We start from the raw sequence: 72089 nt of genomic DNA, 5'->3' as shown, positions 1-72089 counted from the left end.
CCGTTAGACCACATTAAATGAGCATTAAAAGTACTTAAAATGGGTTAAAAACTAGCCATTGCGAAAAATTCCGTCGCAGGGGTCGACTCATGAGTCGACTCATGCCTCAGGGGTCGACTCATGAGTCGACCTCTGTTGAAGCAACCAGAAAATAGGGTTCTGTAAATTTTGGCCTAAAACTGCAGAGTCGACTCATGAGTCGACTCATGCCTTGAGAGTCGACTCATGAGTCGACTCACAGGCCGTGCCAAGCCAAAAATTCAGCGTGCCAAACTGCTCATTGTGCCATGAGCTGACTCATGAGTCGACTCATGGATTTCAAACATGCATAACTTCAAAAATACAAGTCCAAAAATAATGAAATTTTCGCCAATAGATCACAAATCTTTTGTTCTACCAAATGATACTATTAAATTAGGGTTTTGGTAAAATTATGATTTTGCCCCTGAAGAGCACAAAGACTTTTTCAAATAAAAAATATTGGTACCCCTTCAATCTGCTTTGTAATCATCAAAATCAATCTAGGAGCAACAATCTCCCCTTTTTGATGATGACAAAACACTTGAACAAAAGCATTTATGTGAATCATGAATTTCAAAAGGATGCATTATAGGTGCATATGCTTGAAAAGAATATTGATTCTTTTGGCATGTGATACAAATGGTCATATGCATAAATAGTTTGCCCATTTGCTTGAAGATTTGAAAATTTGCTCATTGGATTATGTGATTTCGGTGTTAGAGCAAAAATTTATTTTTGTTATCAGAGCAAGCTGTATCTTGAAAATTTGCTCATTCTCATTTGATTATTTAGTTTTAGTATTAGAGCAAAAATAATTAAGTGTGCCAATGCATGTCTAAGAGTTAATTTGTAAAGTATATTAGAGCATGTTAAATTTAAGATGTATCAGAGCAAGTAAGAATTTTAAAGCATATCAGAGCATATTTAAAGAAGTAATTTTAAAGGTTGCTCATTTGCATTGTACTTAGCAATTTACTCATTGTATTTTTAAGTCATGTAATAATTTTACTTTTGATATGTTTCTTTTTCTTTAATTTCTCATAATTTATAATTTTGCTTTTGATGGGTTTCTTTTTCTTTAATTTCTCATAATTTTAGTTTTGCTTTTGATGGGTTGCTTTTTTCTTTAATTTCTCCCCTTTTTGACATCATCAAACATTGTTAACTCCCCCTCTTTTTCTGAATATGTTTTCTCTTTAATACTTCTAGTGCTAATCATTGATGTTTGCTCCCCCTTAATACAGCAATCATTAACAGCAATCATCAACAAAGAGAAGATATTTCAACAAGGAGAATATATATAACCAAAAGATGATTGACATCATTACAAAAGTAGATATATAGATAAAAGATGATTAAAACCATAATTGTTTCAATACAAATTTCATAACATAAAAGTCAGCTAGCTAATGTCATTACATGGCCCCAAAATACAGATCCTAGAAAGAACAAGAGACTAACACCTAGGATCTAGTAAAGATCATGACTAGAAGGATCGGAGTCATCAGATATAGGGTGAGGAGATGATGGATCTCGACCAGAAGAACGTCCTCTACCCCGTCTGCCTCTGGCACGAGCAGGTGAGCGAGATGAACTAGGAGGCTGAGAACGTTGAGAGGCCAAGGACTGGACTGAAAGAGTGAGTCTGATGGAATCAAGAACGTTCAGTGCTCTGGAAACAGACTGAAGTAGAGCAGTGAACTGAGTAGATGCATGCTCACTCGAGCCTCTGATCTCTCTCCTCAATAACTCATAGCCACCCTCCAATGCACCTCTGAGCCTGCCAGCCTCTGCAGTAAGGTCTGTGACCTCAATAGTGGACTCCTGTGGCTGAGGATGGGCCAAAGCTAGGACTTGCCCCTGCAAGTCAAGAACTCTCCCAGTCAGTCTCCAAACAGTGTCCTCTAACTGCTGAATCTGAATAGACTGATCTGAGATCAACTGAAACACAGTGGAGATATGGGGAATCAGGTCTGATCAGATGAATCTAATGAAGTGGACCCTGGTGCAAATGTAGTAGTGCTCCACTGTCGAGATAGCAACGAAGCCACACGCTGAGATATCTGCTCGATCTGATCATCAGCCATCTGAACTCTGAAGAAGGTGCACTGCTCTCTGGCTGATGTACTGGTGTGTGCCTCCTGGTGAACTCTGAAGGGCCAGCCTCTGGGTCTGGAATAAACTGGATATCTGGAGATGCAGCCCTGAAGTCATGGATAGGAGATGATGGACCTTCTTCTTCAGCTCTGTCTTCTACTCTGTCCTCAGCTCTCTCCTCAGAACCCTTGATCCAACCACCATCAGTTTTAGTAAATCCCATGCGGTGCAGAGTATGTTGGTTGATGGTGTCTACATGAGAAAGCTTGCAGATGCCTCCCCCTCAAAGCTGACTCCAAACCTCCTAAAACTCGTGTAAGGGCCATACCAAAAGGCAGATGTGCCTTGGATCTGTTCAGTGTCTCTCTCATGGCCTCAATCATTAATGCCGGGAGGTTTAGGGGGGTTTGAGTGATCACATGAAACATAATACAAATATCTCTGCTAGAAAGTAGATCATGCCTACCACTCCTAGGGAAGAAGAGCTTTGTCACTAACTGATGTAAGATCCTCATCTCAATAGACAAAATTTTGGCTTCCAATTTATTCAAACTTCCTGAGTAGGTTCCCCTAAAATCACACTGATTCCCTCTTCCTTCACAGGGAGTTCCATGTAAGAATAACCCTCACAGGGCAAATGAAGTATTTCTCCCAAAATGACAGGATCCAGACAAATATCAACTCCCTTAACTGTCGAAGTCACTGTTCCATTCCCATAATGCAGATTCTGATAAAATTCTCTAACTAGGTCTACAAAAGTGACTTCCTTAAGAGAGCAGTAGAAACCCCAACCCTGGTTTTTAATCTTTGTTCCAAAGGTGAAACCCTCTTTTTCAAAGAATCTAAAATCTACATTCTTTCCGGTTTCAACCTTCCTATCAGATAGAGGGATCTTACTGGGGCTAAGGGAAGACTGAGAGGGACCTTGAGCTGACACAGAAGCCGGAGTGGGAGCAGTGGAGGACTGAGCAGCTTGCCTTTTTCTACGGACATTTTCTTTAGCTCACGGACTGACTTTCTTCTCTGAGGGAGCTTCATCTTCAGAGCCATTCTCACCACAGCAGCAGGCAGAGAGACTTGGAGGATCAAGTGGATGAGTGGAAGAAGGGCTACAAAAGAATGGAGAGGGATTTTGGCGGAGAGAAGAGGCAGTTTTAAGAAGAACGGTGGAGGCTAGGGCACGCTCCAACCGTTTCAATCAAAGGGGAAAGATGCAAAAATCTTCTTTCCCAGGGGTGATTTGTGATGGAGAGGAGAAGGGAGAACAATCTTGAGCTAGATCCTTGGTTTTGAAGAGAATGAGGATGAGGATGTCGGTTCTTGGAAGGAGGAAGACGAAGAGATGAGTCGGCTCATGAACAGGCTTCCAATTAAAAAGAAAGAGCCCGTGGGAAGTTGGCAGTAATTACAAGTTTGCCAAGGGGTCGACCCTAGGGGGTCGACTCATGAAACTCAAAAATTCAGAAAAAAATATGAATAAATTCCAAAAAAATTTAAAATTTTAGGAGAAGGAATTTTGCTCAGTGACAAGTTGTGAGAGTGATAATCTTGAGCATTTAGAACCAAGAGAGATGATGGAAATTGAGCTCAAAGAATTTTTGACATCAAATCTTTGGAATTGGAGAAATATTTAGGCATATGGATCAAGAATTCCTAGATTTCTCCTAATTTCACAGAATCTGTCCTCACTAAGGGCCTTTGTAAAGATATCAGCTAATTGATTTTTAGTGCAAACATATTCAAGAATTATATTTTTATTTTGAACATGTTCTCTTATAAAATGATATCTTATTTCAATATGTTTGGACCTTGAGTGTTGAATTGGATTTTTAGATAGATTTATGGCACTTGTGTTGTCACATCTTATTGGTGTTTCATTAAGTTTGATTCCAAAGTCTTCGAGTTGCTGCTTAATCCACAAGATTTGAGCACAACAACTTCCGGCTGCAATGTATTCGGCCTCAGCCGTAGACAGTGCTACCGAATTTTGTTTCTTGCTAAACCAGGAGATTAGGTTAACTCCAAGAAATTGGCAAGTTCCACTTGTGCTTTTTCTATCTAATCTACATCCAGCAAAATCAGCATCTGAATATCCTAATAAATTAATTAGTGAGTCCTTAGAGTACCATAACCCTAGAGTTTGAGTACCATTCAAGTATCTAAGGATTCTTTTAACAGCATTCAAATGAGATTCTTTAGGATTAGATTGATATCTAGCACACAAACAAACACTAAACATGATATCAGGCCTACTTGCAGTTAAATATAATAAAGAGCCAATCATACCTCTATAGTATTTTAAGTCTACACATTTACCTTCATCATCCTTGTCAAGCTTACATGAGGGGCTCATGGGTGTGCCAATTGGTTTGGAGTTCTCCATTCCAAATCTTTTGAGTAATTCCTTGGTGTACTTGCTTTGGGTGATGGAGATTCCCTCTTTTGTTTGTTTGATTTGGAGTCCGAGGAAGAAGGTAAGTTCTCCCATCATGCTCATCTCGAACTCCCCCTGCATGAGCTTAGCAAAGTCTTGACAAAGAGATTCATTAGTAGACCCAAAAATTATGTCGTCAACATAAATTTGTATTACTAACATATCATTTTGATTTTTTTAATAAAGAGGGTTGTATCTACATTACCTCTTAAAAAATCATTATTTAGTAAAAATTTGCTTAGCCTATCATACCAAGCTCTAGGTGCTTGTTTTAATCCATATAAAGCTTTATTTAATTTAAAGACATGATTAGGAAAAGCATGATTTTCAAATCCAGAGGGTTGTTCTACATAGACTTCTTCAGCAATATATCCATTTAAAAATGCACTTTTGACATCCATTTGAAATAATTTGAATTTCATAAAGCAAGCATATGCAAGTAGAAGTCCAATGGCTTCTAATCTAGCAACAGGTGCAAAGGTCTCATCAAAATCAATTCTTTCTTCTTGATTATATCCTTTAGCAACCAATCTTGCTTTATTTCTAATTACATTACCATGTTCATCTAATTTGTTCCTAAAGACCCATTTTGTGCCAATTATTGAATAGTTTTTAGGTCTTGATACTAAAGTCCAAACATTATTTCTTTCAAATTGATTAAGTTCCTCTTGCATTGCATTAATCCAATTATGATCATTTTCAGCTTCTTCAATAGTTTTTGGTTCAAGATGAGATACAAAAGCACAATGATTAAATACATCTCTAAGTGAAGAACGAGTTTTTACCCCATGCATAGGATCACCAATAATCAACTCCTTAGGGTGATTGTGAACATACCTCCATTCCTTGGGTAGGTCATTTGTACCTTGAGGTTGTTCTTGAATTTCTTCACCTCTCTCATCATGTTTGTCTTCTTGTTCCTCGTCCTCTTGTGTTGTTGAATCTTTCAGAGTGATCTCCTTCATACCTTCTATTAGAGGATCTGCATCATCAACACCCTCATTCTTCCTTGAAGGAAGATCGTTAGATTCATCAAAAACAACATGTATGGACTCCTCAACTACTAAAGTTCTTTTGTTAAAAACTCTAAAAGCTTTACTAGTGGAGGAGTAACCTAGAAAGATTGCTTCATCTGATTTTGCATCAAATTTACCAAGTCTTTCTTTACCATTATTTAATACAAAACATCGGCAACCAAAAATATAAAAATATGCAATATTTGGTTTTCTTCCTTTCCAAAGTTCATAGGGGGTTTTCTTTAAAATTTATCTAATCAAAGCACGATTTAAAATGTAACATGCTGTGTTAATTGCTTCCGCCCAAAAATATCTTAGAAGGTTGCTTTCACAAAGCATGGTACAGGCCATTTCTTCTAAGGTTCTGTTTTTCCTTGCAACTACCCCATTTTGTTGGGGTGTCCTAGGAGCAAAGAAGTTATGGCCAATTCTATTTTCATCACAAAAGTTTTCAAAGTCTTGATTTTCAAATTCAATTCCATGATTATTTCGAATATTTTGAATTGAAAATTCTTTTTCATTAGTGACTTTTCGGTGAAATTTAGTGAAAATATGAAAAGTTTCATCTTTGTGTGCTAAAAAAAAAACTTAAGTAAAATGAGAGTAATCATCTATAATTATAAAACCATATCATTTTCCTCCTAGACAAGTGGTTCTAGTTGGTCCAAATAAGTCTATATACAAAAGCTCTAAAGGTCTAGAAGTTGAAACAATATTTTTGGATTTAAATGAAACTCGAGTTTGTTTACCTAGTTGGCATGCATCACAAATTCTATCTTTTTCAAAATTCAGTTTAGGCAAGCCAAGAACTAATTCTTTCTTAATTAATTTTGAAAGAGAATGCATGCTAATGTGTGCAAGTCTACGATGCCAAAGCCAACTAGTCTCATTAACTTTAGCATTCAAGGATACTAGGCATTGCATGTTTATTTTGGCTAAATCATTTAAATCTACCATATAAACATTGCCATGTCTATGTCCAAAAAATTTATTGCCATCGTTAATAGGACTAGTCACAACGCAAACAGATGATTCAAAAACAACTTTATATCCTTTATCACAAAATTGACTAATGCTAAGTAAGTTATGCTTTAAACCATTAACTAACAAAATATTTTCAATGTATTTGGAGGGAGTGATACCAATGTTACCTATCTCGATGATCTTTCTTTTGCCATTGTCTCCAAAGGTGACCATCCCTCCATCCTTAGCATCAAGCGTGATGAATTGTGATTCATCACCAGTCATGTGTCTCGAGCATCCACTGTCAAGATACCATTTCCTGTTTCCTCCTTGGGATGCTAGACACACCTGCAAGCAATAGTCAAGTTTTTGTTTTAGGTACCCAAGCTTTCTTGGGTCCTTTTTGGTTAGTCAAAATGGTTCCTTTTGGAACCCATATTTTCTTTATAGTTGAGTTTGCAGATTTGTCAAAGAAGCAAGTGTATGACTTATGTCCTACTCTACCACATTTGAAACAAGTAATATTGGTAGACTTGTTACTTAAAGAGTTTACATAAATATTTTTCAGATATTTTTGTTTCATCAAGGGGTTATAGCCAAGTCCAGCCTTATCATATACGGCTTTTTGATTATCAAGAATCATATTGAGTTTGTTTGAACTTAAGGTAAACTTTTCTACTATTGATTTTAGCTTGGCAATTTCATTCTTTAAGCTTTGATTTTCTTGAAGCAAGGTGGATTTTTCAATTGAAAAGTTTTCAGCTTGTTTCACTAAAGATTGATTTTTCAATTTCAGCTCTTTGTTTTTCATCCTTAGCTTCTTTAATTCATCAACTAAATCATAGAATGCTTCATGCAATTCTTCAAAAGTAAAATCACTAGGGGTTTCGGAAATTATCTCATTTTCGTGTGCCATAAGGCACAGGTTGGCTTGTTCGGTTGAGGTTTCCTCATCGGAGCTTGAGTCATCACTCGCACTCCATGTGGCCATCATGGCCTTCTTCTTGAACTTCTTGGGACCTTTCTTCAGTTGTGGACATTCGGATTTGAAGTGTCCCGACTTCTTGCACTCGTAGCAGATAAGGGGTTGGTCTTTCTCTTTTTCTTTGCTTTGTTCCCCTTTTGTGAATGGCCTCTTTCTCATCCCCTGTTTCCTTTTTCTCAAAAATTTCTTGAATCTTCGGGTGATGAGAGCCATCTCTTCATCTTGTTCTTCATCTTCAGTGTCATCAGTTTCTTCATCAAGAGGAGCTGTGAATTTGAGGGTGATGGTTCTTTTCTTTTTGACTTCTTCCTCTTGATGTTGCCTCATGCTTAGCTTATGAGTCATCGACCCAAGAAGCTCTTCTAGAGATAGAGTGTTCAAGTCCTTCGCTTCTTGGATGGCAGTCACTTTGGCTTCCCAAGTTCTTGACAAGGACCTGAGAATCTTTCTTACAAGCTCACTGTTAGTATAGGACTTACCAAGACTCTTTAAACCATTAATGATATCAGTAAAACGAGTAAACATTACAGTTATGGACTCATCATGCTCCATTTTAAATAATTCATATTTATGCACAAGCATGTTTATTTTAGACTCTTTTACTTGATTGGTTCCCTCATGGGTTACTTCTAACCTATCCCATATTTTTTTAGCAGAAGAACAAGTAGAAATGCGATTAAATTCGTTTGCATCAAGAGCACAATAAAGTACATTCATTGCTTTAGTATTTAATTGGGCCATCTTTTTATCAACCTCATCCCATTCTTTCTCGGGTTTGGTTGATTCCTCACCATCTATAATTTTAGTGGGTGTGTGAGGACCGTTCACTATGATACTCCACATATCATAGTCGAGTGCTTGTATGAATATTTTCATCCGAGCTTTCCAATAGGTGTAATTAGACCCATTGAAAAGTGGAGGTCGGTTGGTGGATTGCCCCTCGGCTAGAAAAGTACCGACATGGGTTGCCATAGATCTTTGGCTCCTTAATTGTTTAGATCAAAGACGGGCTAGAGCACCGGGCTCTGATACCACTTGTTGCCCAGCTATGCAACCCAAGAGGGGGGGTGAATTGGGTTTCTAAAAAATTTTAGGCTTAACTAATGACTTATGAAAGATGTTTGTCAATAGCTAAATGAATGAGGAGAATGACTTTAGTTCAAGATTAATTGCCTAAAGCAAGAATCAAGGAAATAATGAAGAGTTAAAGAGAGGCAATTATGCACACCACAAACACAAGGATTTATAGTGGTTCGGTGCCAACCTTGCACCTACATCCACTCCCCAAGCTCCTACTTGAGAATTTCAATCTACTAAACTTGTATTCAACCTGAATACAAACATCGAAAACTCTGACACTAGCTATCCCAAGCTAGTCCACTTATTTCTCAGGTACAAGCCAACCCAATACACTCTGATTCTAGGTTCGGATCAACCTTTCCTTATTTTGGAACCCCTCCAAAACAAAAACAATCACTCAAAATGAGTAAAATAATTTATAGCACAAATAAGTACAAGAAAAGCCCCTTTAATGAGCGAATATAACTTTAAATACACTTTACTCAAGAGAAGAAGCCTCTTTTTGGATTTCCTCAAGGTGGATGGAGAATTGATTGAGCGCTTGAGGAGTTGGTAAGCTTGGATTGATGGCTTCTTGAAAGCTTTAAATGAGCTCTTGATTAGGGCTGAAAAATTGGCTTGAGAAACTCCTTTCTCTTTTGAATGCTCTTGAATGCTCTCTTGAATGCTCTTCTTTTTCTTTTTAATCTCTTGCACTCTCTCTTTCTTCTTGTTGTTTTTTTTTCACCTTTGAATCCTTTTATAGCTTTAAGAAATAGAGGAAAATATTCTAGGCTGAGAAAGAGCCGTTAGACCACATTAAATGAGCATTAAAAGTACTTAAAATGGGTTAAAAACTAACCATTGCGGAAAAATCCCGTCGCAGGGGTCGACTCATGAGTCGACTCATGCCTCAGGGGTCGACTCATGAGTCGACCTCTGTTGAAGCAACCAGAAAACAGGGTTCTGTCAATTTTGGCCTAAAACTGCAGGAGTCGACTCATGAGTCGACTCATGCCTTGAGAGTCGACTCATGAGTCGACTCACAGGCCATGCCAAGCCAAAAATTCAGCGTGCCAAACTGCTCATTGTGCCATGAGCTGACTCATGAGTCGGCTCATGGATTTCAAACATGCATAACTTCAAAAATACAAGTCCAAAAATAATGAAATTTTTGTCAATAGATCACAAATCTTTTGTTCTACCAAATGATACTATTAAATTAGAGTTTTAGTAAAATTATGATTTTGCCCCTGAAGAGCACAAAGACTTTTTCAAATAAAAAATATTGGTACCCCTTCAATCTGCTTTGTAATCATCAAAATCAATCTAGGAGCAACACTGTTAGACAGTGACAAGCTTATGGAATCCAACTTCGATAGTTGATATCAAAAGTTAAAAATTATTCTTGAGCATGAAAGGATTCTCTATGTCCTTACGAAGCCTGCACCTGAAAAACCCACACCCAACGCATATGATACGGTCAGAGACACTTACTAGAAGTGGCTTAGTGACCGAACCATAGTGCGGTGTATAATGAGGTGGGCTACTATGAATGATGAATTTAATCATAAATTTATGGATTCACAGCCCGAGGAAATCCTTCAAGTATTGAATGAATTTTTCTCAGCAGGTTGTTGGTCCTCTGAGAAAGGAAAGAAGAAGGTGCAGAAGTCTAGGATTGATCCAAGTCAGGCAGAGTGCTTCTTTTGTAAGAAGCTCGATTATTGGAAGAGAAATTATCCTCAGTTTTTTGACCCAAATAGGTCAAAGAAAAATGAGTAATTAGTTACTGGTCAAGGTGCTTATATGATAACACCTTGTAATTTCTTTGTATATGACGCTACTACTTGAATATTGGATACCAGAAGTCCAACTCACATTTGCAATTTATCGCAAGGACTTCAGGTTCATAAAAAATTTGAGAACGATAAAAAATTCTTGAATGTTGGAGATAGAAGATAAGTTTCAATCTTAGTTTTGAAAATTATTGAGCTTGTTTTCAATTCTAATAGTGTCATTTTGAGTGATTGTCACTATTATTCATCTTTCTTAATGAATGTAATCTCTATTGGCTTTTTAACTAAAGATATTTTTTATGTCTCAATAAAGAATGATTATTGTGATATCATTATAAATGGTGTTACAATAGTATGAGGACAATTAAGAAATGACATTTACATTCTGTTACGATCTGTTAGTGTAATGTACACTTCAAACAAATATCCTAAGTTAGATAATGTCATGGATCCTATCTTTGACATTGTAGGCTGGGTCATATTAACAACAACAGGATAAACAGATTGGCTCAAGAGGATATCCTCAATATTAATGATTATGAATCATTGCCAATCTATGAGTCTTATCTTCTTAGAAAGATGACTAAGTCACCTTTTAATGAAAAAGGTGAGCGAGCAAGTGAAGTTCAAGGTCTAGTACGTAATGATGTATGTGAACCTATGAACACTAGTGCCAAAGATGGGTATTATTATTTTATTACATTTACTGACAACCTATCTAGGTATAGATATGTCTACCTTATGAAACATAAGTCTGAATCATTTGAAATGTTCAAATGATTTTATAATAAAGTTGAGAAATAAACTGAGAAGAGTATTAAAACTCTTCAGTTAGATTGAAGAAAAGAATACTTTTCTAATAAATTTTTGACATATCTAGGAAAGAATGAGATTCTCTCACAAGGGACGTCTCCTGGGACACCACAACATAATGAGATATCTGAAAGGAGGAATTAAACTCTGTTAGACATGATTTGATCCATGATGGAGTTTACGAGTCTGTCGATCTTTTTGTGAGGATATGCACTTGAGATAGCCTATTTTGTGCTCCATAATATTTCGAGTAAGTCTGTCAATAAAATACCATATGACATATCGTCAGGGCATAGGCCGACACTCTCTCTCCTTAGGATCTGAGGATGTCCAGCTTATGTCAAATATTTATAGACTGACAAGCTCGGACCTAGGTCCGATAAGTGTTATTTTGTGGGATATCCTAAGAAAATGAGCAGATATTACTTCTACCTTACTGATGAACAAAAGGTATTCATCAACAATAAGGCATATATTTTAGAAAAAGAGTTCTTTAGTGAAGAAATTAATGCCTCTAAAATCAAGATTGATGAAGTTCGATAGATAGAAGAATCAACATAAACAACTGAACCTGAATCAAATTTGATTAGATCAAACTTGAAGCCCAATGTAGAGACACCTTTGAGGCGATCCGATAGAGTACTGCATCAGTCAGATGATACTATAGTTTCTTAGTTCGAGATGGTGATCCTGTTGAGCTCAATGAGAACAACGAGGATCCGATCACCTATATGGATGCAATATAAAAGTCTGACTCTAAGAAATGACTTGAGGCTTGAAATTCGAAATAGAGTCCACGAAGGTCAACAATGTGTGGATATTAATTGATCCACCTAAAGGGATAAAATTCATAGGGTGTAAGTGGATCTTCAAAAGGAAAAGGAGCGCAGATGGAAAGGGGGAGACCTATAAAGTCTGTTTGGTTATCAAAAGATATCGTCAATGTTATGGTATTAACTATGATAAAATATTTTTTCCTATGGTAATGCTCAAGTTCATTCAGATCATGCTTGCGATAACAGTATATCTGGACTATGAAATCTGACAAATAGATGTGAAAACAGCTTTTCTAAATGAAAAATTGAATGAAGAGATGTATATGGTATAAATAGAAGGGTTCACATCCATAGATAAGTTTAAGATATGTAAGCTTCTGAGATCTATTTATGAATTGAAGCAGGCATCTTAGAGTTGGAACGTGCATTTCGATAAGACAATCAAAACATATGTCTTCGTTAAGAATAGAGAAGAATCTTGCATATATAAGTGGGTTAATAGCTCAATGGTTATATTTTTTATTCTGTATATGGATGATATTCTCTTAATCAGAAATGATATTCCTGCATTATAGGAAATAAAAGTATGGCTGTCGTCATAATTTTCTATGAAAGATTTGGAAGAAGTGTCTTACATGCTGGGGATGAAGATCTATAGAGATAGATCTAAGAGGTTGCTTGGATTATCTTAATCTACGTGCATAGACATCGTGCTGAAATAATTTAGTATGAAAAATTTCAAAAAAAGCTATCTTTTGATAGGCCATAGAATTTTTTTCTCAAAAAGAGATTGTCCAACAACTTCTTAAGAGAGAAAACATATGAGTAGAATTTAATATGCCTCAGCAGTAGATTCTATAATATATGCTATGACATGTACAAGATCAGATGTCGCATACTCACTAAGGATTGTGAGTAGATACCAGTCTGATCTAGGTGAGAACCATTAGAAGGTTGTGAAAACTATCCTTAAATACTTGAGAAATACTAAGAACTAATAGCTCATTTATGGAGAATCTGACTTGAAATTTATGGGATATACTGATTTTAGTTTTCAATTAGATCGTGATGATAGCAAAAATATGTCAGGATATGTGTTCATCCTTAATGGTGGAGCAATCTTCTGAAAGAGTTTCAAGCAGTACATTGTGGTCGATTCAGTATGCGAGGGGGAGTATATTGTGGTATCGAATGCTACAAAAAAAGCTGTGTAGTTGCAGAAGTTTATCAACGAGCTCAAAGTGGCACCCTCCATTAATGGTTCAGTTCTGCTCTACTATGACAGTACTGGAGCCATTGCTCAGGCAAAAGAATTGAAATCCCATCAGCATATGAAGCATATTCTACATCACTATCACTTTGTTCGAGAGATCATGAATCGAGGTGACGTCAAACTTTAGAAGATCAACGAAAGGGAGTACTTGGCCGACCCATTTACTAAAGCTCTCAAAATCAAAGAGTTTGAAGTTCACAAGTGGAAGATGGGTACTCGATACTATTCCGATTGATTTTAGTCCAAGTGAGAGTTGTCAAGAAATGTGTCCCAAAATCAATCATCCAACTTATAGATGATTGAGTTTTTATTGTAATTATATATGAATTATTCAATAATAAAAATTATTTGACTTTGTTCATCATAAATTTTTTACATCTTCCGTGTTTGAACTCCTGTATTATGATGAATGTCCTTAGAACTGCTTTTAAATGATAAAGAAGGATTTATCATATAGTTCTTAAACTTATTCATGATCAAATAGTACATTATTATTAGGACGATAATTGTATCAAGTGTAGGTCATTATGTGCCATATAAGTTGGTTGTCCTCTTAACCAAAGAGTGTGGAGACACTGGTATAGCATGTAGGTGAAATGTAGAAGTACATTTCACTAAAGGTGTGACCAACTTTGAAGCACTCTACTGTCAAGAGTAGCTCTAAAGAGATATGGATATAAGTGTCTCTTCAACTTGAGATCACCATGGTGACATACAAGCAACTCACTGTGCTTTGGTGCTGGACTACTTGAATTTTTAATTCAGTGATGAAAGATTTCTGGACACAGTCAAGTACTTATGAAGTCAGTGTGTGAGTCAAAATAAGATTGATCACTCCAAGATATTAGAGATAATGCTTCAATATATTTTAATTTAGTACGACCTTGGCCAGAACAATCCTTGTGAGGAGTCACAGGATTTATTAGATTGAGAAACAATGAGGATGTATAGATTATGAGTTGATAGTTTAACTCTAAGTCATCTTGAGCATTAAAGTTAAAGGGATAAATTATACGATAACCATATGCCAATAGATTCTTGGATGTTTCTTTGCATACATTCGGCCTATTTGAATATCGGGTATTATTGCTAGATGATTACTTCGATTGGTACAAAAATTTATTTTTATACTATCGGATTAGGTTCAAATCTATAGGGTCACACACATTAAAAGTTCCTCTCTGATCATATGACTGATCGATAATTGAGAATCATTCAAAGATAAAATCGTCAATACGATCGATGATTAACTTTATGCAATAGTTGTAATAAAATTATTCGCTCAGAGTTAGTAAAATTTAGAAAAATTAATTAGTAATTATATTACTGTTAGCTTAATTTAATTGAACATTAAAGTTTGGATCAAGTCTAATTGAATTAGATTTAATTAGATCAAACCCAATTAGGTTATAGGATGATCTAATCGCTAAGAGAGATTAAGCCCTGACTTGATCAGGACTTGGACCCAATTAATTTTTAATTAAGTTAAGATCAAGTTAGATTAGGTTCAATTACTTCTAATCAAATAGAGTTTGATTGGATCAAACTTAAATTGAATTTAAAATCAATTTGAATTTTGAATTCAAGTTTGAATTTAAAACCCTAATCCCTATCCTAATCCACCCTAATCGGCCACCTTATGAAGGACTCCTCTTTGTGTGACAAAAAGGAATTGCCCCCAATCTTTTTTCACACCTAAAACCTTTTATTCAGCCCTTCTTTGATCTGGGATTGGATGGGGATAAGAGTGGTTTGATTTGAGTTCAAAAGAGTTTTGAATTTAAACTTAAACTAGCCCTTATCTCATCCAATCTATATTTGTTCGACAACCATAAAAACTTATTAGTTTTTGTGCGTCGATAGCTTATGCCTTTCCACCATGAGAAACTTGAAAGAAAGAGGGACTGAACCTCTATTATGACATGGGGATCTGGGGTGGGTTGCCAACTTGTTGGCATGTGATATTATAGGAGAATTGTCTCCCCTTAGGTGAGAGTTCTAGCTCCTAGTGTTGGGGTTATTAGGAGAGACAAATCCAAATCGGAGAAAGGTGTTTCTTTGACTTTCTTTCATCATCTACTGTTGGGAAATGTATCCTAAAGTCAATCATCTAGGTTGTAGATGATTGTACTCCATGTATGTATATGAATTATAAATTGATAATGTTATCTGATAGATTCATCATAAGAAATATATCTTCCTAAATAGAACTCATGTGTTATGATGAAGTCTTTAGAGCTACTTTCAAAATGATAAAAGAAGATTTATCATGTAGTTCATAAATCCTGCTCGTGACCAAATAATACAATTGTTACAAGGATGATAATTATATCAAGTGTAGGTCGTTGTGTGCCATATTAATTTATTATCTTCTTAATCAAGGTATGTGGAGACATGGATATGGCATACGGATGAAATATAGGAGTATATTTCACTGAGCATGACCAACTCCGAAGCACTCTGCTATCAAAGATTACTCTGATGGGATATGGATATAAGTATCCCTCTGATCTGAGACTGCCTCGATAACTTGCAAGCAACTCACTGTGCTTTCATACCGGACTATCCAAATTTTTAGTTCGATGATGAAAAATTTTTGGATACAGTCAAGTACTTGTAAAGTCTGAGTGCGAGTCAAGATGAGATTGACCGCTTCAAATAAAATTGGAGATGATGCATCACTATATTTCAATTCAGCAAAACTCTGATCAAAGTAGTCCTAATGAGGAGTCACAGGATATTTGAGGTTGAGACACAATGTGGACCACTTATCTAGGGTTGACAGTTTAACCCTAAGTCACCATTGAGCATCGAGAGTCAAAGGAATAAATTATACAGTAACCATATCCATGTAGGTTCTTGAGTGTTGCTGAGCATATATTCGGCCTATCTGGACATTGAGTCCCATTGCTAGATGATTATATCGATTATCATAAAAATTATTCTTGTACTATCAGTTTAGGTTCGAACCTATAGGGTCACACACATAGAAGTATCTATCTGATCAAATGGCTGATTGATGATTATGAATTGTTAAAGAATTTAATTATCAATGTGATTGATGATTAATTCTATGCAAAGATTGCAATAAATTATTTACTAATTATTGATAAATTTAAAAAATAATTAATTAATAATTTGATTATTAATTAGCATAATTTGATTGAGCAATGGGAATTGGATCAAATCTAATTGAATTGGATTCAATTAGGTTTAGTTTCAATTGATTGGATCAAGTCCTAATGGATAACAAGATTTGTTCTAATTGATCTTAGAGATACAAATCAAATTTGATTAAATAGAGTTCAATTTAATTTGATTCAGGTTTGATTGGATCAAATTCTATTAGATAATAGGCTTAATTGGATCAAACCCTATTGATTAAAAGCTTTCCTGATATCCAATAAGATGAGAAGAATTAATCTCTAGATTGATGAGGTTTGATCTAACTAATCTTTTAATTGGATTAGGGCCTAATTGATTTTCTAATTGAGCTAGAATCTAGTTAGTTAGTTTGTTATAACTAATTCATAAATTAGTTAGGATTGATCCTAGAGTTAGTTATGGATTTGACCAAGAATTAATTGAGTCTTATTTGAACTAGGACTCAACCAAATTTGGCTAACTAACTAATAAACCCCATATGCTATATATTCCCCATGCCTCCCATCTTTTCACCATGAGATATGCATGCCCTCTCCTCCCTCTCTCATTAATTTTTGGCATCCCTCATCCTTTCTATGTGTCACCATAAATTTAGGAGGTGGGGCATCCATGAGTTGGATGCCCCTGAGGCTCCTCCTAATCCTCCACGCCAAGGGCTTTTTGAAAGGGTTTTCATGACCTTTGCTTGCTGGTTCTGCTGGTTCTAAGGCATCAAAGAGAGGCCCCCTTACTAATTTTATAGCAAAAAATAGGGAAAAAAAGTTCTTCTTCCTAGGACTTTAGATCATGAAGAAAAGGGAGAAGAAAAGGGAGAAGAAAAGAGGAGAATGGTTCTTCTTTTGGATCATTCCTTTTTGGTTCTTCTAGGGCTTAGAATTTCATATTATTTTTTATATAAAAAAATAGATTATATCTAATTTTTATTACAAAAAATTAGAGAAAAAATTTTTTTCTTAAAGGTGTGAAAGGAAGAGAGAAAGGTTCTCTCTTATGCATGGGAGAATTGAAAAGAAAGGATTCTTTTCTTGATCTCTATCGTAGAGATCTGATGCATGGATTCATGAAGAAAGAAATGTTGGAAAATATGTTCCAAAAGTCAATCATCAAGCTGTTGATGGTTGAGCAACCAAGTATGATAATTAATTTGTCAATAAATAAAATATATTTGGTATTTTCACCATAAGCTTTCATCTTCTAATGAACTCCATTGTTATGATGAAGTCCTTAGGACTATTTAGATTTGATAAAAGAGAGAATTTATCAATTAGTCCTTAAAACTATTCACGACCAAATGATAGGCTGTTAATAAGGACGACAGCTTCTATCGAGCATAGGTTACTATAGGCCATATGGGTTGGTTGTTCACTTAACCAAAGAGTGTGGAGATACTGGTATGGCATACAGATGAGATGTAAGGGTACATCATCATTGAACGTGACTAACTCCAGAGTATTTTGCTATCGAGAATGTCTCTGATGGGATATAGGTATAAGTGTCCCTTAGACCTGAGATCACCTTAGTGACTTGCAAGCAACTCACTGTGCTTTGGTACTGGACTAACTGAATTTCTAATTCAGTAACGGAAGGCTTCTGGGCATAGTCAAGTACTTGCGAAGTCAGAGTGTGATCGAGATGGGATTGATCACTCCAAGAGTTGGAGAAGAATGAGTCACTGTATTTTCAATTTAGCAAAACCTAGGCCAGGATAATCCATCAGATGGATTTGATATTTTGAAATACAATGTGGACAACTTGATTAGAGTTGATAGTTGAACTTTGAGGTGTCCTATGATCATTTTGGTCAAGGGGATGAATTATATGGAAACTATATCTGCATGGGTTCTAAGGATGTTGTTCTACACATTTGATCTGTCCAGTCGTCGGGTACCATTGCTAGATGGTCACTTTGATTGGTACAAAAATTTGTTTCTATGCTATTGACTTAGGTTTGGATCTATGAGGTCACACATATTAGAGTTCATGATCCGATCGGATGGTTGATCAATGATTAAGAATCGTTCTAGGGTTAAATGATCAATATAATTGACATTTAACCTAGTGCAAGTATTGCAGGAGGATCGATTAGCAATTCATGCTAATTGGCCTAATTAAGCTAATGGGCTGAGATTAAGTCTAATTAAATATGATTTAATTAGATTTGATTTGAGCTTGATTGGATCAAATCCAATTAATTTATTGGATAAGCCAAGTGCAAAAAAAAAAACTAGTCCTAGTTCAATTAAGACTTGGGTCAACCTAATTTTTAATTTGATTAAAAAGTTAAATTGAATTTAAATATAATTTAATCTGATTAAATTAAATTCTTAATTAGATTAAGATCAATTTTAATTGGGTTGATCTAATTTTTATTTGATTTGATTTGAGAAACCAAATTAAAACAAGTCATAAGATAGAATCCTAGTAAGACTAGGATTCCACCTTGCGCCACATAAGCCCCCCCCCCATGCCCTCTCTCTTATTCTACGCCAATCCCCTCTTATTTTGTGTGACAAAAGCCCTCTCCCAGGTCTTTCCCACATCCAAAAGGTTTTCTCTCTTCTTTCATACATGGAAAGTGGTTGTGGATCAAATCAAAGTAGGAATAAGTTTGGATTTCAAATTCTATGAGATAGAGTTTTAGAAATCCAAAACTCTTTTCTTTTTGTATCGAATTTATCCAGATTTTTTTTAGAATTTTTATGACTTTTAGGGTATACATTGTGCACCCTTTGCTGGTGGTCCATGCATGAAAATAAGGAGGAGGCACCCAAGAGTTGGGCGCCCCTTATCTTGCCATGTTTGGATAAGCTTTGACTAGGTATTTGACCTAGACAAGGACTCTATCATATCTCTCTCTATAAAATGAGTTTCTTCATGAAATTTTTGAAAAAGATAGATATTTGAGGGACCTTTGGGGAATCTAAAAATTAGAGAAAAAGACCTTTGGATCGTGGAGATATAATAGAGACAAGACAGGATGTCTAGGAGAGAGTAAAGAGAATAAGAAAAGGGTCTTCTTCTAAGGTTGTTAGTTTCATCTCTTTCCTTCCTCCATCTTGAGTTTTCTGAGAGCGTCTGAAATCTAAAACTCCTCCTCCTACTTCTCATCTTTAGAAGAGCTCAAATCAAAAAGAAGGAGGTACCTGATCAACCATTGAAGAAGGAGGCACTTGATCAACCATTGAAGAAGGATCAATGCAGTACTAGCATACTGTGCTGATTTTCTGAAGCAGGACTTCTGATCGAGATTCTTGAGCTCGTGTGGATGACTCCTAGAGATCGGATGCATGTACAGTTTGCAACATCATCCTCAAGCTCGGATCAGCAAAGTTAGAATGTCTAACTTGCAAAGTAATAGATCTGATCTATTATTTAATGCATACATTAGATGTAGTATAGAAACATGTTAATATGATCAACATATAATTCATGCTCTATATATTTTAATTTTTGATTTAATATTATATAATAATCATATAATAAGATCTTAGATCTAAAAATTTTCTAATTTTAAAAAATAAATTTGGATTTATTTTAATCTTTCACTGCCTGATCTTGAAAAAGTTTCAAGATCTAACCCTGAAATCCTAGATCTGGTTCCTTTAATTGGTATCAGAGCCTCAAATTATTTATTACATGATTATTTATACATGCTTAGATTATTTCTTATATTAGATCTAATTTATAATCTGATTATTAAATCTAAAATTAAAATTTTAGATCAATCACGAACTACAAGGTTGTCCTGCTGTAAGGTTTACCCTTTACAATGCAAAAATTATCCTAATTCGTGTAGATCTATCTTTAATCATAAATTTGTTAGATATGATCTATATTAAATTTATGATTTATTAGATTTAAAAAGTATTTAAATCTAAAATAAAATCTCTTTATTAATAATTTTTGTGCAAAGAAATTATTTAAAGTTAAAATTATTTCAATTACATGAATCTGTTTAGATTAGATCTAAAGTAGTTTCATGTTTATTTCACTTGCATCTTGATTATGAATCAAACATGCAATATGGTTGGTAGAACCATATTGTAAAATTATTTTACAAACATGAAAATTATTTTTGAAAAGTTGAACCCAACCCTCAGCCCAAAACTTAATTAAGAATTAAGAAGTTGTTTGATTAGGTTCTAGGATTGTGAATTGAAGAACCTAAGACACAAACCATAACACATTGGGTTAATGGGTTAATAAAAATTAGATCCATTAATTGGGTTAGACCTATGGTTAGATTAAAGATGGACTTAATCAGAGAATTGACTAAATCTAATCAATTGTTGTCTTAGATTAGGTCAAGGATTTCTCTAGATCAATTATAATAGTTGTAGTTGGTCAAGTCCATGTCTTTAACGAGAACCAAATGAACTTGATTCTTGGCTAAGCGGTCTAGCATGAACTGTTAGGTTGATCTAATCGAAACTAATTAAACCAGTTGGTATCTAAGGTAAATCAGACCGGTGGGTTTTAATTGGGAGCTTACTTACCTGGTCATTTTTTATGGTGTCTAAGGCAAGCTTTGGCCGACCCTCCCACTGATCGAACTTATCTGGCCTCTTGATGAAATTATATTTTGATCGGATCACTTGACTATTCGAGCTGACCCATGTCAGCTAGGTAAATTAGTGTGACTAATTTAGGTGCTCCTAGACCAGCCATTTTAATGGTCTCCCTTAAGCTGACTTGGTGAAGCCAGTGAGAGGATCATGATAAGCTGGTTCATCTGACCTCATCCTCTAAATTATTTAAATCCTCTAAAATTATTAGATCCTTAAAATGATAAAGTTATGGAGATAACTGAGTCATAGCCTCCCATTAAGGTGTTTGTTAATGAGTCAATTAACTCAATAATCATTGCAGACCCAAAGGCCTAGTACTTGTTGACTAATGAAATTATCACTCATTATATGACGACTTGGAAGTGTCTCTCTAATGGTGGTTAGGTGAGCCAACCAAAATTGGGCTTAATCATTCATTGTTAGATGCACCAAGTATGGTCATGTTCTACTGATTAGGTTTCTGGGACAAAATTAAAATTACTAAAAATTATTTAGAAAAATAATTGGTTATGAACTTATCCTTAGATGTACATGGGTTGGCCAACCAAAGTTGGACTTGTGTGCAATCTAAGTTGATTCTAGTACCCACTAAGAAATTAGGGTAATTCCTCGAATTGAAGGTAGAGGCTACCAATTCGAATAAAATAGTGGGAGAAACATTTTGATTAAAATCCAAATCTTTAGGTTTAATGAATCAATTACTAATTAGGTTATGATTTTTCTTTGAGCAGATATGGCCACTTCCCTATCGCTCCGATCATTGTTGGACAATGATAAGTTGGTGGGACCCAACTTCGGTAGCTAGTACCGAAAGTTGAAGATAGTCCTGGAGCATAAACGGATCCTATATGTGATAATGGATCCTGCACATGAGGAGCCAGCTGCCAATGCACATGGAACAGTCAGAGACACTTATCAGAAGTGGCTCAGTGACCGGACCACGGTGCGCTGTATCATGCTGGCTGCCATGAGCGATGAGTTCAATTGCAGATTTGAGATGGCTCAGCCAAAGGACATGCTTCAAGTGTTGGAGGATGCCTTTGGCACACCTGATGACGTGGAGAGGTACAAGACTAGTTATGCCATCTTCAATGTCATAATGCGGGATGGTGCCTCTGTCATTGATCATGTATTGTACATGATCGAGCTGATGGAATGATTGAGCAAGCTCGACTTTTCCTTGTATGAGCAGCTTGGGAAAGATGCAATGCTGAACTCACTGCCCAAGTCCTATCTCCCATTCCTCACTCATTATAGAATGACAAAGCCTGCAGTGAACTACCACAGATTATTGGGGTTGCTTCAGAACTTTGAGAAGGATCACCAACTCCACAAGGAGTCGGTGAACTTAGTGGAAGGTTCATCTTCTGGTTCTCGACCCTTTACAAAAGGGAAGAAGAACAAGAAGAAGAAAGTGAAGAAGGTGTAAGTTCAGGCTGGGACATCAGTGTAGGGCCAGACCAAAAACATCAAGCCTGATAAGAGTCTATTCTACTGGCAAGCACCCTAGATTAGATAGTGTGCCAGATATCTACTTATGGCACTGTAGGCTAGGTCATATAAACAAGAACAGAATAAACAGGTTGACTCAAGAGGGAATCCTCGAAGTCAGTGATTGTGAATCACTTCCAACCTGTGAGTCCTATCTTCTTGATAAAATGATCAGTCACCTTTTACTGAAAAAGGTGAGAGAGCTACTGAGCTCTTGGGCCTAGTACATACTGATGTATGCAGGCCCATGAGCACAAGTGCTAGAGGTAGATATTTCTACTTCATAACTTTCATGGATGATCTATCCAGATATGGATATGTCTATCTGATGAAACATAAGTCAAATTCATTTGAAATGTTCAAACGATTCCAATGTGAAGTAGAAAAATAAACTGGAAAGAGTATTATAACTCTTCGATCTGATCGAGGAGGGAAATATCTTTCTAGTGAGTTTCTCACATATCTAGGAGAGAATGAGATTTTCTCCCAATAAACTCCTCTAGGAACACCACAGCATAATGGTGTGTTTGAAAGGAGAAATCAGACTCTGTTAGACATGGTCCGATCCATGATGGGTTTTGCTAGCTTGCCGATATCCTTCTGGGGATATGCACACGAATCGGCCTATTATCTGTTAAATAGGGTTCCAAGTAAGTCTGTAATTAAGACTTCATATGAGATATGGACAGGGCGTAAGCCAGCACTTTCACACCTTAGGGTCTGGGGGTGCCCGACCTATGTCAAACGATTAGTCACAGATAAACTTAGACCAAGGTCTGACAAATGTATATTCATAGGGTACCCCAAAGAGACCAAAAGATATTTTTTTCTATCATGCTGATGAACAAAAGGTGTTCGTCAGCCTTAAGACAATCTTTTTAGAAAAAGAGTTCTTTGGTGAAGGAACCGTTGCCTCTAAGGTTGAACTTGATGAAGTTCAATAGGTAGAAGGACCGACACCAATAATTGAACCTGAGTCGGATTTGATTAGATCAGATCTGGAGCCCAATGTACCTACACCATTAAAGCAATCCGATAGAGTACCACGTCAGTCGGACATATACTATAGTTTCTTGATCCGAAACGGTGATCCCATCGAACTCGATGAGAACAATGAGGATCCGATCACCTACATGGATGCAATGCAGAGACCTGATTCTGAAAAATGGCTTGAAGCCATAAAATCCGAAATGGAGTCCTTGAAGGTCAACGATGTATGGACATTGATTGACCCACCTGAAGGGGTTAAATCCATTGGGTGTAAATGGGTGTTCAAAAGGAAAAGGGATGCAGATGGAAAGGTGGAGACCTATAAAGCCCATCTGGTTGCTAAGGGGTATCGTCAACGTTATGGTATTGACTATGACGAGATATTTTCTCCTGTGGTAATGCTCAAATCCATTTGGATAATACTTGCAATAGCTGTCCATCTGGATTATGAGATCTGACAAATGGATGTAAAGACAGCTTTTCTGAATGGAGAGCTGACAGAAGAGGTGTATATGATACAACCTGAGGGGTTTACATCCACAGATGAGTCCAAGGTGTGCAAGCTTTAGAGATTCATTTATGGATTGAAGCAAGCTTCTCGGAGTTGGAACATGCATTTTGATAAGGTGATCAAAATGTATGGCTTCGTTGAGAATGGAGAAGAGCCCTGCATCTATAAATGGGCAAATGGTCCAATTGTGGTATTTCTTGTCTTGTACGTGGATGACATTCTCTTAATCGAGAATGACATCCCCACACTACAGAGAATAAAAGTTTAGTTGTCATCATGTTCTCCATGAAGGACTTGGGTGAAGGATCTTACATCCTGGGGATGAAGATCTATAGGGATAGATCTAAAAAGATGCTTGGATTATCCCAGTCCACGTACATAGACACTATGCTGAAGAGGTTCAGCATGGAGAATTCTAAGAAGGGCTATCTTCCGATAAGCCATGAAATTTTTCTCTCTAAGAAGGATTGTCCGACAACTCCTGAAGAGAGAGAGCGTATGAGTAGAGTCCCATATGCTTCGGTCGTGGGATCTATCATGTATGCCATGATATGTACAAGACCAGATGTGGCATACTCACTAGGAGTAGTGAGTAGATACCAATCTGATCCTGGAGAAAACCACTGAAAATTGGTTAAAGCCATCCTTAAGTATTTAAGAAATACTAAGGACCAATGGTTGGTTTATGGCAAGTTAGATCTAAAACTTGTGGGGTTCACAGACTCCAGCTTTCAATCTAGCCATGATGACAGCAGAAGCATGTCGGGTTATATTTTTACTCTAAATGGTGGAGCTATCTGTTGGAAGAGTTTCAAGCAGCATAATGTGGCAGACTCTGTTTGTGAAGCGGAGTACATCGTAGCATCGGATGTCGTGAAGGAAGCTATGTGACTGAGGAAATTCATCACCAAGCTCGGAGTAGCACCCTCCCTCGATGGTCTGGTCCTGCCTTACTGCGACAGCACTGGCGCCATAGCTCAGGTGAAGGAACCCAAAGCACACCAGCGGATGAAGCATATTTTGCACCACTTCCACCTAGTCCAGGAGATCATGGATCGAGGTGATGTTGACCTTCAGAAGATTGACGGAAAGGAGAATCTGGCCGACCCCTTCACTAAAGCCCTGGCGATAAAGGAGTTCGACAACCACAAGTCGAAGATGGGTATTAGATACGGTGTCGAATGACTTTAGGATAAGTGAGAGTTGTTGAAAAATATATCCCAAAAGCTAATCGTCAAGCTGTTGACGGTTGAGCAACCAAGTATAGTAATTGATTTGTTAATAAATAAAATATATTTGATATTTTCATCATAAGCTTTCATCTTTTAATGAACTCCGTTGTTATGATGAAGTCCTTAGGACTATTTAGATTCGATAAAGAGAAGATTTATCGATTAGTGCTTAAAATTGTTCACGACCAAATGATAGGCTGTTAATAAGGACGACAGCTTCTATCGAGCATAGGTCGCTGTAGGCCATATGGGTTGGTTGTCCACTTAACCAAGGAGTATGGAGACACTGGTATGGCATACAGGTGAGATATAAGGGTACATCATCATTGAACGTGACTAACTCTAAAGTATTCTACTGTCGAGAATGTCTCTGATGGGATATAGGTATAAGTGTCTTTTAGACCTGAGATCACCTCAGTGACTTGCAAGCAACTCACTGTGCTTTGGTACTGGCCTAACTAAATTTCTAATTCAGTAATAGAAGGTTTCTGGGCATGGTCAAGTACTTATAAAATCAGAGTGTGATCGAGATGGGATTGACCACTCCAAGAGTTGGAGAAGAATGAGTCACTGTATTTCAATTTAGCAAAACCTTGGCCAGGGTAATCCATCAAATGGATTTGATATTTTGAAATACAATGTGGACAACCTGATCAGAGTTGACAGTTAAACTCTGAGGTGTCCTATGATCATTTTGGTCAAGGGGATGAATTATATGGAAACTATATCCATTTGGGTTCTAAGGATGTTGTTCTACACATTCGACCTATCCGATCGTCAGGTACCATTGCTAGATGGTCACTTCGATTGGTACAGAAATTTATTTTTATACTACCAGCTTAGGTTCAGACCTATGAGGTCACACACATTAGAGATCATGATCTGATCGAATGGTTGATCAATGATTAAGAATCGTTCTAGGGTTAAATGATCAATACGATTGACATTTAACCTAGTGCAAGTATTGCAGGAGGATCGATTAGCAATTCGATTGCTAATTGGCTTAATTTGATTAAGCCAATGGGCTGAGATTAAGTTCAATTGAATATGATTTAATTAGATTTAGTTTGGGCTTGATTGGATCAAGTCCAATTGATTTATTGGATAAGCCAAGTGTAAGAAAAAAATTAGTTCTAGTTCAATTAGGACTTGGGTCAACCTAATTTCTAATTTGATTAAAAAATTAAATCAGATTTAAATCTAATTTAATCTGATTAAATTAGGTTCTTAATTGGGTTAAGACCTATTTTAATTGGGTTGATCTAATTTTGATTTGATTTAGTTTGAGAAATCAAATTAAAACAAGTCATAAGATAGAATCCTAATAAGACTAGGATTCCACCTTGCGCCACATAAGCTCCCCCCCCCATGCCCTCTCTCTTATTTCACGCCCATCCTCTCTTATTTTGTGAGACAAAAGCTCTCTCCCGGGTCTTTCTCACATCCAAAAGGTTTTCTCTCTTCTTTCATACATGGAAAGTGGTTGTGGATCAAACCAAAGTAGGAATAAGTTTGGATTTCAAATTCTATAAGATAGAGTTTTAGAAATCCAAAACTCTTTCCTTTTTGCATCGAATTTACTCAAATTTTTTCTAAAATTTTTGTGGCTTTTAGGGCATACATTGTGCACCCTTTTTTGGTGGTCCATGTACAAAAATAAGGAGGAGGCACCCAAGAGTTGGGCGCCCCTTATCTTGCCATGTTTGGATAAGCCTTGACTAAGTATTTGACCTAGACAAGGACTCTATCATATCTCTTTCTATAAAATGAGTTTCTTTATAAAATTTTTGAAGAAGACAAAGATTTGAGAGACCTTTGGGGCATCTAAAAATCAGAGAGAAAGACCTTTGGGTCGTGGAGATATAATAGACACAAGACAGGGTGTCTAGGAGAGAGTAAAGAGAAGAAGAAGAGGGTCTTCTTCTAGGGTTGTTAGTTTCATCTCTTTCCTTCCTCTATCTTGAATTTTCTGAGAGCATCTCAGATCTAAAACTCCTCCTCCTATTTTTCATTTTTGGAAGAGCTCAAATCAAGAAGAAGGATGCACCTGATCAACCATCGAAGAAGAATCAGTGCAGTACTAGCATACTGTGCTGATTTCCTGAAGCAGAACTTCTGATCGAGATTTGTGGGCTCGTGTGGATGACTCCTAGAGACTGAATGTGTGTATGGTTTGCAACATCATCCTCAAGCCCAGATTAGCAAGGTTAGAACGTCTAACTTGCAAGGTAATAGATCTGATCTATCGTTTAATACATACATTAGATGTAGTATAGAAACATGTTGATATGATCAACATGTAGTTCATGCTCTATATATTTTAATTTCTGATTTAATGCTATGTAATAATCATGTAATAGGATCTTATATCTAGAAATTTTCTGATTTTAGAAAATAAATTTTGATTTATTTGAGTCTTTCACTGTTTGATCTTGAAAAAGTTTTAAGATCTAATCCTGAAACCCTAGATCTGGGTCCTTCAAGAAGAGGATCTCTTTGTTCTTCATTTTTTTCATGTTTCTCTTAGATCAGCCAACAAAAGGTATTTTTATAAGCTAGCACTCTCGAGAAGATCGATCAACATAATGGCTTTGTGTGGATACTATAGAGGCCAGACCATGTATGGTTGTTGAGCATCATAAAGAAACAACTACTATAAATTTTGAATATGGGAATCTACTATCCATGCTCAAGTATCAATTTTTGAGCTCAATTCATATTTAAATATGATCTAAATATAATATAGATAAGGTCTATGTTTATTGAATTTTAGTTTTTAGATTTACATACATGCATATTAATTTATGTCATAGATCCTGTATCACAGTTTTAGATTTGATCTATGTATGCATTGTAGATTAAATTATTTAGTCTATGCATATTTCACTGTAAAATTTTAAAAATATATGTACAAAACTGCCACACTTCCCAATAAATGGTATCAGATCAAAGATTCATTATGACATGAACATATATGCATAGAGTTAAATCTGGATTTAGTAATGCATGGGATGCATTATAATCTGATTTTAAATATGAGCTAATGTAAAAATTAGATCTGATATAATTTAGATTAGATTTAATTTTTTTCATATATAATATATGAGTAGATTAGATGTTTCGATTAGAAAGTATTTGGATTGGATTGATCACCAGGCCATCCGCTAATAGGAGCAAAAAGGATTTAAAGGCCCTTTCTTCCTATTCGATAGGATATTTTTATGGCGTATAGAGGTGCTATGTGATTTAATCCTATGAAAAAGAATGTGAAAGGAAGAACTTATTTTTCTACAAAATCTTAGATGTTGAAATCTTAAGATTTGTTGTATGTAATACAAAATTTGAATTGTATGAAAAGTAAAATATTTAATCTATATGATTAAAATTATTTTAATTATAAAAAATAAAATCTAAAATCATAAAATATTTAGATATGATCTAAAGATTTGTTTATGATTGATTTTATTCCAGTTTATGGGAGAATTTTCAGATCTGAAACTATATGATACCTGTTGGCACACCAACTGAGCCGACTCAATTTTGAACTGAGTCGACCTAGTCTCTTAGTTTAGTTGGCTCAGTACTGACAGATCTGACCCAGTTGTCTCAAGTTGAATAGTAATAGTTACTGTTCATGATTAGTTAGTCGATCAAGTATCAGACTTAGTCGATCCACTGAAATGAGCCAACTCAGTTCAGGGGTGAGCCGACCTAGTTTTCAGAATAAAAATTTTATATAAAATGATATAAAATTATTTTATAAAATTGAAATGATTTTAATTAATAACCTTAACCAATATTAATGCTATACTTAATTAAAAATTAAGAAATATATTTTAGATCTAGAATTATGATTCAAGATCTAATGATATTGTATAAAATATGAGGCATGGGTTACCTCAAATCAGGTTATTTTAATTGGATTAGACCTAAAGTTAAAAATCAAAGACTTAATGAACTAAAAGGGTAGTTGATCTGATCTAACCAATAGTTGATTTAGATTAGGTCAAGAATACTCTAGATCAAACATAAAAGTTATAGAAGATTGAGTCCATGTCTTTGATTAAACTATATGGACCTTGATTATGGCTCAGTGGTGGAGCCCGAGTCATTAAACTGATTAGATCAATGAATGATTCGAGTTGACCTATGTCGTTAAGGTTAATTAGTATGACTAATTTAGTTGCCTTAAACCGACTTATCTCTAGTCCTTCTCATGACTTGATGAAGTCAGTGGGAGGATTTATGACTTGTCGGTTAGACCGGCTAGTCATTAGTCTTTTTCATGTCTTGATGAAGTCAGTGGGAGAATTTATGACTTGCAAATCAGTTGATATCTTTCAAAAAATTTAATTAAATTTTTTAAAATTATTAGGTCCTTAAAAATAAAATAGTTATGGAGATAACTAGATCATAGCCTCCCATTAAGTTAGGTGATAATGGGCCCAATAATTGGATGATCATTGGATGATCTAAAGGCCTAATGCTCATCTACTATTGAAATTATCATTCATAATATAATGACTCAGTCGAGTCTCTCTTATGGATGATCAGGATGATTGATCAAAGTCGGACCTGATCATTTATGGTTTGATTTCTGAGTATGATTATGTTAATGGCTGCACCTAACTAGACCTTTTAGTAGAGGCCAAAGTATACTGTTAGGACCCTGAGGTAAAATTAACTACTAAAAATTGTTTGGTGAAATAATTGGTTAATAACCTATCCATAGGATGCATATGGGTGAGCCAGCCAAAGTTAGGCTCATGTGCAACTATGTAGATTCCAGTACCCACTAAGAAATTAAAATAATTTCTCGAATTGAAGGTAGAGGCTACCAATTCAGAATAAAATAATAAAAAAGTCTTTAGACTAAAAATAATTCATATATAAATAGGTCAATTATTCTCTTTTCAGAAATGGCTAGAAAATTATCGCTCTGTTCACTGTTAGACAGTGACAACATTATCAGACCTAACTTCGATAGCCAGCATCAAAAGTTGAATATAGTTTTTAAGCTGAATTGATCAAGAAGTCTAAGACTAACCCAAATAGGCCTAAAAGAGAAATCAGCAAATGGTTGCTAGTCAAGATAGTTATATGATAACTCCTTAAAATTTTTTTATTGGTAATATTACTACTTAGGTATTAGATACTGAAAGTACAAGTCATGTTTGCAATTAGTTACAAAATCTTTAGGATAGTAGGAGGTTTGAAAATGATGAGAGACTCCTAAATGTAAGAGATGGAAGTTTATTCTAATCCTAACATTAGGAATCATTGAGCTTATTTTCAATCCTAATGATGCAATTTTAAGTGATTGTCACTATTGTCAAATCTTATTGATAGTGACAATAAGAATGATTATTATGATGTCATTGTGAATGATACTGCAATAATGAGTGGATAATTGAAAATGATATATATCCAGTACCACAGTCTATTAGTGTAATATACATGTCTAATATCACTGAAGCCTACCTTTGGCATAGTTACTTAGTCACCTTTTATTGAAAAGGATGAATGAGCCAGTGATGTTCTGACTTTGGTACATATTGACATATTTGCACTTATGAATATAAGTGCCAGAAGAGGGCTTTGCTACTTCATTAAAATCTGAGATGACCTATCTTGGTATGAGTGCATCTTGCTTATGAAGCACAAGTTTGAATCGATTGAAATATTCAAATAGTTCTGTAATGAGGTAGAAAAATAAACTGCAAAGAGCATTAGAACTCTTCAGTTTGACTGATGAAGTGAATACCTTTATAGTAAGTTTTAGATATATTTTGGAGAGAATTGAATTCTCTCTCAATGGACATCTCATGGGACACCATAATTTAAAAGGATATCTGAAAGGAAGAATCAAATTTTATTAGACATGGTTCGATCCATCGTGAGTTTGCTGGTCTGTCTGAGGTTATGCAATATAGACTACTTGATATGTGCTCAAGAACATTTCAAGTAAATCGATCATCAAATTTTTGTATAAAATATGAACTTAGGTAATTCGATGCTCTCTTACTTTAGGATTTGGGATGTTAGACTTATGTAAAATATTCATGTTGGGAATAGTGTCCCAAAGCCAATCGTCAGCCTGTTGATAGTTGTGCTTATTTTTATATTTGTACATGAATTATGAATTAATAAAAATTATTTTGGTATTTTTCATCACAAAATGTTTCATCTTCTAATAAACTCCTATGTTGTGGTGAAGTCCTTAGGACTATTTATACTTGACAAAGGAGGATTTGTCGTTTAGTCCTTAAATCTGTTCACGATCAAATGATATGTTGTTACTAAAGATGACAACGTTTATCAAGCATAGGTCGTTGTGTGCCATATAGGTTGGTTGTCCTCTTAACCAATGAGTGTGGAGACACTGGTATGGCATACAGGTAAGATGTAAGGGTACATCTGCACTGAATGTGATTGACTCCGGAGCTATTTTTGCTGTCAAGATTTGCTCTGATGGAATATGGGTATAAATATCTCTCTGACCTGAGACCGTCACGGTGACTTGCAAGCAACTCACTGCACTTAGGCACTGGACTACCTGAATTTTTAATTCAGTGACGGAAGGCTACTGGGTGTAGTCAAGTACTTGACTTGTCGGTGCGTGTGTCAAGATGGGATTGACCACTTCAGTTTAGGAGCTGTGTACAGTCATGTTTCAATTTAGCAAAACTTTGGCCAGGGTAGTCCTTGTGAGGAGTCACAGGACTGTTTGAGTTGAGCATGATTCGGATGATCTGATCAGGGTTGACAGTTTAACCCTGAGTCATCCTAAACACAGGGGTCAAAAGGATGAATTATACAGTAACCATATTCATGTAGGTTCTGAGTGTTGCGATTGCGACTCTTCGACCTATCCGAACATCAGGTACCATTGCTAGATGGTCACTTCGATTAGTACAAGAATTGGTTCCTGTGCTACCGGCTTAGGTTCGAACCTGCGGGGTCACACACATTAGAGGTTCCTATCTGATCTAATGGCTGATGTAGAATCCTACATGTTTGGGACTCAGTGATCGAGAATCAGGATTCTCTGATCATGAGTTCCACACATTATGGGTACCGGGGTCAAGAGTCCCACTGGTTGGGACTTTTCAATCAGGATTACATATCGATGAATTCTGATGTCCGATTGCCCATCGGATTTAGACTCAGTATTTATGAGAGATTTAATTAGTGATTTGATCACTAATTAACTCTATTTGATTGAGTAATTATTTTTGGATCAAGTCCAATTGAATTGAATTCAGTTGGGTTTGACCTGATTAGGTTAAGAGTTGACCTAATCGTCGAGATGGTTTGGTCCCTAATTTGATCAGGGGTTGGGCTTAGTCAATTCTTGATTTGATTAAGATTTTATTGAGCCTAATTAAGTCTAATTTAGTTGGGTTTAAATTAGTTTAATTGGACCTAAATTATTTGGTTCAATTAGGTTGGTTTAAATAATTAAACCACCTTGACCCAATCTCCATGCGCCACCTCACTTCCATTGCACCCATTTGAATTCATGAGAAGGAACTTCTCATGAATTATTTTCTCACACCAAGCCCTCTCCACACCCCACTTTAATGTGCCAAATGAATGGATAAGGATGATTGGTTGGCCATTCAAATTCAAAGTAAAGTTTGAATTTGAATGGGCAATCAATCTTTGCACCTTATCCCTTTTTTTATGCTCCATTTATTACATGAGAAAATATTTCTCATGAAATCACTCCATGCATAATTTAAGCCATGCCTCACACCTTTAGTGGATAAGGGATGAGTTGGTGCCCATTTGAATTCAAAATTTGATTTGAATTCAAATGTGCAATTACTCATCTTTATCCTTTCTTTTGAATAAGATGTTTGACGTTATTATAAAAGGAGGAGAAGAGTGGGGCATGCAAAGAAGAAAATTTTTGAAGAAAAATTTTGGGGCGTGAGAAGTCTTATGCGTGAGAAGGAAGTCCATATCCTTTCAAGAGAAAAAGAAAGAAAAGAAAGAAAAGTGGGTGCAAGGTTTCCAGTGAGTTTCCTAGAGTTTTAGCCTGGGGTTCGAGAATTGAGAAAGTGAGCTACAAGTGTCGTGAGCCCACAAAATCTTAGAAAGATCTTCAACATCCTCTCAAGCACGTCTGTTGATGATTTGGAGCATCCGAAGAATCGATAGACATCGATCGAAGGAGTTTGATCAGTATCGGTCGTCAAAAGGGCTCTACAACGAGCTAACACTCATGAGGAGTCGATCAGATCGGGAGCTTCATGTGGATGATTCACAGAGGCCAGACACACTGTGTAGCTGCATCGCGATGATCAAACTCTCCTGACGGTGATCAGATTGCGGCGATCTACTACCTGCACAAAGGTATTATGTTCTGAACACATTACAGTAAAGTGTTTACTATTCGAATTTGAATTTTAAATTTAAATGAATGCATGCTATATATCATATTTAGATCCTAGTGTAGGGTAAATTCATATTAATTAATTAGATTAATTAATAATTTTTACTATAAAATCATGATTTTGAAAAGTTTTAAAATTACCATTTTACCTCTGCACTGAATTTTCCCCACAAATGGTATCAGAGCGGGTTCTTAGATATGATATATATATTTGCATGCGTAGATTAAGTTATAATCTAAAAGTTTAAATTTGAAATTTAAAATTCAAAATTTAAAATTTGAATTTTGAAAGTTGTTCGAAATTCAAAATTCAAAAATTTGAAATTCAAAATTCAAAATTTGAATTTTGAAATTTGAAATTTAAAATTCAAAATTCAAAAATTTAAAATTAAAATTTTAAAATTTGAAATTTGGTTGAAATTTCAAATTTGAAATTTAAAATTCAAAATTTGAAATTCAAAATTTGAAATTCAAAAATTTGAAATTTGAAATTTGTTTGAAATTTGAAATTCAAAATTTAAAATTTGAAATTTGAAATTTAAATTTTGAAATTGGTATATTTAGATATACTTGATCCAAGTAGCAAGTAATCGAATTGGGTTGGTTGCCATGGCCGTCCGGTCATAGGAAGAAAAGTAGGGTTTAAAGGTCCTCTCCTCCCATTTGATGGGGTCTCCTATGACGGTAGGGGTACTGCTGCAATTATATCCCATGCAGATGAAGCAGCGAAAAGAATTAAGATGTAAAGGTTTAATTATGAAATTTATCATGAATGTGTTAGATTAGATCTAAAAGAATATTCATGATTTATTTTGATTGAGTTATTTTCTATTATAGCAATAGGATTGCTATTTATGAAATATGCTGATCTATTTGTGAAATGAGTCAACATATTTGGTGAATAAAAAATAAAATTTTTCAAATTTAAAAATTATTTTTGAAATACCAAACCCTAACCCATCAGCCCAAATACTTAATTAAAAGAATTAAGTGTTGTCTAGTAGGTCTAGAATTGTGAATTAAGACCTAAGATAATTGCATAAACTTGTGGGTCAATGGGTTAGATGGATTAGGTCCATAATTGGGTTAGACCTAAGGTTAGCTTAAAGAAATGGACTAAATTAGAGTAATTGGTCAAATCTAATCAAAAGTTGAATTAGATTAGGTCAAGAATACTCTAGACTCAACTCCAATAGTTGTAGTTAAATGGGTCCATGTCTTTAACTAGACCAAGATGGACTTAATTCATGGCTACGCGGTGGAACCCTATTTACTAAGTTAATCAAATTAAAACTAATGAACCGGTTGGTGTCTAAGGTAAGTTTGGCAGTTTGACCAGTGGTTTTTAAGTGGGAGCTACTCGCAGTGATTCGATCTCTGATGAGTTAATAACTTATCCCCGCCACTGATCTCACTTACCTGGCCAACCTGGTGAATTAGATTTTGATTAGATCACTTGATGATTAGGGCTCACCCATGTCATTAGGTAAATCAATTTGACTGATTTAGGTGCTCCTAATGCCAGCTTTAATTAAATCTTTTTTAATCTGACTTGGTAAAGTCAGTGGGAGGATTGAAATTGGCTAGATATTTTCTTCTCATCTATCCTTTAATAAAATCCTCAAAAATTATTAGGTCCCTAAAAATGATTAAGTTATATTGATAACTAAGTCATAGCCTCCCATTAAGTGAGTGATAATAAGTCCATTAGTTTAATAATCATTGGAGGCCCAAAGGCCTGGTGCTTATTGACTAATGAAATTATCATTCATAATATGATAATTTGGTTTGAGTCTTTTTGATGATGATCAGGTTGGCCAGCCAAAGTCGGGCCTGATCATTTATTGGTCTGATTCACCAAATCAAATCATGTTAATGGTTGGACCTAACTAGATCTTTTCAGTGGAGGCCAAAGCCTACTGATTAGGTTCTGGGGCAAAATCAATTACTAGAAGTTGTTTAGAGAAACAACTGGTTATGAACCTACCCATAGATACACATGGGTTGACCAACCAAAGTTGGGCTCGTGTGTAGTCTGTATGGATTCTAGTACCCACTAAGGAATTAAAGTAATTCCTCGAATTGGAGGTTGAGGCTACCAGTTCGTAAAAATACTAGGAGAAACTTTAGACTAAAGTCCAAGTCTTTAGTATTTATAATTTATGTACTAATAGAGGTCTGATTTTTCTTTATGCAGCTATGGCCACTACCCTGTCGCTCCAGTCATTATTAGATAATGACAAGTTCATGGGACCTAATTTCGATAGCTGGTATCGAAAATTAAAATTCATCCTTGAGCATGAGCGGATCCTTTATGTAGTAACGGATCTGGTACCTGAGGAGCCAGCCCCAAACATTAGAGGGACGATCCGAGACACTTATCAGAAGTGGCTCAACGACCACACCACTGTTCGATGCATAATGCTGGCGGTAATGAATGATGAGTTCAGCCATAGGTTCGAGAACGCCCAGCCACAGGAGATGCTTCAAATGTTGAACAACTCTTTTGGCATGCCTGACGACGTTGAAAGGCACAAAACTAGTTGTGCCATTTTCAATGCTCTGATGAGGGATGGAGCCTCAGTCACTGATCATGTACTGTACATGATCGAAATGATTGAGTGCCTAAGTAAACTGGGCTTTCCCTTGCACGAGCAGCTCGGTAAGGATGCGATCCTTAATTCATTGCCCAAGTCCTTCCTCCCCTTCCTTACTCATTTTCGGATGACAAAGCCTGCAGTGAACTACCACGGTTTATTGGGATTGCTGTAGAACTTTGAGAAGAATCACCAGCTCCATAAGAAGTCGGTGAATGTTGTGGGAGGGTCTTCTTCTAGTCATCGACCCTTTAAGAAAGGGAAGAAGAAGAACAAGAAGAAGAAGAATAAAAAGGTGCAGCTGCATGCTGGAACGTCTGCACAGGGTCAGACCAGGAAGCGCAAGTCCGACCAGAGCCAGGTGGAGTGCTTCTTTTGTAAGAAGCAGGGGCACTGGAAGAGGAACTGTCCTCTATACATTGCCTCACTGGATCCGAACAGGCCGAAGAAGAAGCAAGGTACTTATATGATAACACCTTGCAACTTTTTCATTTGTGATACTACTGCTTGGGTATTGGATATCGGAAGCCCTTATCATATTTGTAATTCGATGCAGGATCTACAGGTCAGTAGGAGATTTGATGAAGGCGAGAGATTCCTGAACGTTAGAGATGGAAGCAAAGTTTCAGTTCTAGCATTAGGAATCATGAACCTTGTAATCAATTCTCGAAACGTAATTCTGAGTGAATGTCACTATTGTCCAAGCTTTTTATTAAATATTATTTTTATAGGCCTTTTGGTCATGAACGGTTATCAATTTTTAATAAAAAAAAATATTTACAATATCATTTTGAATGGTGTTACAATGTTTGTTGGACAACTTAATAATAGAATTTACTTTCTATCACAACCTGTTAATGTGGTTCAAACCTCCGATAAACGTCCTAGAATAGATAATGTGTCAGAAGTCTACCTTTGGCACTGTAGGCTAGGTCATATCAATAAGAACAGGATAAACAGGTTGGCTCAAGAAGGAATTCTTGAAGTAGGTGATTGTGAATCACTTCCAACTTGTGAGTCATGTCTTCTTAGTAAAATGACCAAATCACCTTTTACTGGAAAAGGTGAGCGAGCTAGCGAACTCTTGGGTCTGGTACATTCTGATGTATGTGGACCCATGAGCTCAAGTGCAAGAGGTGGATATTTCTACTTCATAACCTTCACAGATGACCTATCGAGGTATGGGTATGTCTATTTAATGAAGCATAAGTCGGAGTCATTTGAAATGTTCAAACTATTCCGAAATGAGGTAGAAAAACAAACTGGAAAGTGTATTAAAACTCTTCGATCAGATCGAGGAGGTGAATACCTTTCCAATGATTTTCTGACATATCTTGGGGAGAATGGGATTCTCTCTCAGTGGACACCTCCAGGAATACCACAGCATACTAGTGTGTCTGAAAGGAGGAATCGGACCTTGTTGGATATGGTTCGATCCATGATGGGGTTTGCTGGTCTGCCGATCTTTCTCTGGGGATATGCGCTCGAATCGGCTTGTTACCTTCTAAATAGAGTTCTGAGTAAGTCTGTAACCAAAACGCCATATGAGATATGGATAGGACGTAAGCTAGTACTCTCGTACCTTAAGGTTTGGGGGTGTCCGGCTTATGTTAAACGTTTAATTACGGACAAGCTTGGACCTAGGTCTGACAAGTGTAATTTTATAGGGTACCCAAAAGAGACCAAAGGGTATTACTTCTACCTAGCTGATGAGAAAAAATTATTTGTCAGCCTTAAGGCAATCTTTTTGGAAAAGAAGTTCCTTGGTGAAGGGACTGTTGCCTCTAAGATCGAACTTGACAAAGTTTGACAGGTGAAAAAATCGACATAAGTTGCTGAACCTGAACTAGATTTGGTTAGATCAGATCCGGAGCCCATTGTTCAAGCACCCTTAAGGCGATCTGGTAGAGTACCACGTCAACCGGATAGATACTATAGTTTCTTGGTTCGGGATGGCGATCCTATCAAACTTGATGAAAACGATGAGGATCCCATCACCTACATGGATGCAATGCAGAGACCCGACTCTGAAAAATGGCTGGAGGCCATGAAATTCGAAATAGAGTCCATGAAGGTCAACGATGTGTGGACATTGGTTGACCCACCCAAAGGAGTAAAACTCATAGGGTGTAAGTGGGTCTTCAAGAGGAAGAGGAGTACAGACGGAAAGGTGGAAACCTATAAAGCCCATCTGGTTGCCAAGGGATATCGTCAACGTTATGGTATAGACTATGACGAGACGTTTTCTCCTGTGGCAATGCTCAAATCCATTCGGATTATGCTTGCGATAGCTGCCCATCTGGACTATGAAATCTGGCAGATGGATGTGAAGACAGCTTTCCTAAATGGAGAGCTGGATGAAGAGGTGTATATGATACAACCTGAAGGATTCACATCCACTGATGAGTCTAAGGTGTGCAGACTACAGAGGTCCATTTATGGACTTAAGCAGGCATCCCGGAGTTGGAACATACATTTTGATAGGACGATCAAGATGTATGGCTTCGTTAAGAATGGAGAAGAGCCATGCATTTATAAGTGGGCTAATGGTCCAGTAGTAGTATTTCTTGTATTGTATGTGGATGACATTCTCTTAATCGAGAATGATGTCCCTGCATTACAGGGAATAAAGATTTGACTGTCGTCACAGTTCTCCATGAAGGATCTGGGAGAAGCTTCCTACATCCTAGGGATGAGGATCTATAGGGATAGATCTAAAAGGTTGCTTGGTTTATCTCAGTCCACGTACATTGATACTATGCTGAAGAGGTTCAGCATGGAGAATTTCAAGAAAGGCTATCTTTCGATAGGCTATGAAATTTCTCTCTCGAAGAGGGATTGTCCGACAACACCTCAAGAGAGAGAGCATATGGGTAGGATTCTATATGCTTCGGCAGTGGGATCTATCATATACGCCATGACATTTACACGACCAGATGTGGCATACTTACTAGGGGTAGTGAGTGATACCAATCTGATCCAGGGGAGAATCACTGGAAGGTTGTTAAAACCATTCTGAAGTATTTAAGAAATCTAAGGACCAGTGGCTTGTTTATGGTGAATCGAACTTGAGACTTATAGGGTTTACAGACTCTAGTTTCCAGTCTGATCATGATGACAGCAAAAGTGTGTCGGGATTTATTTTTACCCTTAATGGTGGGGCTATCTACTAAAAAAATTTCAAGAAACACACAGTGGCTGATTCAGTTTGCGAGGCGGAGTATGTCGCCGCATCAGATGCCGCCAAAGAAGTGGTGTGGCTGAAAAAATTCATCACCGAGCTCAAAGTAGCACCCTCCCTTGTTAGTCCAGTTCTGCTCTACTGTGACAGCTCTGGAGCCATTGCTCAGACGAAGGAACCAAAGGCACACCAGCGGATGAAGCATATTCTGCGCCGCTACCATCTCATCCGAGAAATTATGGATCGAGGTGACGTCGATCTTCAGAAGATCGACGGAAAGGAGAACCTGGCTGACCCATTCACTAAAGCTATTGCGGTGAAGGAGTTTGACAACTATAAGTCGAAGATGGGTATTAGATACTGCACCGATTGGCTTTAGGCCAAGTGGGAGATTGTTGGAAATAGTGTCCAAAAGTCAATCGTCAGTCTGTTGACGGTTGTGCTCATTTTTATATTTGTACATGAATTATGAATTAATAAAAATTATTTTGATATTTTTCATCACAAAATATTTCATCTTCTAATGAACTCCGATATTGTGGTGAAGTCCTTAGGACTATTTAGACTTGACAAAGGAGGATTTGTCGTTTAGTCCTTAAATCTGTTCGCGATCAAATGATACATTGTTACCAAGGATGACAACGTTTATCAAGCATAGGTCGTTGTGTGCCATATAGGTTGGTTGTCCTCTTAACCAATGAGTGTGAAGACACTGGTATGGCATACATGTGAGATGCAAGGGTACATCTGCACTGAACGTGACTAACTTCGGAGCTATTTCTACTGTCAAGATTTGCTCAGATGAAATATGAGTATAAATATCCCTCCGACCTAAGATCGCCACGGTGACTTGCAAGCAACCCACTGCATTTAGGCACTGGACTACCTGAATTTTTAATTCAGTGATGGAAGGCTGCTGGGTGTAGTCAAGTACTTGACTTGTTGGTGCGTGTGTCAAGATGGGATTGACCACTCCAGTTTAGGAGCTGTATACAGTCGTGTTTCAATTTAGCAAAACCTTAGCTAGGGTAGTCCTTGTGAGGAGTCACAGGACTGTTTGAGTTGAGCATGATTCGGATGATCTGATCAGGGTTGATAGTTTAACCCTGAGTCGTCCTAAACACAGGGGTCAAAAGGATGAATTATACAGTAACCATATTCATGTAGGTTCTGAGTGTTGCGATTGTGACTCTTTGACCTATCCGAACATCGGGTACCATTGCTAGATGATCACTTCGATTAGTACAGGAATTGGTTCCTATGCTACCGGCTTAGGTTCGAACCTGTGGGGTCACACACATTAGAGGTTCCTATCTGATCTGATGGCTTATGTAGAATCCTACATGTTTGAAACTCAGTGATCGAGAATCAAGATTCTCTGATCACGAGTTCCACACATTATGGGTACCGGGGTCAAGAGTCCCACTGGTTGGGACTTTTCGATCAAGGTTACATATCGATGAATTTTGATGCCCGATTGCCCATCAGATTTGGACTCAGTATTTATGAGAGATTTAATTAGTGATTTGATCGTTAATTAACTCAATTTGATTGAGTAATTATTTTTGGATCAAGTCCAATTGAATTGGATTCAGTTGGGTTTGACCCGATTAGGTTAAGAGTTGACCTAATCGTCGAGATTGTTTGGTCCCTGATTTGATCAGGGATTGGGCTTAGTCAATTCCTGATTTGATTAGAATTTTATTGAGTCTAATTAAGCTTAATTTAGTTGGATTTAAATTAGTCTAATTGGACCTAAATTATTTGGTTCAATTAGGTTGGTTTAAATAATTAAACCACCTTGATCCAATCTCCATGCGCCACCTCACTTCCATTGCACCCATTTGAATTCATGAGAAGGAACTTCTCATGAATTATTTTCTCATGCCATGCCCTCTCTACACCCCACTTTAATGTGCCAAATGAATGGATAAGGATGATTGGTTGGCCATTCAAATTCAAAATAAAGTTTGAATTTGAATGGGCAATCAATCTTTGCACCTTATCCCTTTTTTTACGTCCAATTTATTACATGAGAAAATGTTTCTCATGAAATCACTCCATGCACAATTTAAGCCATGCCTCTCATCTTTAGTGGATAAGGGATGAGTTGGTGTCCATTTGAATTCAAAATTTGATTTGAATTCAAATGTACAATTACTCATCTTTATCCTTTCTTTTGGATAAGACGTTTGACGTTGTTATAAAAGGAGGAGAAGAGTGGGGCGTGCAAAGAAGAAGATTTTTGAAGAAAAATTTTGGGGCGTGAGAAGTCTTGTGCATGAGAAGGAAGTCCATATCCTTCTAAAAGAAAAAGAAAGAAAAGAAAGAAAAGTGGGTGCAAGGTTTCCGGTGAGTTTCCTAGAGTTTTAGCCTAGGGTTCGGCAAGTGAGAAAGTGAGCTACGAGTATCGTGAGCCCACAAAATCTCAGAAAGATCTTCAACATCCTCTCAAGCACATCTGTTGATGATTCAGAGCATCCAAAGAATCGACAGATATCGATCAAAGGAGTTCGATCAGCATCGACTGTCAAAAGGGCTCTACAACGAGCTTGCACTCGTGAGGAGTCGATCAGATCGAAAGCTTCGTATGGATGATCCACAGAGGCCAGACACACTGTGTAGCTATATCGCGATGATCAGACTCTCATGACGGTGATCAGATTGCGGTGATCTACTATCCGCACAAAGGTATTGTGTTCTGAACATATTACAGTAAAGTGTTTACTGTTCGAATTTGAATTTCAAATTTAAATGAATGCATGCTATATATCATATTTAGATCCTAGTGTAGGATAAATTCATGTTAATTAATTAGATTAATTAATAATTTTCACTGTAAAATTATGATTTTGAAAAGTTTTAAAATTACCATTTTATCCCTGCACTGAATTTTCCCCATAATTCACAAACTGAATAGCTTAGATTTTGGTTTAATAAATATTATTTTAGGATATTCCAAAGAAATTAAAGATATTTCTTCTACCTTCTTAATGGATATTAGATGTTCGTGAATATTAAGGCATTCTTTTGGAAAAAGAAGTTTCTTTGTGAAAGAACTAATGTCGTTAACAATAAGCTTAGTGAAGCTTGATTGGTAGAGGAACCGACTCTGACACATAAACCTACAGAATTGGATTTAATTAGATCAAACCCAAAGTCCAATGTAAAGGCATCTTTGAGGAGAATAGTAGATTACCATGTCAGTCAGATAGATACTTCGATTTCTAGATTCGAGATGGAGATTTGATCTTCCATACGGATGCCATACAGGGATCCAACTTTGAGAAGTAACTTGAAGCCATTAAATCTGAAATAAAATCTATGAAGACCGACGATGTATGGACATTCATTGATTCACTTGAAGAGATAACACCCATAGGATGTAAGTGGATTTTCAAATGGATAAAAGGTGTAGACGGAAAGGTGGAGACCTATAAAATTTTATTTGGTTGCCAAGAGATTTCATCAAAGTTATATGATTGACTATGATGAGATATTTTTCTTGTGATAATCTTCAAGTCCATTCAGATTGAATTAAACTTCTCAGAGTTGGAACATATATTTTGAATATATGATTTTGTTGAGAACGAAGAAGAATCCTGTATGTATAAATGGATTGATAGTTCTGTAATATTATTTTTTATATTATTTGTAGATGAAATTTGTTTAATAAAAAATGACATCCCTACATTATCGAGAATAAAAATTTGATTATTATCTCTATTCTCTATAAAGGTTTGAAAGGTTATGAGAACTATCCTTAAGTATTTGTGAAATACTAAGGACCAATAGCTCATTTATTGAGAATCTGATTTAAAATCTGTAAAATATTGATTCTAGTTTTTAGTCAGATTGAAATGATAAAATTATGTCAGATTATGTTTTTACCCTAAAAGGAGGAGTGACATGCTAGAAAGATTCCATGCAGTATTTAGTAGCCAATTTTATTTGCGATACAGAGTTCTTTGCGATATTTGATGCTGGAAAAGAAGTTGTTTGGTTATAGAAGTTCATTAGCGAGCTTGGAGTGGCATCCTTCATGGATAGTCTAGTCCTTCTACATTGACAGCAGCACTGGAGCCATACTTCAAGCTGAAGAACTAATATTCCATCTGAGAATCAAATACTTTCTATATTATAATCACCTTATCTAAAAAGATTAAGATAAAGTCGACCTTAGGAAGATCGACTGAAAGGAGAACTTAGCAAATCCATTGACTAGAGCAATCAGATCTGAAGAGTTCGATGATCACAAATGAAAGATGAATATTTGATACTGATCTGATTAGCTTTAGTTCAAGTGAGAGTTATTAAAAAATATGTCCTAAAACCAATCATCTAGGTGGTAGATGATTGTGCTCCATGCATTTATATGAGTTATAAATTGATAAATATTATCTGATAGATTCATCATAAGAAATACATCTTTCTAAATAGAACTTATGTATTATGATGAAGTCTTTAGAGCTACTTTCAATATGATAAAGAAAAAATTATCGTGTAGTTCTTAAATCTTGCTCATGACCAAATAATATAATTATTACAAGGACAATAATTGTATCGAGTGTAGATCATTGTATGCTATATTAATTGGTTATCCTCTTAACCAAAGTATGTGGAGGCACAGATATGGCATACGGATGAAATATAAGAGTACATTTCACTGAGCATGACCAACTCCAGAGTACTCTGCTGTCAAGGATTGCTCTGATGGGATATAGGTATAAGTGTCCCTCTGACCTGAGACTACCTCAGTGACTTGCAAGTAACTTACTATGCTTTGGCACTAGACTATCCAAATTTTTAATTTAATGATAGAAGATTTTTAGATACAGTTAAGTACTTGTGAAGTCTAAGTGCGAGTCAAGATGGGATTGATCGCTCCAAGTAAAATTGAAGATGATGCATCATTGTATTTCAATTCAGTAAAACTCTGATTAGAGTAGTCCTAGTGAAGAGTCAGAATTTTTGAGATTGAGATATAATATGGACCACTCATTTAGGGTTGACAGTTTAACCCTAAGTCATCCTTGAGCATCGAGAGTCAAAAAGATGAATTATATGGTAACTATATCTATGTAGGTTCTTGAGTGTTGCTAAGCATACATTCAGCCTATCCAGACATCGGATCTCATTGTTAGATAGTTACATCAATTAGTATAAAAGTTATTCTTGTACTACCGACTTAGGATCGAACCTATGGGGTCACACACATAAAAGTATCTATTTGATCAAATGGCTGATCGATGATTATGAATTTGTTAAAAGATTTAATTATCAATGTGATTAATGATTAATCTTGTATCAAGATTGTAATAAATTATTTACTAATAGTTGATAAATTAAAAAAATAATTAGTTAATAATTTGATTGTTAATTGGTTCAATTTGATTGAGCAATGAGGATTGAATCAAACCTAATTGAATTGGATTCAATTAGGTTTAGTTTCAATTGATTGGATCAAGCCCTAATAGATAATAGGGTTTGTTCTAATTGATCTTAAGGATACAAATCAAATTTATTTGAATGAGATTCAATTTAATTTAATTTAAGTTTGATTGGATCAAACTCTATTTGATAATAGGCTTGATTGGATCAAACTCTATTGATCAAAAGCTTCCCTGATATCCAATAAGATGAGAAGAATTAATCTCTGGATTGATTGGGTTTAATCTAACTAATTTTTTTAATGAATTAAGATCTAATTAGTTTCTTAATTGGGCTAGAACCTAATTAGTTAGTTTGTTATAACTAATTCCTAAATTGGTTAGGATTGGTCCTGGAGTTAGTTATGGATTTAATCAAGAATTAATTGAGTCCTATTTGGACTAGGACTCAACTAAACTTGGCTAACTAACTAATAAACCCCATGTGCTATATATTTTCCATGCCTCTCCTCTTTTCATCATGAGATATCCATGCCCTCTCCTCCCTCTCTCATAAATTTTTGGCATCCCTCCCCCTTTCTATATGTCGCCATAAATTTAAGAGGTGGGGCATCCAAGAGTTGGACGCCCGTGAGGCTCCTCCTAATCCTCCATGCCAAGGGCTTTTTGAAAGGGTTTTTATAGCCTTTGCTTGCTAGTTCCAAGGCATCAAAGAGAGGCCCTTTTGCTGATTTTACAGTAGAAAATGAAAAAAAAAAGTTTTTCCCAATGAGAGGAAGAGAAGGAAGAAGAAAGGTCTTCTTTCTAGTGTGCAGCCCTTGGAGATGAAAGGGTTCTTCTCCTAGATTTTTTCTTATTCTTTTCTAGCATAAAAATTAGATTAGATCTAATTTTTAACATGAAAATTTAGAAAAAAAATATCAAAAAAAATCTAGTTGGACATTGGGGGCTTCCGAGGGCTCTAAATCATAAAGAAAGGAGAGAAAAAAAGAGGAGAATGTTTCTTCTCTTGGGTCATTCCTTTTTTATTCTTCTAGGGCTTAGGATTCCACATTATTTTTTGCATGAAAAATTAGAATAGATCTGATTTTTATTGTAAAAAAATTAGAGAAAAAAATTCTTTTTGAAAGTGTGAAAGGAAGAGAGAGGTTCTCTCTTGTACGTAGGAGAATTGAGAAGAAAAGATTCTTCTCTTGATCTCTATCATAGAGATCTGATGTATAGACCCAGGAAGAAAAGGAGAAGGTCTCCTTGTTCTTCATCTTCTTTATGTTTCTCTTAGATCAGCCAACAAAAAGTATCTTCATGGGCTAGCACTCTAAGAGAGACCAATCAGCACAAGGACTTCGTGTGGATATCCGTAGAGACCGAATGTGTGTGTGGCTATTGAGCATCATGAAGAACTAACTATCATAGATTTTAGATACAGTGATTTACTATCCGTGCTCAGGTATCGAGTTTTGAACTCAATTCATATTTAGATATGATCTAAATATAATATAGATAAGATCTATGTTTGCTAAATTTTAGTTTTCAGATTTACATACATGCATATTAATTCATGTCATAGATTCTGTATAGTAGTTTTAGATTTAATTTATACATACATTGTAGATTAAATTATTTAATCTATGTATGTTCTATTGTAAAATTTTAAAAATGTATGTACAAAACCACCATGCTTTCTAGCATCTACAACCTTTATTGGTCTATCTTCAACATCAGAAGGATCTGAGTTGATTGAAGAAGGAGATTAGATCAGCTATCCAAAAGTCTTTTATGCAAGCTAGCACTCCCGAAAAGGCTCATCGATGTTCGAGGACTTCGTGTGGATGATCCATAGAGGCCAGACATCCTGTGCAACTATATGACATCAAGCAAAATCTTAGATCCATGTGATCATCAATGGTTTTCATCGACCTGCACAAAGATAATGAGTTCTAAACTCATTAGATCAGATCAGATCAGATCTAATGGTTAGATCTGATTTAGAGTATCGATGTGATCAATGCATGTTTTTATTATTTTCATATTTTAATACATCTTAAATCATATTATAGATCCTGGGATGGTAGTTTAGATATGATCTCTTACATGTAATTTAGATTAAATTATATAATCTAACTTGATTCTATTGTAAAATTTTAAAATTGCATGCATGGAACTACCTCTATTTCTTTCAATCCCCACTCCGCAGCCATCCTCAATAGAGGGGGAAGATGATGATGGGAGATCCACTGCCCTTCACTTCTCCCATTTTTTTCTTGAATCTAGATGGGAGACATGTGTCTGACATCATGGGAGCCACCATCAGTAAGTCCCAATGGCTAATGGAGGAAGACTGGAGGTCCAGCCACCATGAAGAGAGGAGAAGGGCACAACGGCAAGAAACCAGAACACCATCGGCCCTTTTCTTCTTCCTTTAGTTATCTTTTTTCTCTCTTATTTATTTTTTTAAACAGATCCTTTAAAAAGTAAATAAATAAATTTATAAAACAAATAGTGGATATAGAATCCAAAAACAACTTCTGAATGTGATGACTCCAATCACTAGCAACCGACCAACGTGGTTGGCTAGACTACGACCATGAAATCTTTATATGGTTATAAAGGCTTCAATCTTCAAGTCAAATAGCCTATATGGTCCTGATATCATAATATTAGAACTTTATGGGATAATTGAACTTATATGAAGAAGAAGTCATTGATGCCATCTAGGATCTCTCAAATCAACCTAACTGCAACCACAAAAAATCTATCTAGATTTGCTTCTCGCTGTCTATGAGCAGCACCTTGGTTTTTTAATCCCAACTTTGAGTATTTCTAATGGAAAGGACCTTATAAGCCCTCAAATGAGTTGAGGATCAATTCTGTAGCATGTGTTCTTTTATAACGTACCTCGTCCATCAAAGACAGTATCTGAATTAGCCACAAAGACTGAAAGATAAACGTTATCTATGATAGTTGTGTAGAGTTTGACTTTATTACAATAACCATCAAATATATCCTATCACGTTATCGATGGTTTATCTTTAGTCAGAGTCCAGATTAATCTAAAATGTATAAAACAAATACCAATGCATGTTAGTGTGGGCCACATCCAGATAGAGTTAATCAAAAAAATTCCAACAAGTATTAGGGCACGATTTCTAATTTAGGAATACCAAGACATAATTGTCATGATAAGATGTGCATACATCATATATACTTTCATACTATTGTGGGGCATTGGAAAGTTTACAAAGGTCTTTTCATGGATGTGAACTCATATATTATTAGGGTTTAGATAGAAAGGGGCCTTTAGGCATGATTATTCTTATATAAAAGCAATTTAGACTATTGGTCAATTTTCTTATCTACAAGATCTTTGCTTTTGAACAACTCCACGAGATTCTATGTTTCTTCTCAGGTACATTGAGAGGCCACTAGGTGTGTGCACTCTCTATTTTGGGAAGAGAGCATCTCATAGAGTTGTGCATGTTGACATCTTTCTTAGAATGTTATATATAGGCCTATATCTATTGTAAGAAAATATAATCATCCTTTTTTTACTAGGAGGGAAATGTCTAAATATAAGAATACTTGTGTACTTAATCTTCTGTAATGGTTTTGAATAACACTTGCTTGTTGCCATGCAATGTAATTCCAACTGTCATTGCTACCTCCATGCTTCTAATCATGAGCATTGTCACACAAAATATTAACCAAGCAACTTGCCACTATTATAACAACTTGTGTAGCTCCTTCTTCCGTTAGTATAAGCTACATTTCTTGCTCGACTAGACCTTAGTAATAATAAAATATGTTCTTATAACAAAACCCAAAAAAATTCTCATAAATTTAGCATAATGATCTACTCATACCGGCATAGTGCAACTTTTCCATGTATGAACTATCCATTTTTAATTTGATTGAAATAAAATATGCAATGTGTGCCACTTCAAGAGCTTCAAGCATTAATTTTTTCAATCTAGCAAAAAGCATCCATTATTCTTTTTTATTAACTTTCAACTCGTAATTTTGTAGAAACATAAATTACCTGGAATCAATTACTCTTAAAGGGTAGTAACTCCATAGTCCAACAAGTATTTTCAACGGAGGATAAAAAGAATTAGTTAATAATTTAAATAATAAATTCATAAAATTTTAATATTTGAAATTTTGTAATTAAATATAGAAAAGTTTATTCAAGAAAAAAGAATTTATTAAAAATACATATTGTGCATGCTCTCCACTAGTCTTAGAAGTAGGATATAGGGACGAAGAAGACAATGTTGGCTGGAAAGAGGGTACGTGCATCACTAGAAAAGTTTCCACCGGCTCTAGTAAACTAGCCTAGGATAGTAAATGTAAATTGAAATACAAAATATTCACTCCCAAGAGTAAATAGGCCAAAATTGTGGCCTTGATGCCATCTCAATATTTATGAAAAAAATTCTTTGTGCACCGCATGCAGTGTAGAAATTCTACACCATGCACGGTGATTGGCCCATGCAAACACCCCCCGCCCCCCCACCCCCATCTCTCTTATGCATTTAATGCGGATTGGACGGGGAGGCGGGGTGTTGCGCGGGCCAACCACCGAGCATGCGCGGTGTAGAATTTGGAAAGGGGGGCGGGGTGTTGCACAGTCCAACCACCGAGCGTGCGCGGTATATAAATTCTACACTGCGTGTGGTGCACAAAGAATTCCTCTACTTATGGGCTTGGGCAGGACCCACCAAACACAAGTTACATGCTTGGGTTGTGTGATTGGATTAGATGATTCAACTTAGCATACTGTGTAACCTAGATGAATTTTCTTTCAAGCAAACTAATCCATGTGAATTTTACACCATCTAAAAATGCCATATCAACCGCTTTTTTCACTTTTTTGACTATTACAATCCAATACATATATGTGATTATCATACATAGAATTGATATTAAGATGAGTTGTAGATTTTAATTATCATACCTCAAGTTCAAGACATAACGTGGATATGCTACTATGGGATATTATCCACAATAACACGAAGCTAACAACAGTAAATATGAACAAAATTCCATCCCAAATAAAATATAACAAAAAGCATCCAAGTCCATTATCCATTAATAATTAATTAGATGTTAGTTCAGAATGACTAAATCCAAATTTAAATATCAAAATTCATAACCTCAGAATTTAGGAAGACATAAACTATAAATTCCTAATCAATTTAAGAACTCAATTTTTTGCTACAAAATCTCCAAGTTTGCTGGCATAAGCTCCAAGTCTAGATCATTCTTCATTCTTGATGACCTTATTCATCTAAAAGGAAAACAATTAAAAGAGATATGATCAGTTACAGAGCTCAACAAGTAAACCTTATGCTATCTTATCCTAGTAAGCATAAGTTTTATATAAATTAATGCATTCTTTAGAGAAAATAACTTTCATTGTAAAGTAAAATATTTTATTATACATTATAATAAATAAGTCATAACCAATCATATATGCATAAATCATAAAGATTTCATAAAATGGTTTCAAATAAATAGTATGAATAAAATCTTGAATTATAAGCTACTTAGTCATTTCATAGTGAAAAATATTGCTTACAGATATATAGGGTTATGATCACTTTCTACCTATGATGGGGCTATCATTTTAATTAATAAAGTGTCATAATTTGTACTCATTATTAATCTTATACACATTGGCAGAGGACCTTTTCTTTGGATGCTAGTTCCAAAGTTCGATTACCCCTACTTCAGTAAGACTATTATAGCTATTTGAGAGTTTTTTATAATATTTAGGTTTTTTCTGAAAAATTACATATATGATAGGCAAAATGCCACTAAAAATGGCATGATAAGGTTCATATTTTATACACAAGCTATTTTCATTAAAATATGCATAACTAAAAATGGCATGTAATAAAGAACAGTTTTCATAATAAATATGCTCAATCCTTTTTCTAAAAAATATAGAATCATTCTTTTTATGATAAAATAATCGATAGTTTAAATACTAGTAAGGAGTGTTTGGATCATTTATCGCATCTTCTTTGAACTTTTGTAGGTCAACTATGCGAATCACCCTAACATATTCAAAGTCATTAAAATCTATAATTCAAAACTTTGAAATCCAAGAGAATTGAGAATAAGTTAAAATTTGGCAAAATGATCCGATTTAGTGTTTTGCAGTGTCTGTGGCTTCATGCACTAACCCAAAGGGGGAAAATGTAAAGCCAAACAAGCAATGGTGTCTGACTGCCCAATCAGGTAGTTCTAATCTTGCTAATTCAACTTATCAAAAGTATAAAACAAGAGTTGAGCTAGGGAAAAGAGAGCAAGATAATGATCAATGATGGCTGACTCTTGCAGTTCTTGACATGGGCTAGGGTTGGGGTTTGACATGCTACCCTATGGCTAGAGGCTAGGATTCTTTACAGTGGTCAACCAATGAAGCAACCGGTCCTGCTGGTGGGACCCATGGATGATGAAGATAAGAGAAAAAGTTAGGGATGGGATTTTTTTTTTTTTTGAGCATAGATTCTCTACTATGTACCACATCGACAATGGACCATCCATCACATAATAGATGACTGCATGCACAATGGACTGTGCGATGCATGCCACATGCGGCCATTTGCAGCCGTCCATCGTGTGATGGATAGTGTGCAGGATGTATCATACTGTGCAGTGCATCAATGCATAGGAAATGATCTGTGCTCTTTTTTTTTTTTCTTTTGTCTCTTTCCTTCTTTTTAGGCAGCATAGAGAATGAAGACCTCTTGCTGTTGCTAAGGAAGAAGAAGAGGAAGAAGAGAAAGGAAAGGGTGGTGGCATCTGTGAGGCACTATAGTGTAGCCAACCGCCCAATGGTGGTCAAGCAAGAAATGGTCAATGGTAGGTGACCAGCCGAGCTCAACACCAATAAAAATATAAAATAAGGGACTTTGGCTTGCTAGATTTGCCCATCATCTTGTTCATTAGTGGCCATGCTCTCACCACAAAGGATCATGGCTGATCAAGGCTTGGCAAAGGTACATCAACCAAAAAATAGCCATTGTGGCAGCTAGAAAAGGGTGAAAGGAATAAAGAAAAGTCGGATGGAATAGAGGATTTTATCCTTGATTGTTTTCTGGCAAAATTGAGGCATGCGACCATGATTTAAAGTTTAAGGAAGCAAAGAAAAGAAAAGAAAAGGAAGGAAGATCAAGGCATACCTTGGCTTCGGTGAGCTCTACAGCCCCAATTTTCTGATAGGCATGGTGAAAGGGAGCCACAAACTCGAGGGGAAAAGAAAGGAGAAAGAAGAAGAGATGGAGGCAATTCTCAAAGGCAAAGGTCATGGAGGAGAGGCAATGTCTTTTTATAGAAGAGCTTAGGATTTAGTGGCCTCTAGGTCTCCAATTTCTTCCCAGAGTGCTCAGAGATCATAGATAGAAACAAGAGTCCCGATAGGAGTCTTTCTCCCATCATGCATGAAGCATGCCTAGTTTTAATAGTATTGAGTTGTAGGTAGGTCTGCCCGTCAAGTATAGCAGATCATTTCACTAACATTCACAATAGTAAAAGAAAATAAATAAACTTTTCTCGCTCCTTAATATTTTCATCCTCACTAGATAACACATCCAATTATTTTTTTCCCTCATCATGAAAGTACAAACTAAAATATGGAAAGCGAAAACACAATAGGTTAGGAGGTCAATGAAAGATGATGAGGATTCATATACTATAGAATAGGAGTCTCTAAAATTTTATGCACATTTAGTAACAAAAATAGAAATATTAAATATTAAATAAAAATAAAAAATAAAAATAAAAATGGGAGATAGAGATTCAAGATGGCTGAGATTGCTAGAGAGCACGTGATAGAGTGTTAGATGAAAACTAAGGTTATTGTAGAGTACCAATGGGAGAAAAATAAATTTGGAGTACAAACATTAGTGAATACTTTTCTCTCCCCTCTTTTAGTTAGGAAGTCAATGAAGGAGGATGAGGTTTCATATTCAATAGGTTAGGAGTCTCTAAGCTTCCATGCACATTTGGTAACAAAAAATTTTAAAAAAATATTAAATCAAAAATAAAAATGAAAAACAAAAATGGGAGATAGAGATTCAAGGTGGCTAAGATTGTTGGAGAGTGAGAGAGCGAGTGTGTTAGATGAAAAATAAGGTTATCTTATAGTACTATAATGAGAGATGAAAATAAATTTGGAGTACAAACATCCATTGAATGTAGGATTGGGATACAAAGGAGGGGATTGAAATTTTTTTCATGTTTTGTTTTCAATACTACCTATGCTGACTTCTACAAAAAGAAAAAAAAAATACTTATGTTGATCATTGCAATAAAATTGCTCATAATAAAATAATATTTCCTTTATGGATGAATTTGACAAATCCAAAAGAAGCCAAATGTTCTTTCTAATAATGGATTTGTAGTAAAATATTAAATTCCATCTTATAATTGTTGTCGCAGCATGTAATTTTCAAATTGCATCGGCATTTTGGTTAGAAAAAAGAATGACACAGCCTAACATAAACAAGTAGGATTATGGAACACACCTTTTCTTTTTGCTTTCTTTTTTTGTTTGGTATGACACTTTGGAAATGATTTGATTGCATCAAAGCTTTTAAAAGCACTTTATCAGATAAACAATACAGGACTTTGCAAAATGTTGTGAAATAATTTGGTTATATTAAGAGGAAAGACTAAAAATTACATAAGGTCTACTAGGAAAACGTATAAACATGAATTTTATTAGCTCTAAGTGGACCATTTTGATTTTACTAGATTGTACAAAGTCCTCTGCAATTAAGGGTGGCAATCCAAAGCTCGACATGCCCAGACAGCCCAAACTCAATCTAGGATACATATGGATTCAGCATAATTAGTTCATATCATAAGCAGGTTGATCCTACCAACACATTTATTAAATAGGTTAGTTTTGAATCGGAAGTCTTAATCTGTTTACCCGAGTTCAACCTATGGTTGGACTCATTAAAATCTATTTGACTATTATAAGGATATGTCTAAAGTTTTGGGGCCTTGGATTATAGATAATAATCTAGGATCTAACCTACCAATCAGACATGGACATAACATGAGATAATCAGGTACATAGGGTTTGCATGACTATGGTTGGACCTATTTAAAATCCATTTGACTAATAGAACAAAAAGAGTAAAGGTTTGAGAGCCTTGGATTAGAGGTATTAATCCATGACCTAACCTAAAAACCTAATATGGATATACGATAAGATAATCAGGTTGCCCATGTCACACTGAATTAACAACTTATTACGGAGCTGATTAACTTGACTTGTTTATTAAATAGATTGTATACGTTGGGCCATGAATAGGTTAAATTCATGTTTTGATTTCCAATTCATTTAGTAAATGGACTGAGTTCATGTTGACAATCTTTCTTCTATTGGATTATTTTAATATCCTTTTTGCATTTTTTATGATTTCTAGAAAAGGTTCAAAGAGACTTGTATAATTAATATAATGTTTTAAAATCTTCAAAATATAATGCCATATTAAATAATTAATATAAGGAGAGATGTAGTTAGTGAAGTCCATTTGTTCAAGACATGGTTGGAATTCGTAGGTTTTGAGCTAAAACTGTATTCACGTGTTGTCTTGGCTTAGCACGACTAGCTGTTCTATATGCAATCCATAATTAACTTTTTAATCATTCTCATATTTTATTCACATTAATGATGGGTTTAAACTCACGTCAATAGGCTTGCCCTCTGATATTATTGCTAATAAGGGGCTCTATAGAAAGGGCTGAAGTTGAGGGTTATTCACATAGATAAGCCATTAACATTTGCTGCTAGCATGAACAGCGAGCCCTATGAAAATGGTAGTCCTTTGGTTCATGCCTCTGCAAAATAGTGCTTGTGGTGGGAGGCTTCACGGTGTAGTAAGGAACAATGGGTTTTCCTTTTTGTTTTTTTTCCAAAAAAGGTAATGCCAACTGTACCAACAACATGGTGAGATAACTAGAAAAAAAATTAAAAAAAATGTAGATAAAGATACTATGACAAGAAATGGATAGCTAACCCAACAGCTAGGGATGACAATTAGGCAGATTTTTTTTGGATATACGATCCATTCCAAATCTTAATAGGATCTGTTTAGTGTATGCTAATAGGGTTTAGGATTTAAAACTAAAATCCATGTGGGTTTGAGATGGATTCGAGATTTATCCCTCGGATACCCACTACCCAAATCCGATTATATGTATATATTATATTTTTTTATAAAATATATCCATATAATATATAGACAACACAGCAACCATTTTCATAAATAGATTGACAATTTATTATACCATTTAAACTCTTATATATGGTAAGACCTTTTCCCACATAGGTTGATCATTTCTTTTTCTTTTCACTTGGAAGGAGAGTACCTGAGGGAGATTGGAGGGGTTTTTGAGGTTTCAGTTAGGGTTTTTGCTCAAGCATATGGGATTTTGTGCGAGTTGTGGAGGTGTGAGTTGGTCCCTTAAGGTTTTGAGAGCTAAATCTTGGTAGAAGCATGATACTTTGTAGGGTTTGCGGATTTTTGATTGGAAGGATTCTTTTTTGGCTACAAAAATTTTCACTTTATGGAGTTTTCTTCTATGATAATATGAATATGAATGAGGATTAACCGGGTGGTTTGGATAGCCAGTGGGTACACCAATTTTAGATGGATTGGGTTTGGGATTTGTGGTTAATTTCATAATCAAGTTTGGGACGGGTCAAGTAGTAAGATTTTAAATGGATTCAGATACGGGCAAGGCAAATCTTGTGGGTATCCTACCCATTGCCATCCCATCCAACATCTTAAATTATGGAAAAAGAATGTTTAAGATGTTTTCATGCTTTTCAGGCATAAATTAACACTGTGGCCAACCACATGCCCTCTAATTAACTAAAAAAATTTTTGAAAGAATCATGCAATAAAGTTGGAATCAAGAGCAACATTACGCATCAAATAATATACACAGACATAAGGAAAACATAAAGACAAGTACACAAACGTCAATAAGAATTGGATACTGAAAGACATAACATGCATGGAGTACACATTAAGGAGCAAATATAATAATGCAAAACAAAGTTCACAGAAATATTAACTGTTGGCTGCAGCTCACAACAATGATAGGGTTCTCCACTGCTTTAGCCAAAGAGATCAACAAAACAAGTATGACATCGAAAATGACCAATTCAAAAGTCAAATCTTCAATCAACACCTGATTTATAAAATAAGAAAACATCTCTGCTTACATATAGAACTAGATCATGATATTCTACATCTTTAGTGAAATAAATTTCGTATACGTAAAAGTGATTGAACAACTTCTATCTGATCTTTGAACTATTTATATTCACAGATTACTCCTTTCCAATAGAGTTCACTAGATTATTGTGGTATACTAACTAGGTGACTTTCCTTAGATCTTTCGTATCATCTTTGGTGCTTTCTTCACAAGCATCAAGTGGAGGAAACTCCTGCCGCAGTGGTTGATGGGTATATAGAACTTGTCCAGGATCCCTTTCAATGGTCAAGAGAGGGAAAGAGAAAAAGAAAAAAAAAATTCTGGATCAATTTGAAACAGTCTGGTATACAATATTCTTCCTCTGCAATCTACCATCTGTGCTGTTGTTTGTCTATAAAGCACTGAATATGCTGCTTCCTATACAATGTAATGCATCTGCAAGCTCGATATGGCCACTGCAAAGGAGAATATAAGTGCAATGTAAACTTAAGAGAAATGGTGCTGATTTTATATAGTGTACTACCACATGATAGCAGCAAGATCTGGTTTGTAAAGTTAAAGAGGTGCCTCAGTAAAATATAAAGGGGAAGAGCAAGATGCATCAGCTACAAATGTAGGAAACAATTAGGATCATTAAATTTGGTTGTCGAATGATGCCTCCCTGATTTCAAACAATTCAATAAAACAATGCAATAAAGTATCCCACTGTGGAATGCAAGAGGGATATACACATTATAGCTCAGAGCAAGTCCAAACAAAGTTGATATGAGTCACCATAAATAATGTTCCCAACTGACAACAATACATTTTCTAAACCCTTTTCATGGTCCAAATCTAAAAACACATTATCAGAATAAAAGGAAAAGAAATGGCAAAGAATCCCAATTTGATGGGAGAATCAAGGGGAAATTATTGAGATATTTCTATATCATCCTTAAACTTATTATCTACTCTATTTGCTCACCTATCTTGCTCACCGTAGTTGATGCCTGTCTGTCTTGTAGAGCCTTTCTTTGAAACATAAACTGCCAATGAAGAAAATGATCAACATGATTATTACATGAAAAACTGTTTAATGGAGAGACAGTAAAAACTTTTAAGAAAGCCGAATTTTATTTTTGAGAAATAAACAAATCTTTTTCTTTTTTGGCTTCAACCTTCTGGAATGTTTTGTTCAACAATCCTATAACAACCATCAGACTGTGGCATTGGAAGCTCAGGGAGAAGCTGCAGGTTAAGGAGGCGTCTTCTCTCAAGTTCAATTGCATATTCATGCTCTTCAATCAGTTGCCTTTTTAAAGGACTAGAATCATGACAAACCCTTGACACTGAAAGAGGTGGAGAATTTATTCATATTTTAGAGCTACTCGTGGGCTTGAATCCCATCTCCCCCAAAAAAACAAAACAAAAAAAAAGGATAAATACAGAAAGAAAGAAGGGATTATCAAATCTATAAAGATAGCAATTATGGCCAAATATGCGAATCCTACTCACCTGCATTAATATCCGGATGCATTTCAAGAAATTGGTAAGATCCTGGAAGCCCCATTTTTTCAGCATGCATTCTGCCAAAAAAAAAAGAAAAGAAAAGAAAAAGAGAAATCCAAATCATCAAATAGAAAATTAGAAATGGGGAAAATAGGTATGGTTAGATTTACAACCCTAACTCCCAAAGGTGACTATTGTTTTCATGACAACACCACATGCTTCAGAAAACATTATAAGTATTTGTTACCCAGTAATCAAAACCTGAATTGAATGCTAACAATCTGACATATAATCAAAAGAAGAATCATCCTTCTGCGCAACTCACGACATTATAGAAAATGTTCAAAATTAATGATTTAATAAAAACCTGAAATACATCCTTAAAAAAATAAATGCATTGTTCTGCCAAATTATAGATGACTTAGAATTTGAAGTTTCAGAATCACCAATTACAATGGATGTACATTATACGTATCACATGAAAGCCTATGGCTCAATTAGATGTACAAACACAAACATACACTAGCAACATATGATGCTAAGAAGATTCTACCATATTCCAGGAATGCAAGATGGTGAGGCTGCAGGCAGTACTCAGATGTCATCCTTGTAATGCAGAAGACACGTGATGATTTATGGACATGGTGAAGAACATACTCCTAATGCATCTCAAGGGCTTATTTACAGGTTTGATATAAAAAATTAAAAATTTATGTGATGCTGGCCTTGATATTGGATTGAAAGTTCAACAATTACCATGGGCACTTTACAGTGACTGGGTTTCAAGTTGTCACTCAACTGTAGCGAATCCCAGGATGTTTAGTCACCATGCATGGCTTTTCACCATGTGAATCTCATGAAACTTTCCCAAGAGAATCACTTCAAACAACTAGTGGCCATACTAATAGATCAGTGGGCTTGCCTACATTTCTGTGCTCATCGTAGCTGTGGGTTCACTTGAATATATTTTGAGTTTGCCCTGTTATTCCGAGTTAACTAGGTCTACATATGCTTCTGTAGACATCTTATAGTTGGGAACTTGGACAGCATAGTGGACAAAGATGACATTGAAGACCTATTTCCTTTAATTAGTAATGGAAGATTGAAGGAAAAAAAAAATGCTGACCAATAAAATCCAGAATAAGGAATAGAAAGATAGACTAACCTTGATACAATGCTAATCAAACAAAAGTGGGTTGTTCTTCCATTAAAGAATGGTATTATCATGAAAGTAGAGGCAAATCAAGTAGAGTGATCATGGATACTGACCTGTCAGTAAGCTTTGATTTTTCTACATAGGGCTTAGCCAGAACCCAGTATCCACAAATCAAATGAGGTTGTCCCATTGCTAAAATAAGTTGTGCAGTTTCCGGGAGGTAGAAGATCACAAAACCAAACATTCGTTTCTCTCGTCGTGGTATTTGCACACCACGAACCGGACCATACTTGCTGATCACAGAGAAAAGGTAGTACACTAAAACTCAGCAAACTTGTTTCATTATTTAAACCTTTTCAAGAAGAAGAGGAGGAGAATACCTGAAGTAGTTTACAACATCTTCATTAGTGAATTTGCTTTCAGCTCGGAAAGTAATATAAATCATGCCGAGTGATTCTCCTAGATCACTTCCTTCATTCCTGTACTCCAAGTAATGCGGAGCCTCTTCTGCTAGTGCCACTGCAAGCTCTCCATATGGTCTGCAACTAAATTATGACCACAATTAATGGAGATTTAAAAAGGCAAAAAAAAAAAGGTGAAAAAGTTATACTGTGTTTGACTAAGATATAGGTTTCTCGTCCACAAGAATTGAAGTGGAACACCATTTATCTATGCAGGATTTGTTGCGGGAGGAGGGCACCTTTAATTCCATATCGGTTGTTAGTCAAGGAATAGTCAAGGAAGTCTCTGACTTATATAGAATGAAACTTTTTTTCTCTCTTGAAATATTTTTTAAAGGTTAAAACTGTGAGGCTCAAAATGGCTAGGGTCCACTGAAGCCCAAAGACAGCCAAAGCCGAAGAAAATAATATCTCACAAATGCAGAAATACTAAGAAGTAAATAATACCTCACACATGCAGAAGTACTAAGAAACAACCATGAGACAGCAAAGAAATACCTATCTGTAAACCGAATACTTTTCAGTTGGGCAAGCAACCGTATCAAGCTGAAACTAGCATTCACATGCCGCTGGCTGTCGCTAAGGTACACCTCAGGCTGAAGCAACTTCCCATAATTTTGAAGATACAATATGGGTAATGCGGCTAAAGGAACAGGCAACCCCATCCTCGATTTTAAGAGCTCCATGATCTCCATTTCTAACTCCTCCAGTGACCCAGGCTGAATGGCCTGGTCTTGATTACTTAACTCATTAATATTAGCAATATGGTTACAGGATAATCCATCAGACATGATCTGACCAAGAGAGAACCTACAGCTCGTACCATTCTCACAGTAACCCATATTTAAAAAATGACAAGGCTTGACAGAGAATTCTTGCAAACCTCCACCTGGTGCTGCCTCCGGGTAGTGATCATTGCCGGATGAATTGAGCCCCAAGAGGTTTGCAGCATTTAACTGTTCACTGAAGCTGATAAACTCTCCATGGCGATGGAAGTCTCCAATAAAGTCAGCATATGGAGGCAGAAGGTCAAAATTGTTGACAGGTGGTTCGATTGGCTGATCAGGAACAGCATGCATAGGCTTCAAAGTGTTGGGCTTCGAAGATGATAAGAGATAAGCTTTGGCTTCATTGATCAGACCAAGAATCTTCATATCAGTTCCACAGGCATACTCCATGATTTCTTGATGGCTATGCTTCAAAAGAAGGTAGCCGATGATCTTGGTGGCATTCCCCGGCTCGAGATCTTGGATTCGGCTGAATAAAATTTTGGTATTTTCGGTGACGTCCATTGTTGATTGCTTGTCTCTTCAAATACCAAACAAAAGGAAGAGAAGATTAAGAAGAGAGTAAGTGAACATTCTTTCCAGACAAATTGGAAAGCAACAACAGTAGTTACATAAAACAACAGAACTACATGGATTGCTGAAATTATAAATATTTTTTCAGAGCAGAGCTTAACAAGCTTATGTGACAAAAAATAAGTCAAACAAATTTTCTGTGAAAGCAGTAGTGATAACATTAAATATAAAAAATCCAGACTGTGCTAACTCTGGAAAGTAACAGATCTGACAGAGCAATAAGCTATTTATCTAGAAGACAGAAACATAACACCACAACCACCACAAACAATCCATGAAGAAGAAGAACAAGAAGAGTGGGAAATAGAGACAATAAAAAGGAGGAAGAAGAATAAAAATTTACTATTTATTATGCTTTACATAGTTACATGGCTTATCCTGTTCTTTTCCAAAGCTATGTTATAAATAACTGTGAAACTCTGTAACCTTAAGATTTGAAGGAGCAACTTTCTATCCAGATAAAGAAGTATGAGAACAACCTAAGGAGAAAGGGAAGAAACCCATGTGACAGAATAGCATATATGCACGTAAAAACATGTAGATTCATCAAACAAGAACCCAATAATAAATCTTTTCCTTTGGAAAAGCCCACTTTTACGGGCCTATATGTTCATAGTGGGTATCCTTTATATCCTTTTAGCGCAACCACAAGCATAGCGAACTATATTTAAAAAGAATCATAAGAAACAGGCAATGTTTAGCATAAAGATAGAATTTTTTTCTCTGTCATAGACGGCAATGGCAGAATACAGGAGGAGGCAGAAAATAAAACCATCTTTTGCCCTCAAAATCGTTTCTTTTATATGAAATAGCGGGAAGAAAGCCTCAAATTGAGATTTCTGCCACCAGTCTGCCCAAAAACCACATGAATCCACTCGTTCCAACTTAAAAATCTCTACAAGCCTATTCTATCATGTGTATGAAGATGCTCACTCTGTTGTTGGATACTCAGCGATCCAATCCTTCACCCCTATGCAGCACTGCCTTGAGAAAACAATACAGAAAGGAGAACAAACAAGCCCGTGCTCTTAAAGAGTTGAAGACATCTATATAACCGGCAATTTATTTATTTATGGTACTATGTTATAGTTTTATTTAAGACTCCTAGTAGAATTATAATAATCCAGTATGGTATGTTGGTTTGCGGACATCTCCAGTGACGCATGATAAACCATATAATAAAAGCGAGATATTCTTTCAAGGAAACATTGCCTTTTATTATTATTATTATTATAGATTACTAACATAGCGGCCGGTCCAGACCTATTAATTTTATAAATATAAAAAATTAATCACCATGCTGATAAATTTTAATATAAACTAAATTAAAAATATAATAATTTAATTTGTAATTTAATTAAAATAAATAAAAAATAAATTAAATATTTAAAATATAGTTTAGAATAAAATAAATAATATTTGTTGATCATTTTATCCAAATATCTAATCAGTATGGCATTTAATCAAATCAATACAAATTGATTAGGTAATTAATATGAATTTCAGTATAATTAAAATTTTATTATTATACTAGTTTATAATCTCATATGATGTATGAATTACGTATTTTATCATTGATTAAAAATTAAGGAGCTTGATTATAGTGTCTTATATATTTATTATTTTTAATTATTTATAATAAAATTGTACATAAAAAGATCAAAAGATAAAAATAATTTTAATATTGATATATATAATCATCAACATAAAACCAGTCGCTTCAGAACTAATCATCAACATAAAATCAGTCGCTTCGTTCTGATGATTGATGCCTTGCCCTCCATGGTTGCGTCACTTTTGGAACTTTTTTTATTTTTTTTTTAAGTTTCTCATTCTCAACGGTGAAACAGCGTCGATTGCCCTTCTCCGACTACAAGTTTGACCGCTGCGCCAATAAAACTTCAGCTGCAGAGACGGTACCATGGAAACGGGAAACTTTTTTTTTTTTTTTTAACTTTGACAAACCGAATTCTTACACAAGTTGTTGGAAAACTAACCAAAAATACTTTTAAGTGAAAAAAAAAAAAAAGGAGAGGATCTGCGATGTCATCCTCACTCGTATATTTTGAATGAATCTGTGCCACTTATTTGTTTCACTCGCGTATTTCAAAAAATAACAATGGTTCTAGAAAAGTTTGAATTAAGTATTCTATGCTATTCCACTATCAAGAACTCCATAATTACAAATTTGCATGGATAATAAATTTGAATTTTCATAAAATTTATTGCCACACTTTCGATCTAAGATTGTGAGTCAAAGATCATGACAACCACCGCATACTCATAGGAAGCTTTTCTTATAAGCATGCAAGGCATCTCATCATGACATCATACATATAAAGTTAAATAAATTTCAATCTTAATGATCAAATCTTAGTTCAAATAACAAATCAAAACTCAGTATCAAAAAGGAAGATAATTGTCTGATAAAGTCAACATTTAAAATGAAAATCTTGCATTAATTCTGAGAAAAAAATTCTAAATTAAATAAGCCAACTCCATCTCTAATCGCTCTCCCAATCGAATTCCGTATCACGCTAATTTTCTGGATCTGTAAAGAAAATGTAAACTCATCATGAGCTAAATAGCCCAGTAAGCAGTGTATATCTTTAACTGAATAAATCAGACAATAATACTGTACATATCGGTTTACTGATAATAACAAAATTACTATGTAAATTCATGAATTCATAATTTAATTCATCATACTATCAATCATATATAAAATTTCAATTCATCTTAATTTTAAATTATACTTATCATCTTAAATTCATCAAATTTCTTAAGTTCTTCTTACCAACCATAAACTATGACCATATTTTCTCTGTGGCAGGGTCATAATACCGTATATCTTCTTGCGATAGGCTACGAATCATCTGGCAGCAACGTCCTTCGAAATCGCTGGTCTCTCTGACGGTTTGTCGCTAGTCTCTCTGGCGACATGTCGCTGATCTCGCTGGCGACATAAACTCTCAGGACAAATCAATTACCAACGTATATGCCCCCATTGGCGGAATCCTTTACATAGCCAGGTTGTCAATTCATATCATCTTTCAATTCATATATTATTTCAATAATAATATAAATAAGTGATATTCAAATAAATCAATTATATCATTCTTTATGATCATACATCATCATAAAAATTTTCAACAAATATCTTCAATCATAAATAATTTTTAATAATTATTTTTAATTACAATTAATTTTAATAAATATTTTCAATCACAAGCATGTCATGAATTAATATAATTTAAATTTATAATTTATCAGATAAATTCAATAAAAGTAAAACACTACTTACCTCAAAAGAAAATCCAAATTAGGGATCCTAGAAATCTTGAAAATTTTTCTCCGAATCTGGTACGTCAAATATCATATTTTTGATCAAAATTTCATCAAATAAAAATAATAAAAATTCTTAAAATCCAATGTCCTCACATGGATCGACTAGATGACAGCATCCAGGATTTTTTGAATTGATCTATGGAAACTCTTCTTGATTTATTATTATTATTATTATTATTTTAAATCCATAAATCTTAAAAAAATCCAAGAGAGAGAGCAGAGAGAGAAAGTCTCTCTCTCTTTCTCTTTTTCTCTTTTTTTTTCTTTTCTTTTCTTTTCTTTTTCTCTTTTTCTTCTTTCTTCTTTTCTCGGGCTCTTTCCTGGCCGAAACAGGAGACCGACAGGTCCCCTCCCTTTGACCGACCGTTCAGGCTGCGGTCGACATGACGAAAGTCGACGGCAAGGGGGCAACCCTCATGAGTTCGGAGAGGCCAAGACCGACGATCGGCAGTGATCGCCGGCGTCAGAAAATCAAAAAGAAGAAGAGACCAAACAGGGGTCCCTTCTTTGACGAAATTCGATGACACCCATCGCCGGCAGTCGTGCCCATAGGCACGGAAAAGAAGAGAGAGGAGAGAGGAAGAGGAAGAAAGACTTACCTCAGCCTCCGATTACCCCGTCGATGAGAAATCGTGGCAAGCACGAATCAAGGGCCGTGGCTTCAATCGGAGAAATCAAAGAGGAAGAGAGGGAGGAAGACCGGTGGGGGGATTTCTTAGGAAGGGAAGGGCCTTTTTATAGAGAGCCCTAGGACTCCTGGTGGTCCTAGGACTCCCGATCACGGTGGCTCATCGGAGAAGAAGACTCCTATCGGGAATCTTCTTCCCCATTTCTCTATTTTTTTTTTGGGCTTGGGCTTGGGTCTTCTCAATCGGGCTTGGGCTTGGGTCATCACATTCTTCACCCCTAAAAAAAATTTTGTCCTCGAAATTTTTCATACCTGTGGTCTCGAAGAGCTGGAGATATTTTTGCTTCATTTCTTTCTCTAGTTTCCAAGTAGCTTCTCTTTCCGAATGTCGACTCCACTGTACCTGACATAAGGAATGTTGCGACGTCTCAGCACTTGTTCCTTATGGTCCACGATCCGTACCGGATATTCTTCATATGATAGATCTTTTCTAGCTTGCAAGGGTTTAAGTTTCACGATATGACTTGAGTCTGGTAAATATTTCTTCAACATAGAAACATGAAAAACATCATGTACTCCGACAAGTGAAGGTGGTAAGGCAAGTCTATAAGCCATTTCACCAATTCTTTCCAAAATCTCGAGCGGACCCACATATCTAGAATTCAATTTGCCACAGATGCCAAATTTTGAGATCCCTTTTGAAGGAGATACTTTGAGAAATATATGGTCATCATTTTGAAATTCTAATTTCTGTCTCATGTTATCTGCATAACTCTTCTGTCTGCTTTGTGCTATCCGAAATTATTCTTTAATTAATTAAATCTTCTCGACTACTTGTTGAATAAGTTCGAGACCCAATATTCTCCGCTCACCAACATCATCCTAGTGAATCGGTGATCGGCATCTTCTACCATATAATGCTTCATAAGATGCCATACCAATGCTAGCCTGATAACTATTATTGTAAGCGAACTCAATCAAAGGTAGATGCTCATCCCATGAACTTTTCATATCCAAAATACAAGTTCTCAATATATCTTTTAAGATCTGAATAGTTCTCTCTGACTGGCCATCAGTCTGTGGATGAAAGGCTGTACTAAAGTTCAATTTTGTTCCTAATACCTTGTATAAGCTCTTCCAAAACTGTGATACAAATCTGGTGTCTCAATCCGATACAATGGTCACTGAAATTTCATGTAGCCTTATAATTTCTTTCATATATAATTTTGCTAGTCTTTCCAAAGTGAATCCAACTCTAATTGGTAGAAAGTGCACAGACTTTATCAATCGGTTCACAATCACCTAGGCTACATCATTTTTACTTGGAGTCTTAGGTAGTTCAGTTACAAAATCTATAGTGATATGTTCCCACTTCCATACTGGAATATCGAGAGGTTGAAGTAATCCTGCAGGTCTCTGATGTTCAGCTTTAATTTATTGACACACCAAATATTTAGCCACAAACTGAGCGATCTCTCTCTTCATATTATTCTATCAGTACATTTTCTTTAAGTCTCTATACATCTTAGTACCTCCCGGATGAACTGTATAACCGATCTGATGTGCTTTCTGAAGTATTTCTTGTTTGAGTACCGAATCATTGGGTATACAAATTTTTTTTTTGAACCTCAATGAACCATCATCATGTATCTTGAATTCAGATTGAACACCAGCTTCCATTGAATCTCCTATTTTCGTTAATTGTGGATCACCATTCTAGACGACTATAATCCTTTCAATGAATGTTAGCTGAACCCTCATGTTGGCTAATCGCACTGTTGAGTCATATAATCGAATGTCTAATTTCAATTTTCTTATATCCTTCAAAAATTGACTTTGATGTGTAATTAAAATAGCTAAATTCTTTATGGATTTTCTACTAAGGGCATCAGCGACAACATTAGCTTTTTCGGGATGATAATGAATTGTTAAATCATAATCTTTCAACAGTTCTAACCACCTTTTCTGTCTTATGTTTAATTTTTTCTGTGTAAAAATATACTTCAAACTCTTATGATCAGTAAACACTTCACACTGCACACCGTATAAATGATGTCTCCAAATTTTCAAGGCAAAAATCACTGCAGCTAACTTCAAATCATGTGTCGGATAATTTTATTCATATGATTTCAATTATCTTGAGGCGTAAGCCACTACCTTACCTTGTTGCATTAATACACAGCCAAGTCCCTTTTTAGATGCATCACTATGTATTGTGAATCTTTCATTTTCTGTTGGTATAGTAAGAATAGGGACTGAAACTAATCGTTATTTTAACTCTTGAAAGCTCTGTTCACAATCCTTGGTCCACTCGAATTTAACTCCTTTCTGAGTAAGATGAGTCAAAGGTGTAGCTATGCGGGAGAATCCTTCTACAAATCATCTGTAATAACCTACCATTCCCAGAAAGCTCTGAATCTCAAAAATATTTATAGGTCTATTCCACTGCATCATAGCTTTCACTTTTGTTGGATCCACAGAAATTCCATCTTTAGATATGATGTGTCCTAAGAAGACTATTTTGTACAACCAAAATTCATTCTTCTTTAATTTGGCATAAAGTTTTTCTTTCCTCAATATTTATAGTACACACCGTAAATATTCTTCATGCTCCGATTTGCTTCTTGAATATATCAAGATATCGTCAATAAATACGACAATAAACTTATCAAGATAGAATTTGAATATTTTGTTCATTAAATCCATGAAGGCCGCTGGAGCATTGGTTAACCCAAATGATATTACTAGAAATTCATAATGTCCATAACGAGTTCTGTTGGTGCAAAAATTGGCCTGCGTCGGAGAAGCTGGAGTCGAGGGAGTCGCGGTCGCCATCGGGACCTGCAAAGGAAGTCTAAACCGGAGTTGGGTGTGCTCCGGCAAGACCCTCCGATGCTCAAGTCAGTTCTCTGCCTCAACAAGAATGGAGTTCTCGAATAAAAATTTTAACAGAGTTTTGAGATAGAAATGAGAGTTTAGAGAATAACGTATCTGGGATCCCCTTTTTTATAGGTGGAGGGGGCAATAGACTGATAGCGACATTTGTAACCATCTGACAGTGGATCATTCGGAGCCAGAAGGAGTTTGTCATGAAGAGTAGTGGAGTGGAATCGTGGCCATCACCGTGACCTGCCACGTGGAGTCTGTTGCGGAGAGTGGAGCGACATCCGTTGTCACGATTTGTTAGAGGGTGGAGGAGCCGTGCGGTATACATCGCAGGAAGTGGAGCAGAGTCGTGGCCATTACTGTGGCCTGCCACGGAGTGATGGAGCCGCGCGAGATCCGTCGCAGGAAGTGGAGCAGAGTTGTGGCCATTATTGTGGCCTGTCAGGGAGTGATGGAGCTGCGCGGGATCCGTCGCGGGAAGTGGAGCAGAGTCATGGCCATTACTGTGGCCTGCCAGGGGGTCCAGGCCTATCGATCGAAGTTCGATTGAGGTACCAGGCGGAGAGAGGTAGCTATCCATCTGAGAGGAGCTCGGATGTTGCAAATCCTGTTGGGTGCCTTGGGCGTTAAGGCTGCAGGCGAGGACCACTTGCCGTAGGAGCTCGGTCAGAGGCTTTCCGCAGATGCAGTCCGGTTTCGTGCAGACTTCGACAGAGGGTCGACCGGCGGTGGATGTCGGATGGCACTGGAGAGGTTCATCCGTCGGAGGGGTCCAGCTGCTGGATTCTGTGAGCCCGGTATTTGCCCGCTTATAGAAGTTCGGTCGGAGTCTGATCTCCGTAGAAGCCCGGATGGGGATCATTTATCGAGAAATCTCGGCCAAGGCCTGTCTCCAATAGAAATCCGAAAGGAATTCATCCATAATGGAAGCTCGGATGAAGGCTTACAGTGGGAATCCGGCACGGACCGCTCGTGGTAGAAATTTGAAGTAAATCGTTTGTAGCGAAAACTCAGAGTGGGTCGCTTGCAGTAGAAGCTCAGAGTCTGACCCTTGTAGGAGTTCGGGGTGAGGTCTACCTACGACAGGAGTTCAGGGTGGAAGTCCGGCTCCCATGGGAGCCCAGACGAAGTCTACCTGCAGTTAGAGTCGGGGACAAAGTCCGGCTCCCGTAGGAGACCGGATGATGTCTTCTTGCAATTGAAGTCGGAGATGAAGCCCGGCTCCCGTAGGAGCCCGGATGAAGTCTTCCTGCAGTTGAAGTCGGGGATGAAGTCCGGCTCCCGTAGGAGTCCTGATGAAGTCTTCCTACAGTTGAAGTCGGAGATGAAGTCTGGCTCCCGTAGGAGTCCGGATGAAGTCTTCCTGTAGTTGAAGTCGGGGACAAAGTCTGGCTCCCGTAGGAGTTCGGATGAAGTCTTCCTGCAGTTGAAGTCGGGGACGAAGTCCGACTCCCGTAGGAGTCCGGATGAAGTCTTCCTGTAATTGAAGTTGAGGATGAAGTCCGGCTCCCGTAGGAGTCCGGATGAAGTCTACCTGTAGTTGAAGTCGGGGATGAAGTCCGGCTCTCGCAAGAGTCTGACTGAAGTCTTCCTGCAGTCGGAGTCAGGGACGAAGTCTGGCTCCCGTAGGAGTCCGGATGGAGTCTTCCTGCAGTCGGAGTCGGGGATGAAGTCCGGCTCCCGTAGGAGTCCGGATGAAGTCTTCCTGCAGTTGAAGTTGGGGACGAAGTCTGGCTCCCGTAAGAGTCCGGATGAAGTCTTCCTGCAGCCAGAGTCGGGGATGAAGTCCGGCTCCCGTAGGAGTCCGGATGAAGTCTTCCTGCAGTTGAAGTTGGGGATGAAGTCCAGCTCCCGTAGGAGTCCGGATGAAGTCTTCCTGCAGTTAAAGTCGGGGATGAAATCTGGCTCCCGTAGGAGTCTGGATGAAGTCTTCCTGCAGTTGAAGTCGGGGACAAAGTCCGGCTCCCGTAGGAGTTCGGATGAAGTCTACCTGCAGTTGAAGTCAGGGACGAAGTCTGGCTCCCGTAGGAGTCCAGATGAAGTCTTCCTGTAGTCGGAGTCGGGGACGAAGTCCGGCTCCCGTAGGAGTCCGGATGAAGTCTTCCTGCAGCCGGAGTCGGGGACGAAGTCCGGCTCCCGTAGGAGTTCGGATGAAGTCTTCCTGCAGTCGGAGTCGGAGATGAAGTCCGGCTCCCTTAGGAGTCTGGATGAAGTCTTCCTGCAGTTGAAGTCGGGGACGAAGTCCGGCTCCCGTAGGAGTCCGGATGAAGTCTAGCAGGTGGTCGACCACCGTCGAAACTTGGGTGGAGTTCGCCCGTCATGGAGAATCCGACCTACACTGGTGGGAGTTTATCCGTCGGTAGAACTTAGGAATGTTGCGGAGGCTCGGCCACCGGAGAGGTTCGAAAATTTCGAAAGGTAGAACATGTGGTGAGTGCTCTGTCAGCTGTCAGCCGCTTTTAGCCGCCTGCGGTGGTGAGTGGAACATGTGGCGAGCGTGGGTCGGCCTAGGGAGATCCGTGATCATTATAGCGCCGGATCCCAGGGTCTATTTAAACCCATCTTTCTGCCTTCAGGAGTCTCATTCCGCTTAAGTGTTCTGTTGGTGTCTACCTTCTCTCCGAGAGCTCTGACCCTCTTTGGCGTCCACCTTGGCCCTAAGCGTTCTTCGAGTCATCCCTATCCTCGCACCTTTGCATCCTTCGGAGCGACTTAGGTTAGTCCCGAAACTTTCGTTTCTCTTCTTGCCATCTAGGTGCCCTTTCTCCTCCATTTTTCTTCCGCCGCATTCCCCTGGTTTGGTCCCCCGCGAACCTTTCACCTCTTATTTTGCCTGATTTCTTCAGAATTTTTAGGGTCCTTGTTTGAAATATCTTCTGGCACCTCCACCTCTAGTGGTTCTAGGAGTTCGTCTGCCTCAGCCCCCTAGAACCCTCATACTGTAGACGAACCCTCATCTAGGGCTGGGCCTCGTCCGATTTTTGCGCCGGGTGCCATTCCTTGTTCTCTGACTTCGGATGAACTTTTACTGATAAGGGTTCAGTATGGAGTTTCTCCGGAGTACGATCTGGAGCTTCCTGGTCCCGCCGACCGGGCTAGCACCCCCCCACCTGGCCGTTTCTGCCTGTACCAGAAGGCCTTCTGTGCCGGGCTCCATCTTCTGCTTTCGCCCTTCATCGTCGCTCTTTTCTATTTTTTAGATATTTCTTTGGCTTCAGTCGTGCCGAATTCCTTTAGGTTTCTGATAGGGTTCTCTCTCTTTGCCACGTAGTCGAAGTTCAGCCATCTCTTTCTTTGTTTAGGTATTTTTACACCTTTAAGCACCACCCCTCGACAAAAGACTGGTGGTACTTCTCTCCCCAGTTCGGAAAGAAGGGGTTACTAAAGGGTTCTCCCTCTTCAATCCATAATTGGAAGGGGATTGTAGGAACGTGATCTAGGGTTTCAGGGTTAGATCTTGAAACTTTTTCAAGATCATACAGCGGAAGACTAAAATAAATCAAAATTTATTTTATAAGATCAGAAAATCCCTAGATCTAAGATCCTATTACATGATTATTACATAGCATTAAATCAAAAATTAAAATATATATAAATATAGTATGAACTACATGTTGATCATATCAACATGTTTCTATACTAGCTACATCTAATGTATGTATTAAATAATAGATCAGATCTATTACCTTGTAAGTTAGATGCTCTAACCTCGCTGATCCAGGCTTAAGGATGATGTTGCAAGCCGCACATGCGTCCGGCCTCTAGGAGTCATCCACACGAGCCCACGAATCTCGATCAGAAGTCCTGCTTCAGAAAATCAGCACAGTATGCTAGTACTGCGCTGATCCTTCTTTGATGGTTGATCAGGTGCCTCCTTCTTCTTGATTTGGACTCTTCCAAAGATGAAAAATAAAAGGAGGAGTTTCAGATCTGAGATGCTCTCAGGAAACTCAAGATGGAAGGAGGAAAGATATGAAAATAAAAACCCTAGAAGAAGACCCTCTTCTTCTTCACGTTGTTCTCTCTAGACACCCAAACTTGCATCTTTTATATCTCCACGACCCAAAGGTATTTCTCTCTGATTTTTGGATGGCAGAAAGGCCTCTCAAATATCAATCTCTCTTTAAAATTTCATGAAGAAACTCGTCTTATATAGAGAGATATGATAGAGTCCTTGTCTAGGTCAAACACCTAGTCAAGGCTTATCCAAACATGGCAAGTTAAGGGACGCCCAACTCTTGAGCACCTCCTCCATATTTTCGTACATGGATCATCAGAAAAGGGTATACAATATAAACCCTAAAAGCCATAAAAATTTCAAAAAAAATTTGGATAAATTCGGTGCAAAATTGAAAGAGTTTTGGATTTCTAAAACTCTATCTCATAGAATTCGAAATCCAAACTTATTCCTTTTAGATTTGATCCAAATCACCTTCCATGTAAGAAAGAAGAGAGGAGACCTTTTGTGAACGTGGGAGAGATCTGGGAGAGGGCTTTTGTCGCACAAAATAAGTGAAGATTGGCGTTGAATAAGAGAGAGGGCGTGGAGAAGGTTTATGTGGCGCAAGGTGGAATCCTAGTCCTACTAGGATTCTGTCTCATAACTTGTTTTAATTTGGTTTCCCAAACCAAATCAAATCAAAATTAGATCAATCTAATTAAAATAGATCTTAACCTAATTAAGAACCTAATTTAATCAGATTAAATTAGATTTAAATCTGATTTAATTTTCTAATCAAATTAGAAATT

The 72089-nt window shown here is 36.6% G+C and overlaps 1 protein-coding gene across 1 annotated transcript; it reads right to left on the bottom strand.

The window, feature by feature from the left end:
• Nucleotides 1-56049: 56049 nt before the first annotated feature.
• On the bottom strand, nucleotides 56050-60409 carry LOC105036723 (zinc finger CCCH domain-containing protein 18). The gene is made up of 7 exons (XM_073249612.1): nucleotides 59616-60409; nucleotides 59037-59195; nucleotides 58770-58949; nucleotides 57507-57577; nucleotides 57170-57340; nucleotides 56977-57037; nucleotides 56050-56467 (listed from the first exon to the last, which is right to left on the bottom strand). Exons 1-7 carry the CDS (start codon nucleotides 60407-60409, stop codon nucleotides 56404-56406), a joined length of 1500 nt encoding a protein of 499 aa, XP_073105713.1. The 3' UTR covers nucleotides 56050-56403.
• Nucleotides 60410-72089: the final 11680 nt, after the last annotated feature.

This window comes from Elaeis guineensis, chromosome 15, assembly GCF_000442705.2.
Source record: "Elaeis guineensis isolate ETL-2024a chromosome 15, EG11, whole genome shotgun sequence".
Taxonomy (NCBI): domain Eukaryota; kingdom Viridiplantae; phylum Streptophyta; class Magnoliopsida; order Arecales; family Arecaceae; genus Elaeis; species Elaeis guineensis.
This window is presented reverse-complemented; position numbering and strand designations above follow the sequence as displayed.

Coding starts and splice junctions, on each gene's coding strand:
- LOC105036723 (XM_073249612.1), bottom strand. CDS start 60,409: ATGGACGTCACCGAAAATACCAAAATTTTATTCAGCCGAATCCAAGAT. Junction 57,038..57,169: donor TGAACAAAACATTCCAGAAG/GTTGAAGCCAAA, acceptor CTTCATTGGCAG/TTTATGTTTCAAAGAAAGGC. Junction 56,468..56,976: donor AACTACGGTGAGCAAGATAG/GTGAGCAAATAG, acceptor TCTCCTTTGCAG/TGGCCATATCGAGCTTGCAG.